The 72,089-nt window shown below is 39.8% G+C and overlaps 5 protein-coding genes across 8 annotated transcripts; 1 reads left to right on the top strand and 4 right to left on the bottom strand.

Moving 5' to 3' along the window:
- Window positions 1-7,924: 7,924 nt before the first annotated feature.
- LOC121683449 (olfactory receptor 6N2-like) lies at window positions 7,925-8,881 on the bottom strand. Its single transcript, XM_042063084.1, has one exon. The coding sequence runs from the start codon at window positions 8,879-8,881 to the stop codon at window positions 7,925-7,927; it is 957 nt and encodes a 318-aa protein (XP_041919018.1).
- An 18,971-nt stretch (window positions 8,882-27,852) lies between these two features.
- LOC121683447 (olfactory receptor 6N1-like) lies at window positions 27,853-28,897 on the bottom strand. The gene has a single exon (XM_042063083.1). It carries the CDS (start codon window positions 28,895-28,897, stop codon window positions 27,941-27,943), a length of 957 nt encoding a protein of 318 aa, XP_041919017.1. The 3' UTR covers window positions 27,853-27,940.
- A 7,856-nt stretch (window positions 28,898-36,753) lies between these two features.
- LOC121683242 lies at window positions 36,754-42,003 on the bottom strand. 4 transcript variants are annotated; one of them, XM_042062786.1, is made up of 6 exons: window positions 41,759-42,003; window positions 40,682-40,783; window positions 40,549-40,603; window positions 39,794-39,931; window positions 39,261-39,601; window positions 36,754-39,230 (listed from the first exon to the last, which is right to left on the bottom strand). In XM_042062786.1, the coding sequence occupies exons 2-6, from the start codon at window positions 40,766-40,768 to the stop codon at window positions 37,629-37,631; spliced, it is 2,223 nt and encodes a 740-aa protein (XP_041918720.1). In that variant the 5' UTR covers window positions 40,769-40,783; window positions 41,759-42,003; the 3' UTR covers window positions 36,754-37,628. The 4 variants fall into 4 exon arrangements, with proteins under 4 accessions (XP_041918720.1, XP_041918718.1, XP_041918719.1 ...); XM_042062784.1 differs by having other exon boundaries at window positions 36,754-39,601; XM_042062785.1 differs by having other exon boundaries at window positions 36,754-39,595.
- A 127-nt stretch (window positions 42,004-42,130) lies between these two features.
- On the top strand, window positions 42,131-47,977 carry LOC121683243 (skin secretory protein xP2-like). The gene is made up of 6 exons (XM_042062788.1): window positions 42,131-42,197; window positions 42,873-42,970; window positions 43,282-43,678; window positions 44,015-44,709; window positions 45,311-45,617; window positions 46,902-47,977. The coding sequence occupies exons 2-5, from the start codon at window positions 42,874-42,876 to the stop codon at window positions 45,499-45,501; spliced, it is 1,380 nt and encodes a 459-aa protein (XP_041918722.1). The 5' UTR covers window positions 42,131-42,197; window position 42,873; the 3' UTR covers window positions 45,502-45,617; window positions 46,902-47,977.
- A 10,722-nt stretch (window positions 47,978-58,699) lies between these two features.
- Window positions 58,700-59,858, bottom strand: LOC121683446 (olfactory receptor 2J2-like). The gene is made up of 3 exons (XM_042063082.1): window positions 59,430-59,858; window positions 59,180-59,240; window positions 58,700-58,743 (listed from the first exon to the last, which is right to left on the bottom strand). The coding sequence occupies exons 1-3, from the start codon at window positions 59,856-59,858 to the stop codon at window positions 58,700-58,702; spliced, it is 534 nt and encodes a 177-aa protein (XP_041919016.1).
- Window positions 59,859-72,089: the final 12,231 nt, after the last annotated feature.

Raw genomic sequence — 72,089 nt, 5'->3', positions numbered from 1 at the left:
TTCTCGTACCATTTAATTTCTCAGAATTTAGGTCTACTAGGCCTACAATAACGTCATCACCAAATACATCTTTTATCATCAACCACAAAGAGTAGCATAGGCCTACTGTGCACAGTGCACTGACGACTGTAGCAGCCCAAGGTAACCAGTTGTTGTAGATGAGAGACAACCCCTTGTTTCAGATAGCCTGGACAACATGTTACCTGGGTGTTGCCTACGTTATTAATTAATGGTAGCCTACAATAGTTAATTGATTCGCGTAACATATTAGTTGGCTCAAAGAGTAGGGAATCAGGATGGAGAGAGTCACGCGTGTGTTGCTTTTGCGGGATCGAATCCAGTTTAAAGGGAAACTTGGCAGGATTTCCCCCTCTGCTGGAGAAATTGTGCATTATGCTATTTCAAACTGTGGGAAAAGGTAACGATAAAGCACATGGATTTGTTTACAAGCTAGCGAACGGTTAGCATAAGTTTGGCAGAACTATGTGGATGTTACAAGGTAAGAAACACGATTTAAAACTAGTTTCTTGTTTCTCACTTCTCTTTCCGGGACGGTAGTCTCAATGTTGCAAGGTTGGTTTTTCGCCTGAGGACGCTAGGCGCAGCGGGGAAAGTCACCATTTTCACCGGAACAGGTCATTTAACCATCCAAATGATTTCTAAACGGGTTTATTACGTTGAAATAGTTGCCAAGTTCCCCTTTAATGCTAGTTTTCAAAACATATATTTTTTTACATGTCTTTTGTCCGAGTGGCTGTAATGTAGCCGAGCGCTCATGGCGTATGAAAAGCGACTTCAAACCGCCTAAAACAACTTGTTTGTGAATGTCTAACAACTGCTGCAGCGCATGCACGCGCAAGGAAACCAGTAGGTGGAGAAACCAGAAGGCACACAACACCGGAACGATTTTAAGGCTATTTCGCATAGGCTACTCAATGGTGCTATTTCACACGCATTATAGCGACCCCCACTCACCGGGGTTAGGTGGAAGGTGTTAATAGACGATTGGCGTAGCCTACAGTGGACTGTCAAAATTGCTCAAAAATGACGTTCGAATATCCCCTCTAAAATAAACACATGTATTCGAATATATTGGAATATCTAGGCTATATTATTTGCGCATTATGTCAGTGATGCGCATCATGTCATCTGTTTTTAACTTTTTGTATGGTTATTGCTTGACAGGGGGGATCCCAAGCAGCTTTCAGCCATAAGGCATTTCCTAATTCACCTGACACTGATATTCAAAATGTTGAAACTATTTTGGCATAGCCTATAAGCAGTTTAATTAAATGTAATGTTAGTTGTAAACAAACGGGCTACTTGGTGAGGCTTGGCCTCACAGATGCGCTCGTGCCTTAAATGGGCCTATTAACTGACTGCCCGATTCACGTTGGCTGGGGGGCAGGGCTCAAGGGTCTATGAATTGTTAATCCGGCCCTGCCCCCAACGAACGCAACTTTCCACCTCTGAGACATCTAGAGGACTCAACTCACTAAAACCTACTTACTGTAGGCTGCACAAACCACAGGCCTTTTTTTTGGGCAGGCCTGCATTCGAAGCAGGCCTTCTGTTGAAGAGTTTTTTATAAATCCTGCGCAATAATCCTCCTACCCCCGCTACCACAGCTGTGGATAGTGTGGCATGCTCACGCTTTATGTCTCCTTCTTGCAAACTAGGCCTATAGCCCAACCATTTACGTCTTCAAAAAATAACAACTTAGGCCAGATATGCCTTCATATCTTTGGGCTTCATTCAGCATTTTGTTCTTCCACTGGAAATGACTCTTCTACATTTGCTGCCTGCTGCATCCTTTCTGTTTGTATTGTTTAGAAAATGTTTGACGTCTTGAGTTAATGCATTAAACATTGTTTGCTGGTAACCAGCCACAAATAGCCTACAGATTCTTGCGTGCGTACATTCTCTATTCTCTCAAATGTGCCCGTTCTATAGGCTGGCCAAGTGCGTAATTCTGCGGCATAAAGCAGATGTATTTGTTTATTGTACAGAAAAATAAAAATAACCTGTCAAGCAGTCAATTGACTACATTGCAGTCAATAAGTAGGGCAAATTACGAAACCACAACGTGGATCATAGTTGTCTAAGCCTTTGCTGTGAGGCCAAACCCATGAACAAAGACGCATTGATATCTGCAATAGTTTTTTTGGCGAAACAAGCTCAGCCGAACGAGTCATAGCACTGATGGGAGAGGCAACTGGCATGTGATCTCCCCACGGGCCAATGGACGTACAAGTTTCCTCCTGTGCCTACGATATTTAATCCAGTGTTTTGTCAAGTTGCAAAATGCTATTCGTTTTAACGAATTTTTATGATAGTATGAAGTACTTTTTGTATAGGGTACTATCTTAATTGCTTTATACTCAATACTTGACCAATGGCTATTGCATCATTCAACTAACCAACATGTAAGTTATGACTGTTTCCCAAAACTGTCGTACTTACATAGTACTGTAAATTTGGACCATGATAGTTTCCAAACTTTAGTAGTCTGGACTAAGGTAGTTAATGACGTTTAGTAGCACGTGAACGGGCACCTGCACATACCTCTGTGGCGCATTGCGTTGAGGTCAGATGACAGCCGCCGTTGCACAGCAGTTACCAGACACCTGTCCAAGAGTTCGAATCTGGGTTAAGATTTTGAAAACAATATTGACATCGTTGTTTACCTAAGTTTATCTTTTGTGCACATCATATTATCACAATCAGAATCAGCCTTCTTGGCTTGGTTTGCGTAAACTAACAAGGACCCCCCTCCATGAAAACCAAAGGCTACATATTCTCAGCTGACTTGTCAAAAAGTGTGCACCACCTTATTATTATCTGCAGGTGTGTGACTTTTTTACTTACGTGCACATGGCTGCAAATTGACTTTTAATTTATGTATTTTCTGCCTTGGGCATTTTAAAATATGGATGTATGGTGGTTAGAAGTGTAAATATCAGTTAGAAACCTAAATATATTTATAATTATGAATTTGCAAACAAATAACTGGCGTCAGTGACGTCTTTGACATGAAGATCCCTGGAACTATGCTTCTACTAGCATTCTACCACAGGTTGAGAGGTGTAGTTGTAACTACACAACTTTACAATAGTGGTTGCGAACGTTCGTTGCTACTATGGTTTTGGGAAACACTAACGTAGTGTAACGATGCATTGGACTATGTAAGTTCCAAATATGAATGTAATTCTCCGGCATAAAGCAGATGTATTTGTTTATTGTACAGAAAAATAAAAATGACATGTCAAACAGTCAATTGACTACATTGAAGTCAAGAAGTAGGGCAAATTAATTTACGAAACCAAAACGTGGGTCATACTGTAGTTGTCTAAGCCTCTATAGTGTAGCCTGTTAAAAACGTCGCAGAAGCCTACCCAAGGCTACAGATGAATTCTGAACAGTTATTATCACACCACTGTTTTGATTTGCGTAGTTGCGTTACCTCACCTCAACACTGACAATAATGTAGACAGCAAATTTCGATTTTGATTTTCGTTACCACCGTGTAGTCAAGCCTTAAGCCATACCCAAGTAGCCTAAATCAAGGTAAATCTAACTTTTTCAGAAGGGGCGGCAGGCAGAGCGCTGTACAGTGGTAGAGCGACTCACAGTGGCTGAAAGTGGTACTAAAGCTTCACGCAGCTTCACGCCTCATAATGCGCGACTGAAGTGGCCATTTGAAAGCGATGCCCACTGTATGTTCATATTTTTTAGTTCTAGTGAGTGTGCGAGCAGCTGCATTTTGAATAAGCTGTAAGCTCTTTAGACAGGTGTTATTGCAGCCAGCATACAGAGCATTGCAATAATCAATCCTTGAGGTACAAATTGTCTGCGGTTAGAAAGGTATGATCTAAACCAAGCGAGTGCTGAGTCTTTAATGCCTATCAAATGTTCAAGCCTGTGAAGTAGTATGTCATGGTCTATGGTGTCGAAGGCAGCACTGAGGTCCAGGAGGACTAAAATTGATATATGTCCATTATCGGCAGCAATGAGGAGGTCGTTAAAAACTTTAACTAAGGCTGAACTTTAACTTAAGTACTGTGGTGAGCTCTGAAACCAGACTGATATAATTCTTGGATTTTATTCATATGTAAGAAGGCACTAATTTGTTTGGACACTATTTTTTTCTAGTATTTTCGACAGAAAAGGGAGATTAGATATAGGCCTATAGTTGGCCAGGCTGTTAGGGTCAAGGGTAGGTTTTTTGAGGGATGGCTTAATAACAGATAACTTAAACGACTGTGGTACATGCCCTGATAGCAGTGAGTTATTTATGATCTGGAGCAAAGCATTGTCTGTGTGGTGTACCATGGAGCACGCCTTACTTGTTTCCTTACTCTCTTTTTTAGTGGTGCTACTGAATCAAGGGTTGAGCGTAATGAGTTCATCACATTATCAGTTAACAAGTCGACCTCGGTTGGATTAAGGAAAGGGCCTTCTTATACCACATGGGTCCGGAAGGGGGCAAACGTAAGCGAGATTTTTTCTAGAAAGTCTGCATTAGTTTTTTCAGATAGGCCGCGGCTGTAGTATTCAGCTAAATTGGGTACTGCATATTGTAATGTCATTGTAAAAGTAATTAGATGGTGGTCAGTTAAGGTCGGGTGTTGTGGCAGAACTGTTAACTACTCTATGCTTATGCCGTATGACAAGACCAATAGTATGGTTATCTCGGTGTGTGGGTGAATTAACATTTTGACAGAACCAAACATGTTCAATTAGGGATTGAAATGCAATTGTGAGACAATTCACATTATCCATATGAATATTGAAATCACCCAATATAAGTATTTTTTCAGTTTGGATGGTTAAAGTGGAAAGGAAATCAGAAAATTCTTCTAAGAATTCAGTGTAGGGGCCAGGGGGTCTGTACAATGTGACCACAGTTACAGGCTGATTAGTTTTCCAATCTGGGGGTAAAAAATTTAGGACTAGAACTTCAAAAGATTTAAACTTGTGTGTAAGCTTGGGAGATGTGAGAAGACTAGATTGATAAATTGTAGCTACTCCCCCCTCCCCTGCCAGTGTGGCGTGGTGCATGATAATTAAGATGAGAGGGAGGTGTAAAATTAAATCACCTACATTTCATCCCAAAATAATGTTTTAATTTAGCATGCTGTTGTGAAAGGACATGTGATAACGGAGATATGCATTAATTTCAGAAGGAAATTACTGTTTTATTTAGGACACTTTCTTCCGTAGACACGTGTCTTCCGCCTACGAACACAGTCGCGATATATTCAGCACTGCTTCGGTGGACAGTTCCCCTTAAGAGCGTCTTAAGAGCAGTGCATGCGCGTTCACGCTACGAACATGTTCGGGAAACAGTCGGAAAAACCAAACGAACGATCGTAAGATGAATCGTAAAAAACCCTCTTAAGAGCGTGTCTCCGTCGTTATCGGGAAACTGGGCCCAGGGCCCTGTTCCCCAAAAGCATTGTAAGCCTAAGAGCATCGTAAAGTCCCTCTTACGAATGTCTTAAGATTTGCCAACTGTTTCCCGAAACCATCGTAGCTTAAGAGCATCGTGAAAACACTCGTAGATCTACGTGTGCTCCAGAGTTCTCGTTACTGGCTAAGAGCGTCTTAACAGGCACTTCTCACTGAGGTCACCAACAGGACATACAGGGGCATTACAACTTAGAATACATTAACCAACTTACATTCCCATTCTTTATTGTGTTTAGGCCTACTTCTGATGAATCAGATTTTAGCGTGCAAAATGGCATACATTTAATGGTCATAATAATGTGATTAAAAGCGGACAAAAATCAAGTGAGACGTTGCCAGAATAGTTTGCCATTATCTTTGCTAAGTGAAGGCTATATCTTAAATAATTATTATTTATGTCTGTGTGTGGTATATAGCCTACTTGGGATGCTTACATGCGGATGTCAAAGTTTTTTCTGTTTTCGTATTGATGTGAATTAAAGTGTAGATCCGAAGTTTAAACAGTAAGCCTATAGCTGTGACCTGCAGTCACCTGACATCACCATCAAATTACAGGATATTTTAGAACTATTAACGTGGACAGCTCCCCTTGAGAGCATCTTAAAGGAGAATTCCGGTGTGATATTGACCTTATGTGTGTTGAAACATGATCAGGTCGCTAGTTAGCCGATGCTACCAACAGTTTTTTGATGGGGTGCCTCAGGCATCGGCCTAGCCATGCAAATAAATCACTGTTTTACACCATTTACGAGGCTCAAAGTAGCTCCACACTTCATTGGTAGACTTCCGAGGGCCTTGACATTTAAAACGAGACATTAAGAACTTTGAAAAAGCACTGGTAGTTTATTTACAAGACTATTTATACAGACAGTACCTTCAGGAAGTTTACCGTTTGCCGCCATCTTGAATTTAGTCATGATAAGTCGAGCGACGAGCACAAATGAACAGGTATGATGAGGGATCAGATTCCAAAAATAATCCCGTGGAAATGCATGGATTCCAGTTGCTGCTACTGGAAGTAGCATTTTCTAGTGCAAACCGTATGGTAACGTTAGGCTACCAGACAGGGGCAGTCGACCCGGGGTATTTTGTGTATCTCACATTGTTTTTTCTTTCAACTGGTAATTTTATTGCTGCTATTGGAACAATTGAAAACGGAACACGGTCCCAGTGGACGCAACCAATAAAATAGGACTCACTGGCGCAATGCTACCCAGCAACAGCTCAGTAATGGCGCCCGCTTACTTCCGGTAGTTTTGCCGGATTCGTGTATATTCACCAGACCCATGGCTAGGGTGGACATGCAACTGTGTTCTGTGCCTTTCTCTGTCTCTTATCTGCAGCATTAGGGGCTCCTCTCCGATGCAACTGCTTCGCGGATCATCAAAGTTACAGGCTATGCCCATGCTTCTGTCACATGTCTTATCATTTGCGGCACAGATTGTAAACTATTATAGAACCGCTGGCTGAAAAAAACGAAACATTTTCCAGATTAGGAAATATTTCTGAATTGTGTGTGATCACATAAAGAGGCATAGCCTACGGCGGTAGTAATGTGAGCACTCATTCAATGTAGCCTACGCGTCTGCGCAAGTGAAACTGAACCTTATCATAAAGACACCTTCTCAACAACTTTTGAGTTTCAGTACTTCTTCCACCACTGGCCTCGTACCTATGGCAAAATAATAGCCGTGGGGATGTCCTTTACCAACCCCACTCCCACTCATTTAGTGCTTAAATATATTGAAATGTCCTTGTGGTTTGGTGTATGTTGGTCAAACTAAAACATATTTAAAGACTCACATCTCTGAACACAAGACTGCAATACATACACATCACATAAACTATGCCATTGCTCGACATCATGTACATGCTAATCGCACCATCACCTAAGTTTTAAGGCATAGAAAAAGATCTCACCCCGGGATATGGTTAACTCATTGCTCCGTAGAGAGGTCTTTTGGCCTCAGTATGAAAACAGTAGAACCGCTTGGTATGTATGTGTCCTCTTAATAGTAATAATGATTCATATTTTGTATAGTACTGTTTATTCACAAAATTCAGCCGATATGGACAATTAATAAATTGCCTATTCAACAAAGTAATTCAAGACAATTTTATGTCTTCTTATATTGGAAGCAATACAATAATGTAAGCTCTTATTTAAATATGGCCAGCTTTACTTTGTCTCTGCCTTAATACATTTCAGAACTTCTGTTGTAGGCCATATTAATTTCAATTGTTAGATATCAAATCATGATCAAGTAAACTGAGTAAATATAGTGATGGGTAGATAAATATGAGAGGAAAAGTAAAAGCAATGATAAATACATAATTGTGAAAAAATTACAGTAAATTTAGTCACAGTTTCCCCTTAACTAATAAAGCCGTTCTTATATTTCACTTCATTTAAGACCAGGATAATCAAACTAGGACATGGTTCAAACAACAATCATGCATTATTTCTAAGATAACACACTTTATGTCTACAACTTTGTCTACATAGTACTTTTCGAATCTGTGGAAGTTGGAGGCCATAAATTAATGGGTTTAATAGTGGGGGAAGAATCAGAAATTGTATAGCCAATGCATTACGTACACCAATTGGAAGATGTAGTGAACCATCCCAGCTGTAAAATACATCAAACAATGCAGTCACAATATATATGACCATAACCACTAAATGCGGAACACAAGTTTTACTGAATTTTGTTCTACCCTCACTGGATGATATACAAATTTTGACAATATGAGCATAAGAAACTAAAGTTAAGACAAACTGTATAAGATATACTGTAATAACCACCATGCTCCATACCTGGTTGGCTTTTGCTTTATAACATCCCAGCATTAGCATTGAAGGATTGTCACAGAATAGTTTATGGATGTAAGATCTACAAATGGGTATTCTAGAAGTAAGGAGAATAACTATTGCTGACGACAAAAGAGGGTAGGACCAGGCTAACACAAGCAACTTTGACACGGCACGTGCAGTCAAAATGCTGTGGTATTGCAGTGGTCTGCAAATTGCCACATAGCGATCATAAGACATCACTGTTAAAACTGACATTTCACACAGCGCAGAACTATAAATCACATATGTTTGAAGCAGGCACCAACTGTAGCTTATCATGTGAATATCAGATTGCAAGTCCAGCAAAAATTTGGGATAAAAACCAACAGTCCCGTAAAGTCCATTTGCACACAGATTACAGATGAAAATGTACATGGGCTCATGGAGGCTTTTATCCACTGTCACAATAAAGATCAAAGTTAAGTTGACTATAATAATGAGGATGTAAAGGACAAACGCCAACAAGAAGTACAGAGGCTTGTAAACTCCTGAGTCCTGCAGCCCAGAAAGAATAAAGAATTTAAAAGTAGAAACGTTTTCCATGATTTCAGGCATATTTTCCATGTAATACTGTAATATGTTGTAACATCATGAAGTAGCATTTAAACATATCCACATACAATAATATACCAAGTAACATTTCATGTAGCAAGACTATTATGTATGATTGATTTTTGATCAAAGTTACATTCACATATTGATGTTTGAAGGTGTATCTAGCAGTTGCGGTTCAGTGGCTACTATTTGTTCCATCATGAATACATAGCTCATTTATAACGTAACCTCCGCCTTAGGGACTTACATGGGTTTCCACTAATGAACACAGCGAAATACCAGTGGAAGTACACAGAGCAGTACATGGCATGACCGTCACATGGTGTTGCCACCTGATATGTGCATAAAAATAAAGCATTCCATCTCCATCCCCTACAATTCCTACTAAACAACACATCACATCACAGTAACATTTAGGCTACTTCAACATGGATGAATTTATTAATAGCATAGGTTACGATATGATAAAAATTAGAAATGATATGATCTACCCTTAATTAACAAAGTTTTCATGAAGTCTGGAGGGGTAAGCGATCTTACGACGGAGTATTAGGGCCACACATGAAGAGAAAAAATATTTTTGCCATGGCGAGATTAAACTCGACATGTTGACTTTAAAGTCGACATGTCGACATTAAACTCGACATTTCGAGAATAAAGTTGAAATTTAATGTCGACTTTAATCTCGACGTGTCGAGTACGCTACATGCACTGGACCATGAATATGCCACCAAAAAAATAAATACCTAAATAATAACTCCACGTGGGTATTGAACCTGCCTCCTAAATGAAACTGCTTACATGATAACCATTCATCTACGTACTTGTGCTACGAACCAGCTGACAAATCACAGTTAAATTTACTTGACTTATACTTTATACTTATAATTAAAAGACGTCAGCTGATATGTTATTATGATTGTAGCATGTTGGCTGATCATGGTATATGGAAAGTCAGGTTCTGTCTGTGGCAAACTATTTATTTTTCTAAGTTGTTATAATTTTGTTTTTGTGTTAAGTTTCTTTTGTCGTTTTGGCAAGTAGCCGAAAAACAATTATAGGAACAATTCTCGGAAAACACGTCTCTTCAAGACAAAACCGCCGTGCGTCGAGGTCCTGTTCGCCCTGTCAGGAATTATTTTCCGATAATTACCGCTGGACAATACATTAGCTTATCCCTTAGGCCTACATGATACGATATTTTGTGAAACTTTTTTGAATTGGAAGTGTTCTGAAATGTTATATACATAGGCCCCTACATATTGATATATAGGCTAGATCCGACATTCAAATGAGATGCACTCATTTGCTTACATTTCAAGTAAGCCTAGGCTACAAAAAGTCAGGTTTCAAATTATTCTTTTTTCATTTTGGGGGCATTGAAATGGTATTCCTGCCATTACTGAATGAGAAGATTGCAGGAGAATGTCTTCAACATCCATGGTTTTATTACCTTTGGCTGGTACTTTTGGCATAAAATACACTATATTAAAGAAGCCCTATGCAACAATGACCTTAATTATGCAGGTTGAGTCGTTCTGATCTACAACACTTTTTGGGTCGTTTGGGGGGGTGCTTCGTCTCCCCCTAGTGCTTCTCCGCGGAAAAAAAAAACGAATATGCAACTTTCTGGTCCCGTCCCGAACAAATCCGGATGTGACTCAGCGGAAGTATCCAATCGCGTCTCGAAAATGTAGTCAGATTAAAGAAGACTGCAAAACGGACTCCGACTTGGCTTTGTTGCTGTTGAAATTGTAAGTAGCCTACCCTTGGGTGAACTTCGTTTTTGTAATGTGGTTTGATAGTCTCTTGAACAATGTGTTTGCTCGACCATTTTATTGTGAGCCCTGTATGCTTATCTTGGTTTCTTGATGGCTAGCTCGCTAGCTAGTGGGGGTTTAGCGTAGCAGTCACTTGCTACCGAAGCTGCAGGGGGAGCTATGTCGTGAAAAATGCGAGCCCAAATCAGGCGAAAACCTAGAAACAGCGAAGGAATAACCAGACCTGCATAGGGCTTCTTTAAAGGGGTAATCCACCATTTGGGGATTTACACTCATTTTCCACCTCCCCATGAGTTAAACAGTTGATTTTTACCTTTCTCCAGTTCATCCAGCCATTCTCCGAGTCTGGCGATATCAGTCTTAGCTCCAGCCTAGCATAGATCATTGAATCGGTTTAGACCATTAGCATCTCGCCCGCTAGCATAGATCATTGAATCGGTTTAGACCATTAGCATCTCGCCCGCTAGCATCACGTTTAAAAGTGACTAAGATGTCCAGTAATTTTCCTATTTGTCTCTTCTCAAGTTAGAAAGTGTTGACTAACAGAAAATGAAATGTGCCAAAGCTTTTTTTCCAAGCTTGAGGGGAGGTGGAAAATCAGTGTAATACCCCAAATGGTGGGATATCCCTTTAACACTATATTAAAACATAAAAGGTTCAATACCATTTCATTCAGTATGCTTGGTTTGTTTATGTTAAGGGCTAGCACCACAAACTACAAAAGATAACCACAAAGAGAAATTCAGTGCACACATTTTTTTATTTTGGTTTAATGGCACACTTGGCAAAGCCATTCTGAAGATTTTAATGCGTTATATGTATCCACAGTTATTCTGCAGGCAGTCAACATGGAACCACCGCTCGCATCCATCACACTGTATCTGAAAGAGAATGTAAGGTGTTTTAATTTCACATTGTGTTCAAGCAAGAACTATAATCAAGCTATGATCTGTGTAGACATGTAGACAGGCAAAGCGTAACTTTCTGGTTATAAGCAAAGTGTGTTAATGGAAGTGTTTAGGAAAATGCTCATGGTCTAGGTATAGAAATGGCTATTTCCTACACCCACTTTACCCATCAATCTAGTGCTGGGCGGTATGACCAAAAATGTATATGACGGTATTTTTCAAAATTCTTACGGTTTCACGGTATATGACGGTATTTTTTTACCATGCATAATCAGATGTTCACAGCATTTTCTGCAGGTTGAGAGAGGAATTGCTGCAGTACATTGACTAAGGATGGTCTATTTTACTGTCATGATGTAGAATAACTCCACACTAGTGGTAATGCAGTTTTGCATGGCCCCAGAAAATGATACTGTTTACAAAGAGCCACTCATGATTCTAATGAAGAATCTAATCAGAATGCAAAGACAATTGCAGTCAAAATACAGAACTTTTACTGTGCAAATTTCACAAACATCTTGTATAAAACCAATACAAAAAGTAGTGCAACTTGCAATAATTATACTTTTTTGAAAATGATACAATTTAAAATAAAACCTCTCTGTTAATATGCTTACTCTGCCAAATAGGCCTATCAGAAATGTATTGTTATTGTGTGGTTTACATGACGTTAGTGGTAGGCTAACGTTAACTTGATGTGGATGTCTTGTTAGCCTGCCATGAGCTTCGGTTCGGTTCGCTAGGCAAAACATTAACAAAAAAGTTTGTTTTGGTGCACTGATGAGTCATTTCTAACTAGCCAGCTAGTATTGCTCAGTGCATGTCTATAACACGCTTTACTTGCTAACTGGATAATTTCAGCGAATATTCTTAAGGTGAGATGAATGATAAGAACTTCAATGGGTTCGGTGGGTAGCTAACTAACGACATCACCTACTAGCCAGCTAGTTACAGCTGTTGAACAATCTCAATAGAATTTTCGTGACGGTAAATCCTTTTCAATGCAGTATCCCTTAACGTTTTTCCTTAACTAAAGAAACAATTTAAGGTATTATTCTGTGCAACACCCTTAAATAAACCCCTTACCTAAGGAGAAATTAAGCCTTAAGTGTCATACTTCAAGGGAAAAGGTGTTTTGTGTTTACCCTCACTATGCCTCGCAGTGGCACTGTGCGTGTGAAAAAAGTCCCGTCTGAAACATTGTCGCGCGGCTCAGCGTTCCAAACGTTGTGTAATCAAATACACCGGTATGGCGGTATATTAAAAATTCATATCATAACGAAAATATACACCGGTATACGGTGTGAACCGGTATACCGCCCAGCACTACATCAATCCAATCAGGGTGTGATTGGACCTGTGATTTTCTCATAACTTTGTTTTCTACACAAATGTAACATATGATCCACGCTTGTACCAATAAGACAATATTAATATTACTGGAAGAACTTTGGGGAAACATTTTGGGAAATTAGCTGATTTGCCATCTTCCACAGAGTTGAAGATTATAGGTACATACCATACATTCTTATCTCTGTGCATGCAGTAATTTAGCATGACGCACCCACAGGTAACTTAACTTAGCATAGGTCATTGACCTAGCCCATCTTCCGGAAATCCAACATTGTCCTATTTACATGTTGTGATTAGTACAATTACAATTTGTACAAATTGCAATATAATGACACACCACAACTTTCTAAGCATACTTGGAACCACATTCTCTTTCAGATGAAGCAGTGCTACTTGGGATTTGCAGAACTAACACTGGAGTTTTCAGGTGCTGAGCGCATTTCACTCCACACAAGTAGCAGTGTTTTACCTGAATGGCAACATAATTCCTACAATGCATGTAAATGGGAAAATGTTGGAACTCTGTTGTCACTTTTTTTTAGCTATAGGCTAGGGCCGGGCGATATGGACCAAAAGTCATATCCCGATTATATTTAGGTTGAATATCGATATACGATATATATCCCGATATTTTTTATGCAAAGTTAGAGCTGTAAAATGAAATGTTCAGTCAAATATGAGTACCGTATTTTCCGGAGTATAAGTCACACATTTTTTCATAGTTTGGCTGGCCCTGCGACTTATAGTCAGGTGTGACTTATATGAAAAAATATATAATTGAACATGCTTTTAAATGTTAATTCATAATAACTGACATGAACCCTACATAAAACATTACTGTCGAGCCGCGAGAGAGCGCTTTCAAATGCACAAGTTCTGTGCACTTTCAGTCAGAGAATAGTGGTTGCGCTATGCCTGAAACACACGTGCATACCTAAATCCTCAAATTAACGGTATGGCCAGGATTCTGTTTGGGCCTCAGATTCGGACAAATAAAGGCCAGTAATAGTTTTGTTTCAATTTAACTCATAAAAGAGCTCTTAATATTTTGGGCTCTATTTTGCGTCCCAGCGCAATTGACTTTGTATACTCGCGCTTTTGTCTTTCCTATTTTGCAGTCAGCGCATATTGGAATTTTCCCTCCACAGGTACATGCCTGTAAATCAGGGAATTCGATTGCGCCCACGGGGGCGGTTCAGCGAAAAGACGGGGCGTGTTCCGGCGCAAACGTTCACTGTTGATATTTTGCAGTTTCAGAAAACAATTCCGCCACAAACCAGGAACTCCCTGGTCTAAAGTCTGTGGCGCAAATGCAGATGCTATTTTAAGGGCGCATGCATGACCACAGGCCTGCATGAATGAATGCGTCGCACACCAATCTACAGACACCCCCGTGCACAGACGGAAACATTCAAAGCCTTGATAATATTTGTCCATTTCCCGGTTTTGTTCGTGCATTGGTGACCTAAACATTTAGTAGCCTATATAGTACAACATCTACATGCAATATCTTTACAACAACAACGCCTAATTATGACCTATTAATTTGGACAACTTTATACAGCCCTATAAAGGCTAAAGTTACCTTCAGTTTTGTTCCAATTTACCGTTGTGTATGGCTTTAAACATCGCGTGCGCTTTAACATCAGCCTAAGCATTATCTGCGCTAAGGTTTTAAGCACCATAATTTTGCCTACCTTGTTGTAGCCCATCTGAAATAACTCTTTATGTTCCCCCCATCCTTTCGTTATTTTCAAAAAACGTTTTATATCCATGATGGCCTTGAAGTCTTGAGTTAGTGAATTAGCTGAAATCAGCTTTTATTTGCTGTTAACCAGCAACCATACATAGATAGTACAAGAAAGCAGCAAGTATGGCTACAACTTCTGTAGTTGCTGCATCCATCCATTCATTGTTATTCTCTCCTGCTCAAACAAATGTTGTGCGTGCATTAAGTTGATGATAACGTGTTTACAAACTCTACTTAACAGAAAATATTGTAAATAGCCTACTGTCATGCAGTTAATGGGATACTGTGCAGAGTTGAAAGTTAGGTCAACTTGGAAACTGTTTCTTTTGTTGAGTTGCCTGAGGGTAAGGAGCCCTTGCTTGGCCGCCTGTGCTACGCAACGCACACTTCGCTCCTCTCATCTATACATCGTAGTTCCCATTTCTGTAAACCATACAATTTCAAAGAAAAATATTACCACTCGAGGGAAATCAGTGTGGTGTCCATTAAGATGCGAAAAAATAGGCATAGGGCCTACATCTAGCGTACACATTTCACGAATCACGGATGTGTTGATGACATAAATTAGGAAATATTAGAGGACTTAAGGAGACGTGATGTTGAATTGCATGCCGATGCCATTTAACCCAAATGCCCCAGCGGCAGCATGGGAGAGTATGTTAGATTACATTGTACATTGCAAAAATATCACCATGCATTCATAACTTCGTGATTCAGTGAGAGTGATCCCAAAACATCGGAAAGTATGTCTTTGTGACAATTCTGCATTACATTTTGTCGAGGAAAAATCAATAGCTAACTGTTCCCAACTGAACAGTGATTATAGCGCTGTGAACGCTCCTGGCTGCGCCTGGCAAATACGCCACCATAATAGCAATCAGCTATGGAACAAGCGTGCCTGTTGTTAAAGGGAATGTGAGATGACGCGCTGATTGGTTTATTGCACGTTGCGCCCAAACCACACCCATGATTAATGTAGCTACTTCAGACCACCCCATTTTAGATTTGCGTCGTTATCCCGCCGGTAAAATAGCATCAGCGCCCAAGATCCGCCCACAAAGTCACTTGCGTTTTGCGCAAAGACACTTCCATTTCAGACCATTAAAATAGGGCCCTTTATATTGTTGGTTGTTTAATATTGTTGCCAATGAAAAGTCATTGTCTTACACCATGAGTCTCTGACACGTTGCTCTCAAGCTACCAGTTGCATGCAGCACCCGCTTGCCAGAGGCTGAAGCAGTAACCTACATTTAAACACAATTGTTGCTGCCAGGCATCAGCCTACGAATTTTATAAAAAAGTAAATCATGCTTAAAGGAACTATATGTAAGATAGTGGCCAAAACTGGTACTGCAATCAGTTTCAAATTACTGTTGAGTGGTGTATCCCCTCCCCCTCCCCCCTGACTCGAGATTGCCAATCCAGATGCCAAAACACTACTGACTTTGTGATTAGTAGATAGGCCAAAACACAACATGACATGACAAAACACAACATCAACATCAGTTGAGGGCTGCAAAAATTGGCACTTTTTAAATGCCAATATACTGTTGTCAGTGATATAAGTATTTGAAATGAACATGATTTCTTAATGTCTAGTGACATATCAGTGCCATTTTATGATTAATTGAAATACATTTCTTATATACGGTTCCTTTAATTAAAAAAATAACTACATTTAGGCTGAATAAGGTTTCCATTTCAGCACAACTCACGTTCCATGAATAAATGAAAGCGGATGCCTTATCTCGCAATAAGTGGATGGAAATCCCAACACCCTTTCATACATGAAACTTAATAGTGAACCATCAAATACCCCACAGATTTCAGTGGCCATCAGTCCCGATATTTAGCAATATAATCAAACAGTAAGCCATGCCCCAAATAAAGGTGCTGTGCTTTGTGCAGCCTAAATAAAAAGACCCCAGCCATAATTTGAAGATTTACGATAGTCTGTCTCCTAAACATTACTCACCCGTTATCTAGACATGCATGAAAACATTTGAAAACAAAACTCACTGCCATGTAGGCTAATATTTGATCGCTGTTTTGCTACTAATTATCTTTCACGTACTGAATATGCACACTAGAAAGTGAAAGTAGGCCTACTATGCGCTCCGTGTCTGTATCTGTCTGTTCACGTCCGCAAACGATTATAACGTTCCTCAAATGGAGAACACATCCATGTTCTCTCGCGTTATAGGCCGTCATGCTTCTGTGTTTACAAAATTCCTGACGGTTCCTGATCGCTAAACGTTTGTTTTCCTTTCCTGTCGATCGCGGATGATGTAGAAACACCTCCCAGGCTATAATTTGACTTCAGCGATGAGAGAGGGAGAGAGAGAGGCAAAGTGGTCCATGCGCGCGTGTCTCTGCATGGGGTTCAATTGAAGTCAGAGTTGGTCCGTCCAGTCAATAGTCCCGCATTCAGGCCGCTCCATTATTAGATTATCAGACAGCGTATGGGAATTTCTCTCATTATGATGGAGTTGTGGGACTTTTATTATTATGCTCAATACTTAATACACGGATTTCCCGTTTACCAACAATCTAGATGCACGCGCAGCCGTGGGGCAGAAGACGCTTGGTGGCCGTCCACAACGTTATAAACTTAACCTAAATAGTCGGCTGCTGTAAGCTACAATCGTTTTTTTTTGTATACCCCTGTTGTCTCAATGATAATAACATCTCATTTCAGACTATATTTCAAAGTTTGCCGTTCATTTGCATTATTAATATAACATCGTATTTTGTCATTTTTGCCGAATTCATGCATTTCGTTAGGGATATTGAACATATTTAACATTCTCTAACCATCGTGATTTCGAATTGGTGCAGTTTTCAGCACAAAAACTCATTTTATTCTTTGGCTCTTTTGCATTGCTCTATGCTGTTCTATGGTGCTTTCTGCCTCATGTTTTTGTGACGTTGCATAGAAATCCATGTATAACTTATGCGCAATACCTGCGCTGAAATTTAGGCTATGCGCATATTTTTTTCTCTCGCCCTCTAGGAGGTGGCCAGCCGAGCAATTGTTCTGCTGCCAGCTTGTGCCAATATATCGTCCAAAATGCTTGATTGCATTGTCCACATTTTTCGCTAAATTTTCATGTACCACATCAGCATTTTTGTTCAGTGAATCTTTTGTAAATTGCTTCACAATTACCGCGGGCACTCGTCAGCAGCCTTCGGCTTGCCTCTTGCCACTATTCACTCCTTCGTCTTCATTAACATTCCCTGTAGAATTCTCAATATTTTTGGACTCTGTGTCCAGTTGCATCTGTCTGTTCTTGGTCTTGGATTTTGTGAAATAAATGTCTAAATATCACCTGCTTGCTGCAGCTTTGGTCTGCACGTCCTATTAAAACCGGTCTGTGCACGTCTTTTTAAAACGCATCTTTTTCTCTATCGTGGGCATTTATTCTGCTGCCGGCTTGTCACTCCACATCGCCCGAAATGCTTGATTGCATTGCATTCTCCACATTTTCATGTACATCAATCAACATTTTTGTTCAGTGAATCTTTTGTAAATTGCTTTACAATGGCTGCAACGTGCTTATGGCACTCCCTACATATAGCGTGGTTGTGTTGCTCATATAAAAAATTTGTATCCAAACCATCTCCAAATTATTGAGCTACTACTTTTTCTTTTACTAACCAAGAGACTCCCCTCCGCACGCTCAGACATTGTTGCTTTCTCCATGTTTGTTGAAGAGTGCCAGAGTGTCTCTTCCTGCCCCTTCTGTGCATGAAAGAGGAGGGGCGCGGGGAGCAGTGCAGAGAGCTCCGGTCAGCGGCTTGCGTGGAGCAAGGATCACGGCGCAAATTTGAACTATATCGATATATGCGATATGGTCTAATTCCATATCGCATTTTAAAATATATTGATATATCTTTTATGTCGATATATCGCCTAGCCCTACTATAGGCCAGTGGTTTTCAAAGTGGGGGCTGGGGCCGCCTGGGAGGCCGCGCCAGGGGGGCCCCAGCAAGTTGGAAGGAAAAATAAAAGCAGCAAATACATTAGAAGAATTTAAAATATACCTATTACTATGAGGGTTGTTATACAATGCCATTATAATAATTTGTCAAATATCTGTACATTATATTTTCCATGATAATGACTGGGAATAATAGTAGAGTGATAACTCTCATATAGCAGAAATGCCCAAATGCAATTTTGTACACACTGTATGCTCCATCGCGAAGTGCTTGTGGCTAAAATAATTATTAGTATTAGCTTAATGTATTTTACATTTGCCGTAGTATTGTCGATGGGTTTAATAACACATCAAGGGGGTCCTTGGCCAGAACCTAGTGGTATTTGGGGGGCCTTGTCGTGGAAAAGTTTGGGAACCCCTGCTATAGGCTACTTGGACAGTAGATAAGTTAATTTCCACAAATGTTGCTGTGTTCTTTTTCCAGAAGTGATCGTGCATCTGTATTCGCCTTATTCACCTGGCGGCCATTTTGAAAATTCGAACGCCGTTGAGGGGTACACAAACCCGGAAGTTTGACTCCGATTCATACGATCCAGCAGCACCAGCAATGGAAACTCCAGAATGGACCACCAATCTTTCCCTTCTGCCCGAATTAACGATTCAAAATGTGGAGCAGTGGGCCAGTACCGACTGCAACACCCCCGGGCTGTTATAATTAAGGGATACAGTAACTGGATCGAAGGTTTTATCCACAACATTGAAGGTAAGAATGGACGCTAATTTGCCTCAATTTCTGCTAGCTTGTAGCAGCTAGGGGTAGTAAGCTTAGCTGTGATATGGAGTTGTTGACTGTCTGTACTATGTTAGATTTTATTTAACACTTAACACGTCTTTAATCGACCGTTAATAGGAGCCCATCACACATATTTGTGAGGGCTAGGTATTTTCCCTCGGTGCGGAAAATGAGGCACCTTACAACAGGTAGCATAGTGCTAAGTGGACAAACTACTCAGTTCGCATAGCAGTGCCACAGTTAAACCAGCTTGCTAAATGTTCATTATGAGTTTCAACAATGCACCTTTCCCTGTCTGACTGAAAATAACATGTCTATTTTATCTTATTAACATGTTATCTGTAGTTGATGTAGTATCACATAAGCCTCATTGATATCTACTCAAATATTATTTTGTTTCAAATTAGCAAAGCCAGACAGGGCTAGGTGCATGTTGCTATATATATTTTTTTTTTGGTCGAACTATTATTTTATTTGGGGGGGGATTTTTTTTATTGCAAAATGGTATAATACAAAGTGGTACAAATGGTATAAAATACAGTTAATTAAATGTGTACAGTAAAGTAACAATGCATGAACATGTTGCTATTGCTTGTTGACAATGATGGTATAATGACAGTATAACTATCAGGTAAGTGATAAGGTAAGGTAAGTATTAACATTCATGTTAAGATAAGAGTTGCTCAGTTCTTGGAGCAGTGTAGCCAGGGTTGAGGAAGGTTCTTCAAAATGTAATTAGTTTACAAATCACTTGTCTGTTTAAAATTGACATAGGATGGAATCCATACTGTTCAATCTTAATATGAGCTTTTCCACAACCCTGACTTTTTTGTACAATGAGTGTCCAAGATATTAGCTATCTTTCAAGTTGTGTTCGCAAGTATCACAGCTGTAAACAACCTACCACTACCAGCATGTAGCTGTAATATTTTCATGGCAGATCATTTCAATGCCAGATGTACCTAATTCACTGCACACTCAGTGTATGTGCTTGTGTATATATATATATATATATATATATATATATATATATATATATATATATATATATATATACACACACACACACACACACACATATATGTATATGCCATATATTTGTTAATATCAACTCTGAAGTGTCAAGTGTCTAAAGTTTGATTATCTTTTCAGGTGGAGCTGTCACTTGAGCAGCCATTGATAAGGGAGACGCAGTGCAACTACTTCTATGTACAAAGTTACCTTTACAAACCTAGACCATTGTGCCTATCAATGTTTTTTGTACGGCCTGTTTTCTGATCTGGTTCCTTTTCCATGCTTACAGTAGGCAGGCCTTTTTACATTATTCCCCATACCAACTTCTATGTACAAAGTTACCTTTACAAACCTAGACCAGTGTGCCTATCAATGTTTTTTTTTTTTTTTTAATGTTTTCTGATGTTCCGGCCTGTTCTGGTTCCGGTATATTAAATTATAAAGTTATGAAGGACATCATCCATGTGTTTTGTATAGATGCATAAAGATGAACAATAATGGTTAAGGTTTTGTATAGCTTCATAAAGATGAACAATAATGATGGTAAAGTATGTGTATAGATTCATAAAGATGAACAATAATGATGGTAAAGGTTGTGTATAGATTCACAAAGATCAACAATAATGATCCCACCATATTTTCTGCAGTAGGTTTCTGGGCCATAAACACAGCTTTAAATGTATCATAATCTGGGAACCCTGTATAAAATGAAATCTGTTTATCGTCACCTTGAAAATTTGAAATCAAAAACTGTTTTTGTTGAAGCTCTAAAATGAAAAGTTCTTGATCACCGATGGTCTTGCGGGATTCCTCAAGTTGATCTTGAAGTGAGGGAGGCAGTGCAGCATATTCATGGTCTGGGTGCGGAGGGGGTGTACTGGAAGTATAAGAGAAACATATTGATGGACACATTAGGTCTTTTACAAGGATATTCATGCTCAATTCATGTAACCAATTACACCTTGTCGATCATGGAGATCCGTGGAAACATTACTGGAAATCATCAACAGAGAAATACTGTCACTACACAGTTAATAAATGCATTACAAACTAGTAACTTAATTCATCTAAACAACACTCCTCTCTGGTCTGTTTCAACTTGGTCATGCCAGTCTTGCTTTTCCCAAGGCAGTCTGGGAGGAAATGCTCCGAGCACACTTGTGTATGTGTTTATCTGCATCAGCAAATAAAATGTACTCATATAAGCATTTATACATGTATAATTTTATTGATCAGACTCAATGTCACTCCTGTACATCCTCCTCCTAGCTAGGAAAACTGACGTGACGTACGTGTTCCCTAGGTTAGCTTGTGCCTAGAAGCTAACAAGGTCACTCAGAATATACTTATACTAGTGAATCTGTGATGGTAGATTTTAATAACATAGGCTACTACTAATTTTGGACTAGGCTGTATATTTCAACAACCTGTCTTTCTGCCTTAATCTATCAATTAAAACTTGCTAGTTCTAGTTAGCTGCTAGCGATACAAGCTAGTTATGGAGACGGCTCAGCCTTACAGCACCAGACATATAATAAAACTTACCTTAAAATTACGACCAGGATTCCTTCTGATGTTTATTATCCATTGTCGACGTAGTCCCTGATCTTTGGGGAAACGGTGAAACGTTTGTCCTCTGTTTGATTTTTTCCTGTGTGATTAAGTGCATTGGGGAACACAGCAGTGTGAGAAATCGCGTTGTGAGAAATCCCGGAAGTGGTTAGTGTACCCCTCAGGCTCGGTGGAACGTTCGAGGCCTACTTACCCAATGCAATTCATTGGAACCGGGCAGTGTATCAGAGCCACAGTGAGAGCATAGGTCATGCATTGGCTCTGAAAAAGAGTAAGGTATAATCTAATATATGGTTTGTCATGTCATGTGTTCGGGAAAAATTCGTGAAGTATTCCACCGAGATGAATGGGTAGGGAGATGGGCGCAGAATGTAACATGATGAATTAAGGTTACTTTTCTTGCGAACCGTTTACCACGACTTGCGGCTAACATCGTTTAAAAGCTGAGAAAAAGCTCTTTCGTGTGATGTGATACATGTAATATCTTTGTGAAGAGTAGGCTACTGGAGTATAGGCTATTTCAGCAAAGAATGGGTGAATTTGGACGCACTTTCTTTCTTGCCGTGTGCTGTCACATTCTTCACTGCGTAAAACATAGACTAAATTAATTTGCGTTGTGAATGTTAAGCTTAATCAGGCCATAGGCTAAATAAAAATCGCTAGTCTGATGCAAAGCAGAATATAGAAAGAAATGGGCACCAAGGCCACAGTGGCCTGTGAACCTCCGATTTTCAAAGGGACATCACGGTCAACGCAAGGGGCAACGACGTGGCCGCCGTAAAATTCCCACCCTGCTTAACACAGTTTGAATGACCAATGTTAACAAACTAACTGGCTAGATCACCTTAGAAAGCTAACATGCACATTAGCTAAAAACAAACCTTATTCAAACGAGAATAATACAAAAAAGGTCTTTATTTAAAGGAGAATTCCGGTGTGATATTGACCTAAAGTGTATTGAAACATGATACCGAGTGTGAACGTATGTCTCATAGCCCATCTCGGCTTGTCCCCTGCACTCCTAAATCTGGCGCTAGTTAGCCGATGGCTCAAAGTAAAGTAACTGAAACTACCGGTACATAAATTCGTCAAAGTGAATAATTTGTGTCAACTCGCCGCAATGTAGATTTATTAACGCACCCGTGATCTACATCTCCAAAATGCGTCAGCCTAATGTATGTACATTTAAACCAGATGTTTTAAAGCGCACGTTGAGATGTATTCAGGGCAGGGCTGTACCTACACATATTTTTTGCACATGCTACAAAAACCATTCTTTGCGATGGATGATTTAGTACCAACGTTACACCAGTCAGATACAGTTTTGCCTATGGCTATACCGTGAGACTGAGGCGCTTTTTGTTTGTTCGAAGTGCGTGTTTAGGGTGTGAGAGGGGAGTCGATGTGCTTTGTTTCCAGCTTGGTAGTTGTAGTCTATGCGATTAAAAAACACGTGTGTGTGAAGTATCTAAACAATGATAACGCTTTAATTATGGCTGCTTTAGCCACAGACCTTGAGCTACTGTACAGTGGGTTGGGTTAGTTTAGAAGTGTCCACTTCATTCACCCTTTCTGTGATTCACACAGCTACGTGAATGTATAAGCCTACTACTGATATGCAAAACTATTAACTTTTCGCCAAGAGGTGGCAGCTTAAGTCCGCTTGATACTGTAAGCCATTGGTTCCCAAAGGAGATTTTCTTTGGGTCGCCAGCATAGCCTAGTGACAATTTGTGTTGTGTAATAGGCCTAGCATAGGGCCTACCTATAGCTTATAGTTTGTTAACAGCCACGGTTTTGTCCCTCTATGCATTTTTGCATTTAGAATAGGTCTGAAACCGGGGGCGAACACGTCGCAGGGGGGGCGCTAGTGCGTGGATATCTCAATCGCAAAATTAAACAATATTTCTATCGGGCGCCTACCATGGAGTAGGCTGGGTGAAAATCAAAAGATTGCGTCAAAAGATTGAGCTTGGTCTGGCGAAAGCCAGACTAACCATGGACCTCATAGTTGCAAAATGCAAGGGAACATAAATCAGCATATTATTTGCACAAACAATAACGGACAGTAGCTCTTCAACTTGGCCCGTTAAAATGTGTATGAACAGTCTCACAACTCATTTCATGAAGGCCCTTTTGGACATGTCAGTTATTTGCACCACTGGGTAAAACGGCATTTTGTTTTAGACTACTGGTATTTAATTTGTGCATTGACAATAAAGCTGAATATCATATGAACTAGATGACTAAACTTATGAATATGTAGAAGAAGAAACATTCACAAAAATCCATGACATGACCTCTCTTCTTGATAGCTGTTGAAAACTGCATGGAACTGACAGGGATTGTTTTGTTTAATAATAAATAAATAAATAAATTATGCTGCTACCTCTGCTTTTCCCAAATACAATGTAGCCTACAGGTGTACCTTTCATCAGTCCAGTTGCAATGGATGGACTGTGATGAACTAACCTGACAATAGCCAGATGAATGTCGTTCCGCTTAGCTCCGCCTAGCTTCACTCACATCCATCTGGGACCTCTTCCATTGAGAGTGATTTCTGCAACCGACTTTATGGTTCAGCCAATCAGGACGCAGGGCGGGAGTTTCATAGATGTGACATAGTTTCAAGAGTGGGGGATGGAGTAGAAGATGGAGACAAATTCATTAATATGATTTATTTTCGCGGAATGGATGTACAGGACTGAGCGGCGGTCATATTTTGTACCGCTATGCAGTACATCTAGTTAATAAAGTAAGTGAACATTGTAACTTTATTTTGGCCAACAACATTTTCTAGAAGAAACACTACTTTTTTCTCATTCAATGAATGTTCCTAGATCAACTTTAGCTTGTGTGAGCAGCTTGACATGCAGTGTTGGGAACGTTACTTTAAAAAAGTAATTAGTTATAGTTACTCACTACTTGTTCCAAAAAGTAACTGAGTTAGTAACTGAACTAGAAAATGTAATTTCGAGGAAATTACCAGTGCATGAAAATAAACATACTGTATATTAACATAAAATGCCAAACAAACTTTTATTTGGAAACAGTTGGCAGGAGTCATAGTTGATAACAACTGACAGTTGAAATGGCTGAACAGTTAAATAGTTGAGTAGTTTAAATAGTTAAATTAAGAAAGCGCTATTTCAAAAATGGAGTTTGGGAGAAAAAAACTAAAAGGACTAGGTCAGATAACGTACAGAACCTGTTGCTATCCTGTGTCTGTTGACAACAAGGACGTGCCCCCCCCCCCCCCCATAGACATCATTTTTACTGCCTTCATTGTATTCTTACTGTTCTGTTTTCATTCTTTTTACTCCTTTATGTTTTTATTTTTTATCCTTATATGTTAAGTGAATGTTGTACTTGCGAGCAAAGATTAACTGGAGTCAAATTCCTTGTTTGTGTACTCAAACCTGGTCAATAAAGCTGATTCTGATTAACTTATTGAGTTTCCTTCCCATGCGTTGAGTGCCAAAAACGTAATATTACGTTTTTAGCTTTTTTTGAAATTACGAAACTAGACACTCTAACACACGTAATATGTGATTTTGGGAACTCTGTGATGAATGGAAATGAAATATGACGATCGAAAACTCATGAAAACGCACAATCTGGACATTTTATCATAACTGGGTTGCCGCTTTGGGTAGAATCAGTGACGCATGCACGTCATCTCAAAACCAGGCCATTTTTGTGGGTCTATCACTAGGTGGCAGTCTTGCCAGGTCTCGCTGATCACTTCCCGGAAAGTTTACAGGCAACACTTCATATTTCATGAAAGACGTTATATCTCCATTTCTAGAAAAAAAACAGCGATTTTGATGAAAACTAGCCACTGTTTAGCTTGGGATTTCTCAGGAACAGAGGCGTGTAGAAATACACGGTTTGCACCCACCGAGAGCTTAAAGTCTCACCTTTTAACCTTTTAATGTATGTGTTCATAGCTATAACACAGAATATGCTGTGGCTGTACAAAAATCATCAACAATGGTCTAGATTGCTGGCACTCTAGGACAAAGCTCCCGAAAACAGCTTGGCATTCAATGAGTTAAAGGAGAATTCCGGTGTGATATCGACCTTAAGTGTGTTGAAACATGATCAGGTCGCTAGTTAGCCGATGCTACCAACAGTTTTTCGATGGGGTGCCTCAGGCATCGGCCTAGCCATGCAAATAAATCACTGTTTTACACCATTTACGAGGCTCAAAGTAGCTCCACACTTCATTGGTAGACTTCCGAGGGCCTTGACATTTAAAACGAGACATTAAGAACTTTGAAAAAGCACTGGTAGTTTATGTACAAGACGATTTATACAGACAGTACCTTCAGGAAGTTTACTGTTCGCCGCCATCTTGAATTTAGTCACGATAAGTTGAGCGACGAGTACGAATGAACAGGTATGATAAGGGATCAGATTCCAAAAATAATTCCGTGGAATTGCATGGATTCCAGTTGCTGCTACTGGAAGTAGCATTTTCTAGTGCAAACCGTATGGTAAAGTTAGGCTACCAGACAGAGGCTGTCGACCCGGGGTATTTTGTGTATCTCACATTGTTTTTTTTCTTCCAACTGGTAATTTTATTGCTGGTATTGGAACAATTGAAAACAGAACACGGTCCCAGTGGACGCAACCAATAAAATAGGAGTCACTGGCGCAATGCTACCCAGCAACAGCTCAGTAATGGCGCCCGCTTACTTCCGGTAGTTTTGCCGGATTCGTGTATATTCACCAGACCCATGGCTACACTGGACATGCAACTGTGTTCTGTGCCTTTCTCTGTCTCTTATCTGCAGCATTAGGGGCTCCTCTCCGATGCAACTGCTTCGCGGATCATCAAAGTTACAGGCTATGCCCATGCTTCTGTCACATGTCTGATCTTTTGCGGCACAGATTGTAAACTATTATAGAACCGCTGGCTGAAAAAAAAGAAACATTTTCCAGATTAGGAAATATTTCTGAATTGTGTGTGATCACATAAAGAGGCATAGCCTACGGCGGTAGTAATGTGAGCACTCATTCAATGTAGCCTACGCGTCTGCGCAAGTGAAATGAAGCTTATCATAAAGACACCTTCTTCAACAACTTTTGCGTTTCAGTACTTCTTCCACCACTGGCCTCGTACCTATGGCAAAATAATAGCCGTGGGGATGTCCTTTACCAACCCCACTCTCACTCATTTAGTGCTTAAATATATTGAAATGTCCTTGTGGTTTGGTGTATGTTGGTCAAAGTAAAACATATTTAAAGACTCACATCTCTGAACACAAGACTGCAATACATACACATAACATAAACTATGCCATTGCTCGACATCATGTACATGCTAATCACAGCACCAGCACCAAGTTTTAAGGCATAGAAAAAGATCTCACTCCGGGATATGGTTAACTCATTGCTCCGTAGAGAGGTCTTTTGGCCTCAGTATGAATACAGTAGAACCGCTTGGTATTTATGAACTGAATTTGTCTTGTTAAAGTGTCCTCCTAATAGTAATAATGATTCATATTTTGCATAGTACTGTTTATTCACAAAATTCAGCCGATATGGACAAATAATAAATTACCTATTCAACAAAGTAATTCAAGACAATTTTATGTCTTCTTATATTGGAAGGTAAATATAGGCCAATACGATAATGTAAGCTCTTATTTAAATATGGCCAACTTTACTTTGTCTCTGCCTTAATACATTTCATAACTTCTGTTGTAGGCCATATTAATTTCAATTGTTAGATATCAAATCATGATCAAGTAAACTGAGTAAATATAGTAACTAATAATGATGGGTAGATAAATATTAGAGGAAAAGTAAAAGCAATGATAAATAAATAATTGTGAAAAAAAAAATTTTAGTCACAGTGTCCCCTCAACTAATTAAGCCGTTCTTATTTCATTTCATTTAAGACCAGAATAATCAAACTAGGACATGGTTCAAACAACAATCATGCATTATTTCTAAGATAACACACTTTATGTCTACAACTTTGTCTACATAGTACTTTTCGAATCCGTGGAAGTTGGAGGCCATAAATTAATGGGTTTAATAGTGGGGGAAAAATCAGAAATTGTATAGCCAATGCATTACGTACACCAATTGGAAGATTTAGTGAACCATCCCAGCTGTAAAATACATCAAACAATGCAGTCACAATATATATGACCATAACCACTATATGCGGAACACAAGTTTTACTGAATTTTTTTCTACCCTCACTGGATGATGTACAAACTTTGACAATATGAGCATAAGAAACTAAAGTTAAGACAAACTGTATAAGATATACTGTAATAACCACCATGCTCCATGCCTGGTTGGCTATTGCTTGATAACATCCCAGCATTAGTATTGAAGGATTGTCACAGAATAGTTTATGGATGTAAGATCTACAAATGGGTATTCTAGAAGTAAGGAGAAAAACTATTGCTGACGACAAAAGAGGGAAGGACCAGGCTAATACAAGCAACTTTGACACGGCACGTGGAGTCAAAATGCTGTGGTATTGCAGTGGTCTGCAAATTGCCACATAGCGATCATAAGACATCACTGTTAAAACTGACATTTCACACAGTGCAGAGCTATAAATCACATATGTTTGAAGCAGGCACCAACTGTAGCTTATCATGTGAATATCAGATTGCAAGTCCAGCAAAAATTTGGGATAAAAACCAACAGTCCCGTAAAGTCCATTTGCACACAGATTACAGATGAAAATGTACATGGGCTCATGGAGGCTTTTATCCACTGTCACAATAAAGATCAAAGTTAAGTTGACTATAATAATGAGGATGTAAAGGACAAACGCCAACAAGAAGTACAGAGGCTTGTAAACTCCTGAGTCCTGCAGCCCAGAAAGAATAAAGAATTTAAAAGTAGAAACATTTTCCATGATTTCAGGCATATTTTCCATGTAATACTGTAATATGTTGTAACATCATGAAGTAGCATTTAAACATATCCACATACAATAATATACCAAGTAACATTTCATGTAGCAAGACTATTATGTATGATTGATTTTTGATCAAAGTTACATTCACATATTGATGTTTGAAGGTGTATCTAGCAGTTGCGGTTCAGTGGCTACTATTTGTTCCATCATGAATACATAGCTCATTTATAACGTAACCTCCGCCTTAGGGACTTACATGGGTTTCCACTAATGAACACAGCGAAATACCAGTGGAACTACACAGAGCAGTACATGCATGACCGTCACATGGTGTTGCCACCTGCTATGCGCACAAAAATAAAGCATTCCATCTCCATCCCCTACAATTCCTACTAAACAACACATCACAGTAACATTTAGGCTACTTCAACATGGATGAATTTATTAATAGCATAGGTTACGATATGATAAAAATGAGAAATGATATGATCTACCCTTAATTAACAAAGTTTTCATGAAGTCTGGAGGGGCAAGCGATCTGCAATCTGTCGGCAGAGGTGGAAAGTAACAAATTACATTTATTCACGTTACTGTAGTGAGTAGTTTTTTTTTGTGTAGGCCTACTTTGTATTTTTTTTAAGTAGTTTTTAAAATGGGGAATTTTATTTTTTACTTTATTACATTTTGAGTGAAGTATTGAACTTCGCTACATCACAAATCCCATCCATTACTGAGTAAAAAAAAAAGACTTAAGGACAACCGAAAGGAAGGGGGGAAATTGTGCCTGGTGTTGCATGGCAACTGGCACCCATGTTAACTGGCTGCGTTGGTAACGTTTCACGAGTGATGACGTTTCTTCGACAGACGTGGCCGCTTGCAGATTTGTCACTTTCTGATGGAAACTGGAGACAAACAAATACAAATATGCATGACATATTTAAATGTCAAAATTGTCTGTAGTACGCTACATGCACTGGACCATGAATGTGCCACCAAAAAAATAAATACCGGTGTAACCCTCATAAAATTAGGTCAACTAATATAGATGCAATTACATGTATCTTCCTATGGAGGGCGCTCTATGTGTTAGAAGACTAGAGCATCCTACTAGCAGAGACGGTTGATAAAGTATGTACATTGTATATTAAGGATCTTTGCTACTAGCAAACATTCTCTCTCTACCAGCGATATATTTCCTGTGAACGTGCACCTGAAAGAGCTCCCGGATTTGAAGATAAATAATAACGAAATACTTTTGAAAAGTCAATACTTTACGTCTAGTTATATCCATAAGATATTAGTCTACCTCACACTCAACTTTGAATAAGAAAGAAAAGTGATTCTGTCGAGTTTACAGCAAATTGGAATTCCGGTGAGTAAAGCACGTTTTGCTAGTTTCTTACTAGCTAGCCACAGTGTTAATTTTGTCACCTATTTTTAATTTAGGCTTAGTCTTAGTCTTGTGACGAAATGTCCTTTTTAGTCTTTGTCATATTTAGTCATTCAAATATCATTTTTGTTAGTCAAGTTTTAGTCGACTAAAAGTCGTCATTTTAGTCTAGTTTTAGTCAAAAGAAAACTAAAGGTATCTTAGTCTTAGTCAGTTTTAGTCAACACATTTTAGTCTTTTTTATATAACAAATTATTTCTGATTACCATTTGAGTCAAATAGTGTTTCACACATCTCAATTTTCCAACAATATTGTGTGTCCACAGGGCTACTCATCTGTTATAATTACTCATTCTGATTTTTTGTCAGTCTGTATGTTTACATGCACAGGTAAGTCGAGCTACAGTTATAGCTCGGCTGGGATTTGACCATAGACAGTAAAAGATTTGACTGGACCACTGTCATATTCGTAGACCAGTGTTTCTCAAAGTGTTGTCCGGGGATCACTGGTGGTCCGCAAGCTATCCCAAGTAGTCCGCGAGCAGACGTGGTAAAATATAATATAGATGAGTTGTTTGCAATATTGAACCAACTTGTATGTAAAAACAGTTCCTCAACACTGTCTATGTAAGATATGCCAGTTTAAATCATACAGTATGAATCCACACAATAGCAAAGTGCAAAGACAATAAGCAAGGTGGTTCATTGAGTAGGCCTTTTGTGTAGACTAATTATAGGCTACTGTTGAAGTAGGTCTAATCTTTTTTTTTTTTTTAGCTAGGGTTAGTTTAGTGGTCCTGAAACTGAAAATGTTTGAGAAACAGTCATAGGCCAATGTTTTACTCCGCCTCACTAGATGGCGATATGCACCCAAACACAACACATTCCCCAATCAGATTCTCCATCTTAGCCATAGCTAACTTGCTAGCGAACTTTCCATATTAGCTTACTTGCTAGCAAACTTTGCATCATCAGTCTAACTAGTTAAATAGTTGACATTACATGATGAACATTTTCGTATGGACATTCTGGGGGATGTTAATTTGTATGAGAGAAGCTTCAACTTCTGGGTATGTAGCATTGTGGCATAAAGCTTAGGTAGTTAGCTTGCTAACTCTTGCAGAAATATCCAGTGTTCTTGTTCCATGTAGTTTCGTGTTGCAGCCACAGGGTTGCAGCAACAGCACGTAGACTAGCCTACAGGAAAGCTGTTGCGTATGAACTCATTTGGAATATTTTGAAAACATAACAGCTAGATATTCTGTCTTTTGTAGACGAAAATGAAGAGAGATTTTATCTTAGTTTTTATTTCATGCAAAACATTTTAGTCTCGTCTTTTTTCGTCAACAGTAATGCATCTTAAGATAGTCTTAGTCAGTGTTTCAGGACAATACTGGCGTCTCGTCATCGTCTCGTCTTAGTCATGAAAAAAAAGGCCGTTGACGAACATATTTCCTCTCGTCTCGTCTGACGAAATTAACACTAGCTAGCCATCTAGGAAAGGATGCAATTCATAAAAACATGTATATTTTGAATAAGTTGGTTGTAATATTTAATTCATAGTCATGTTACAATGCAATATGTTAAAATAGTCCTTGAAAAGGTTAAAAGGGAAAATGTTTTAGTGAATGGAAGTGTAAAATAGATAAGCACACTGCTTAATGATGTTAAAAACATTATTGTTGTTTCATTTATGCAATTCGTTTATTTGTACTGAAAGTACATGCTTATAAGTAATGTATTTGCTTATATTTCATTTGTATTGTTTATTGTGATGTAAGTCAGTCATCTCAATGTAATCTTAAGTGCATCCTTAGTTATTGGTTACACATTAGAAGATGTTCTAAAAGAAAGAAGTTAATGAGGTCTCATGTTGAAGAATATAAATAGAACAGAATTCTTATTATTCTGCACTTTGTGTAGATTGTTTTTTTGAACGACCAGATCAGATTTGGATCCCGGATGGCGAGCCCAGCCCAGTGAGACTGAGAACGATCGTGGATGCGGTGTGGCCAACCGATTTGTTCATTCCTTCATCGAACACCAGATAAGATTTTCCACACTGTTGACTCAACACCGTAGTCATATCCGCACACATTCAAGGAACTGAACTTTGGGAATCGATACACACGTTCAAGGAACTGAACTTTGGGATTAAAAACACTTTTCATACAGGATTTGAACTCTTTCTTGAATCAGTACAGGGATAAGGAGCTTGAATTCTAAGTTTCCTTTCATTTTCATATTTTATTTGTTTGAAGAGCTCTTCCTTATCATTTAATTTATATTTTGCCCATTCAATGCTGTGTACCCACACTACTGTTTTGGAGGCAATAAAACTGTCAATTGTTCAACTTATTAATTCCTCTTGTGAGTTAGTCCATTTAAGCATACCCCTCTCCCGAGCCTAGGTTGATGTTTAGTGCTTGAATTACTGGTCCAGGTCCACGAGCGCCACACCTAAATAATAACTCCACGTGGGTATTGAACCTGCCTCCTAAATGAAACTGCTTACATCAGACATATCAAAGGCCCGCGAATGATTTATCTACGTCCCCCGGGATGATATTTGATTAGTATTAGAACCGGCCCGCAGGCCACAGCCGCCGGCTGCTGTTTTGCACGCACCAATACTCCATTTCCCACCATGCAACGGTAGCCCACAAACTCACTGCGGTGCCGCAAGTGGGCCTCGGCTTCATTATTCAGTCAGGGCAGATGTCAACTTTCAGCTACCCCCCTCCCCAGTGTAGCTGAACCCCAGCCTGAACACGTTCATTGAATGAAAGTCCATGAACTCGTTCATATTTTGAGCGAACGTGAACTGAACGTACTGTATTAGCCTACTACTGCCTGATGAACGTTACTGTGAACTCGTTCATTCTGGTGTCTGTGAACGGCACGCTCTTTCAGTTTAACTTCGTTGAATAGGGTGTCAGATTTCTACAGAGCCTTCCATGCGAAAACCCGGCTAAAACACACCGTAAATAGGCCTTAATATGGCAGCATGCACCATTTGTCAAACTATGGGCCGCGGTCCGCGATGTGGACAATGGTCTGAGTGAAATTATTCCCGGGCCATCGTCTGATAATTTGCTGCGAAATTGATCAAGGAGCCGCGGACAGAAAAAGAAAACAAACATTTCTGCAATTAGTAGGAAATACTTGTTTGGTGTCATCAAACATAGAGGCATAGAATTAAGTCGTGGTATGGGCGTTTATTCAATGCATGCGTGTGCACGTTGGTAGCAAAGCTAAGCGTCAACCTATTGGAAGGCTATTTAATTATGAAACGACATTTAATAGAACGACGTGGATTTATGCAACTTCCATAAAAAACAGAGCACAGACTATATAAAACACTGTTTGGCATTAAGTATTAAAGTCAGCCAAAAGCTATTAATTAGTCTTAGTTAAAGATGGTTAAAGATCTCCAGATCAGTGATTTACGCATGATCTGATCCGCCATTTACCATTCACAAAAGCTGGTATTGTGTTTCCTGAATCCTTACATTCAGGCATTCAAATGAAATGTAATTAGCATATGAATATTCTATCAGTGTATGATGCTTGCATGAGGGAAACATCCCAAAACAACGGCACCCATATAACTACTGTTGTTTTGAGAAGTATTTCTCATGCAAGCATCATGCAACAATGCAAAAACAATGAAACTATTGTAGGCCTAATTATATTTTACATTAGTAAAGCAGTACTCTGATGTGCATGTTTTCACAAACTTTTGTGAACAATCTTAGCACTTTAAACATTGACTGTTTTGAAGTGCATGTATAGCAATATAGTATAAAAATAATAATTGTGATATCATTATGATAATTTGATGGGGGTGGGAGGAGGGGGTGGGTTCATGTAGGTGGGCCCTATGACCCCAAAGTATGCCTTGACTGGGCCTCAGGTCAAAGAAGTTTGAGAAGCAAGGAGGCGTCGTTTGATCATTTAAACAAGTTTTATGACAAGGTCGGTGAGGATGGGAAAAATCGTACATTTCTGTGCAAACTTTGCCCGCACTTTGCCCGTATTGGGGGGGGGGGGGGGGTGGTCGGGGGTTCCATGTTCCATATGTGTTGTGCATGCATTACTTGGAAAGAACTAGCTCCAGTTATGTATGAACAGTGAAGGTAACGATCTCTTAAACATGTGAAAAACGTGAACTTGAAGTGAAAATTAAACAATATGAACTATGAATATTGAACAACTTGAAGCTACATCTATAAGTGTGAACATGCTTAACAAAATATGGGAACAAAACATGGGAACTAAACGTGCATTACGAATATAATCAGTGGGAGCCCTGTGCTTATTTCCCTGCAACAAGAAGGTTCCATCTGGGGTTGATGGAAGACAGTGACACTCAGTGTGTTTGAAATGTCGATTGCGCAATTTGGTCTTAGTCATTGCCGAAAACCCGGCCTCGCATACGTGGTGGGAAATGGTAGCAACGTTTTCAGCGCTTTTACGGCTATCTCAGGATATTCTGCTTTGGTTTTGATCCAAAAACCGCCAGAGAGGTTTCCTTATGCACACTCTTAAAACCACCGTCATTTGCAATTTCGATCAACTGCTCTTCCTTCTGCGCTGACAAATTAGGACTATTCGGGATAATGACAAATGGGTTGCGGACCCACTCATTGGTTTGCCGTGGATCTTTGGAGGATGGGAAGTAACGCTCAAACTCATTTGAAAGCGCAACAAGGTGAGCGCAACCAGCTGCGAGAGAAAGGGCCCTGTCTCAGTCTCTCCCAAAACCCCCACTATGTTTGGAACATATCAAATACACCCTGGTCCACTCGTCGTCTCCACAAATCAAGCTTAAATGCAGTGACTTTATCTGCCAGTTTAAAGACAGTCGTCATTCTCCCCTGGAGTGACAGGTTGAGGTCATTAAGCAACCCGAATATGTCACACGCAAGTTTTGACACCCAGTCCTCATCACTAAAATGTGCAGCTAACGGTGACTTTTTTCTGTAAGAAATCTCTGCAGCGGCTCTCGCAACTCAAACACTCTGGCCAGTGACCTGCTAAAGATGCTTGTTTTTTGTTGCTCATTCTAGCAGTTTAGCTAACTTCGTGTGACACTACCGTTCGCTAAGAAGGTGAAGTGAGCTGACCTGAGGCTGCGCAGCGCTGAAGGCAATATGTAAAAGTGTTGAAGGCGGGACAGACAGACGTAAGAAAATAGACCTTGCAAAATGCAAACATGCGTGCAATCAAACAACTGCATATAGGCCTATGCCATGTAAAAACGTGACATTATTGCGAATTAAATTCAATTTAGTTTGCATGCATTTTTTTTTTAACTCATGTCGTAGGCTACGGCCCGGTTAGGAATGTCCCATGGCCAGGTACCGGGCCGCGGCCCGGTGGTTGGGGAGCGCTGGTTTAGACCATTAGCATCTCGCCCGCTAGCATCACGTTTAAAAGTGACCGGTAATTTTCCTATTTAAAACTAGTCTCTTCAAGTTAGAAAGTATTGACTAACAGAAAATAAAATGTGCCAATTTTCTAGGCTCGAGGGGAGGTGGAAAATCAGTGTAATTCCCCAAATGGTGGAATATCCCTTTAACACTATATTAAAACATAAAATGTTCAATACCATTCTATTTATTCAGTATGCTTGGTTTGTTTATGTTAAGGGCTATTAGCACCACAAACTACAAAAGATAACCACAAAGAGAAATTCTGTGCACACATTTTTTTATTTTGGTTTAATGGCAGGCTTCGCAAAGCCATTCTGAAGATTTTAATGCGTTATATGTATCCACAGTTATTCTCAGGCAGTCAACATGGAACCAACGCTCGCATCCATCACACTGTATCTGAGAGAGAAAGTACACCAAGATAATGTAAGGTGTTTTAATTTCACATTGTGTTCTACAAGCAAGATCTACACAGATAATCAAGCTATGATCTGTGTAGACAGGCAAAGTGTAACTTTCTGGTTATGAGCAAACCCATAGCAAAGCAAAATTGAAGACGAGATCTCTTTTATGTCACATTAACATCTCCTAGATATAAATGAGCACTAATCAAGACCAAAGTGGTTTTCTCATTCTTCTCAAATGTCTCTCCTGAGAAATAAGTCTCACAGAGAGCATAGTGTGAGTTCTCCAAATTCTCTCACAGCTGTCTCTGTTCTTGGTCTCAGCTAAGAGAAAAAAAATAGACATATTGTGCTGCTTTCAAATATGTCTCAATTTGATATCCTTACTTGAAAGCACCATCTCAGTTATGTCTTGGTGAGAATTCATGGTTCTGTCTCTCACATCTCACTATTTGAGTTCTCAGATTCTCTTACAGTTGTCTCTTTTCTTGCGTCTAAGCAAAAGCAAAAATGAGAGTAGTGCAAGCCATCAAATCAATATGACATGATTTAATATCAGAAATCAATCAAATCTGTTTGCCAAAATTACTTAGATATATGGTTTATTAACATAATGTTCAATTTTCACTCAAGTCATATAATTCATTAATTACACTTTTGACTTCAAACAACACCTTTTGGATACTTTTTATAATGTGTAAACTGTCAAGATGTCAACATTTTAACAGAATTAATAGCAAAGCTCTATTGTGTATGGAGCGTCAAAAGAGTCTTAGACATAATAATACACTCTTAAAATAATAGTGCACACTTTTTAAATAATCAAGTGATTCACCCTGAAAATACAGTAAAGGCAGTTCATCTTGCCACCATACACTATACAGGCCCTTTGTTGCATCAAATATAGGTTTACGATAAATTCTAAAGATGCCTTGTACTTCTACAAAGCATTCACGGCAAGCGGTCAGATGGGAGCATGTTATTCCAATGATAAATCGATTTGTGGGTTCTTAGACTAGTTCAGGTCTTAATGGGTTAAAACTTTTCAAGCGTATTTGGAAAATGAGCTGCGAACACAATGCCAGGCATAGATGCCAAGTCAAGGAAAACAACTTTACCCAATATATGATCCAAGGAAACTACTGTATTGGCAGAGGTTTCCAATAGGGGAACAACATGACTGCATGTACCATTTGTTACATCATCTTGCAGCAAGGAAAAACCTGCACATTTGAATTCATGAAAGAGGGCCCATTTGGCACATGAATGTTCTGAGGTGAAGAAGAACTCAATCTGTCCATACTTAGTTTGACCTTCACCAGAAAAAACAACTGTAAAATTGTTTCTTCTATTGCCTTTGCCATAGTGTTTTGATGTGAGATAATTTCTCTTAACTTGTGCCCTGTGAAAGACCTTTACCGTTTTAGAATTGATACAGTGACCAGTCTGTCTTTCCAATGAAGAGATGTGAACTGTGTCCAGTTGAAGTACACTAGATGCTCCATATACTATGCTATGGCATTCCCTGGCTTTATGGTTTGTGAAATAACAGGAATAGACTGCACAAGTTTGACTGCATGGACCATCTGCATTGGTATATTTTGAGTGCCATGTATCAGCCTTAACAAATATCCATTCTTGTCTTCAAAATGGAAACAAGAATGAGTCCATAATGGACCAAGGGCCCTGACACTGTCTGCTAGGTGCACGAGAAGGTGTACATTTGCTGTTTGGTACCGCACACCATAGAGATCAGCCATTTGAGAACAAAAGTTCCACAGTAGTTTCTCTGCATGATCAATCTGTTCAAATGATATGGATTCCATCAATAAAATGAAAATAGCTTCACTTAGTAGAAGGAAGTGATTGTAGTACAGTGTTGCAAGAATTCCACGGAAAACAACAGGTCCATAAAAGATCAAAAGATCCCGATATTCTGATGCTTTAAAAAACATTCTGTGCGATGCCACTGATCGAGGATATCTAATTGAGGATGGAGGAGAGATACCCTGAAATCGCCTGTCAATTTCTTTGGCATTTTTTGCCATGCTGAAGGGCTGACGAGAAAACTCTGTAGAAAACCACATAACCATCAAAAGACGCATTACTCCAAGAAGGACTGAGTGCATGTAATCTATGCCAGTGCCTTTGATAAGGTTATAACCCTTAAGTTTGCTAAGCCAACAGGGACCCTTAACCCCTTTAACAGTGGTTTTGGTCTCATTTGCGATTTTCATATCAAAAGCAAACTTTTCATTTGTGCGCAGTGGCCCTTTTGGATCCCCATGTTGGTATGGAAATGCATGGACATGTCCCCTTTCCCCCGTCCTCACAGTCTCTCCTGGCTGCTCACATTTATGACATCCAAATTTACCATTGTATTGCACTGAATTAAGGACTAATGCCTTAGCAGGCAAGTCACATGTTCCAGCAATGGTGAGCACTTTACACAGAAAAGGTTCAGATGTCAACCCTGCAGGTTGCACAAGAATTCCGTTGTCTGCTAGTTTACTCAGTGTGTCACTTAGTGGTCTAAGAAATGTAACCATGGATGGTTTTGCATCCCCATACCAAAGTCCAGCAAATATCATATTCTCTCTTTTTGTGCGTTCCATGACGTTCAATTCATTAATGACACAATAAAAGGGCCACACTGAAAACTTTGACGATTTAAAAATAGGTACCCCATCTGTGTTCCAAGTAAGTGAGATGTTTTTAGGGTCACTAAGAGGACCACCCCCATCTAGCTGTTTGTAAACTTCTGCATCATATATATCTTCAACATTGTTGGGATCCGTTTTCTTCCTGCTAAATCTAAAGTTAAGCTTCTCCTGAAAACCTGGCTTGAGAAACAATGATCTTATTTGAGCCTCAATTGGAATCTCTATGAAGGATGAGGATTTTTCTTCTGACATAGTAGCTCCACAAGACAGACATTCCAATTGTGCACTTTCTAATGACCCAAAACAATTACTGCAATATTTATGCAATACAATAGGGGATGATGCAGAACGGGAGAAAAAGAAGTCTTTGAACTTCTGTATACTGTTTAAGCAGTTTGTGTTCAGACTGTCGGGACAAAGCAACTTGAGCATTTTAAGCAAATCACTAAGGGCCTTATCAGTTACTTTATGACAGTTTACATAAGCCATGATGATCAAAAGGCACTCTGACACAGTTATTGATGCATTGTCATATAATGGCTTGTCTGTTGTGTCCTTGAAATTTGACTCTTCTGCACACTCCTCACTCAAATCCTCTTCAAATCCCTCTCTGAACATATGTCCATCATCATACGTCCAAACCCCCACATCAGGGAGAGCTTCCTCAAATGATTGAGATGGATCATACTCAACACTGCCTTGTAGTTCAGTTGTTAGGCCATCAGGGGGATCTCTGAAGGCTGATCTGGAAGATGATTCTTCATAGTCTTCAAAAGAGTAAACAGTTGAAATACTCTCTTGTGCCATGCTCCCTTGTGCTGGTAATAAAATTGAACAAAAATCATTATGGGTAAAAATAAACAAACAAACCTTGTCACAATTCAAAACCTACATTGTCTCAGTAGTTACTGTTTATCACTTTCTGACACTCAAATAATTGTCATATTTTAGCAGGATCTGCTCAATATACTATACATCACTAGACAGACAGACACAGACAGACTGTATACCTGGCAGGTGGTGAGAGGTTTGATGTTCCAGAGTGAGTGGGGTAGATCCTGCATGTACAACCGGAGGTTGGACTTGTTCGTTCTGGGCTCCTCCAGGAGGCACCCCAACCTCCTGCCGTGTTCCCCAGGTGCTACATCCTGACAGAGAACAGTACACACATCAATGGTTCACACCATTTTCTGGATCAATTAGTAGAGATTATCATCAAGAAACGTTTTTGCACGAAACTCAAAAAATTAAAACATGAAAAACACAAGAGGCAAGTTGACATTAATGGAATATATTATATAAATACAGGTAATGGGATGCATATTCTTTTCCCCCCACATCTTGATCACATTGTAGCAGTTTATGTTTAAATATCTTTCTGTGTTTGTGGTAACACGTAATCGACAGGGTTGAATATAACTCATCACATACACACAACACACAAATAACAATAAGAAGTTGTGGGCCCTTAGGTAAATGAGTAGCGGGACGGGTTTTGGAAGGATATGATAGCAGCTGACAGTGACAAACAACAAGTGACACTGTCAATAATGACTAGAATGCCACAGCAGCAAACCAAACATGAGGCTACAACCACACAGTGACCTATATGAAAGGATCATGGCCTTATGTTATTAACAGCCTTAACTTAGAGGTGAAAGGTTCAAAGTATATAAATCATACAGCTAAGATAACTCACATTTCAAATTTCATTCTTCACACGTGCTACTGTAATCAGGATGACATACATGCACACACCTCTTACCTAAATATTGCTGATCAGTCTCCACATGAACATTGGTGGCTTCAGGTAGGGATGACTGCAGTGAGGAAAATTAGGTATTAAATATCATATCTGCTGCAAATTTGTAGCAACAAAGCTAAGCCAGGCTTCTCACCAATTGTGCAATCCTTCTTGGTCGTTTATTTGGGTCTTCTTCATTACCAGTCCTTCTCCATCGTTTTCCAGGTTTTCGTCTGGTCATTTTGACACTCCAATTCTATAAAAATATAGACACAAGTTGCTGGAATATAGAGTGAAGTCTTAAATAAGACTTAAGAAAAGGCATCAAGTGTTTGTTCCATCTGATCAACTCTTTAGTAAACAGAAATAGATTTTCTAGCAAGCATCAATTTTATGTTAGCTACCAGAGATAACAGACCTTTATTATTAATTTCTTAAATCAAAATAATAATTTGCATCATATTCTTAAAGTAGCAAAAGTATTTATCATTTTGATCACTTTAATGTAAATGTAATGTAAGCTCATTGTTATTACCAATAACATGATGTATAATTTACATAAATAATCTAATAATTAACTGTGTATAAGCATGAAATATAAATTATCAAGAACCAATAGGCTATAACATACATGCCAACCAACCCCATGCAACACATGAATGCACTATAATCATAAATAAATACAAAAGTGGAATCATTTGTACACAAAAAGTGCATTTGTTTTAAAGCTAGATGTCAGGCTTTCTCATTTGATAACAGATAACAAAGACAACGATATTTGAACCCCAGGAAAAAGTGTGCCAACCAGCCCTAACGTTACAACTATGCTTAGAAAATGTCACCACTGAATCAATAATAGCAGCTACCAGAGTTTTAATGTGATTAGCTATACTGTGTGATTTGTCCCAAATAATTGCACAACTATTCTTTGAGACGTGTATTTCCATGTTTTCACCTTTCTGAAGAGTTTGAAGTATATGAGCTTCGCAAACATATATAGCGAGTTGTAATCATTTTAATAAAAAATAATCTGATGTTCTGCTGCCTCGCTAGACATATTAGCTAACGTTAGCTAGTGTAACGTTAGCCATCATATCTAGGTAGATGCCTCTTTGAATGCGGCATCTCGTTATATCGGCGTTTCGTAACACTAAGACGTGAAAAACTTCTACCTGGTGTGTTAACAGAGTCCGTTAATTCTCAAAACAAAACAATTTACGCTATTACTTACTTTTAGTCGTTATTCTTAACAGAGACTCTTGCTTCTTCCAAACGAATCAAGCCAGTCTAGCCACCATGCGGGTTCTTCCAGAACCCCCTGTCCCACTGCTGATGAAATTATCTCCACTTCCTGGACGTGTGGAACTCTTTGGTGTGGATTTATAAAAGTTGTAGGTAAACGAAAGTGAGAGATTTTATTATGTCATACTTCGGGATACAGAAGTGCATGCGAAAGAAAAGACTTCTACGTTACTGTCTATGGAAAGAACCAACTAGAAGGGGCGGGGCGTGAAAAAGCCCGCGCGCAGGGAAGCAGATTCGTCCATATTTGGTTATTGGTTGCACCTGCGGGAAAGACGAAAGATTTCGTGTTGGTGAAGTTCTGGAGAAGAAAAGAGTGACGTTTCTGTTGGCTGTTGCAAGTTTTGTCCTGGCCACCATTTGGAGAGGTAAGAATCATATTCTATATTAGATGGTCAACTACACGACGTTGTGAAGAGTTGAATAAAGAAATTATTTTTGTGAAATATTTAACTGAGGAGTGGTCCTTTGGAAGGTGGTAATGTTAATGGCGTCTGTTCAACAATTAAAACTTAGCTTGTGACCATGCACTCATTTGGCGGCCCTTGACTGTAAAATGTTTGAGTATCAAATCAAATGAGTAAGAATGGAAATTTCGATTTTTTTATTTTTATTTTTTTTACTACTGCGGTCATGTAAAGCATTATAAAATAAAGTCAATCATATTTTACTCTGTAGGCTAGCAGACCTATGTGAGTAAAGCCTCGTCTCAACCAAGCAGTTAACTGCTAGTAGCAGCTACACTTCGGTTTGCAATTATAATAAGAACTTTTGAAGCGTGCTACTTTAGCCGCCTTTTAGTGTTAGCTAATGCTACTTTAGCAACATTTAGTGTTAGCCCCGGTTATCTTGTTAACTGTAGGCCTAAATTGGGTATGTCTAGCTGGCTGACCTTACTTGTTGGAAAAGGTAGAGTGTGAAAGTTGTCATGAAGGTAAATTCAGATGTAATCAGTAGCTTTCCCCCAAAGATATGAAGTCAATTTTGTTAACATAGTGTCTATTTATTGTATACTTGTCCCAAATGTATTTTTTCATTAGCAGGATGTACAAAACGAAAATACCTGCAAAAAAGAGAGTACGGGTTCCCACCCAGAAAATGAAGGAACTGCAGAACTCCCCGCCCACCAATGAGCAACCTGGTAAGTATTGAGGTAATACTGTGAAATAGCATGATTTCTGTTAGCGTAACGGTAATGTTAATCATAATATTATGTTTCAAATGAGGTAGCGGAGTACAGATAATTGCTGCAAAATGTAACGAAGTAAAAGTCAAAAGTATGCACTATAGATTCTACTTAAGTAAAGTACAAATACGTGGAAAATTTATTTAAGTACAGTAACAAAGTATTTGTACTTCGTTACATTCCACCACTGAAAAATAGCATCCTAAATTGTTGTGCCTAAATGGAGTTTGCTAAACATTCTCTCTCTCTCTCTCTCTCTCTCTCAGGGTGTTTTGCATTCGTCAGATGGGAGGATGGTTATACTGGCAAAGTCTTTACAGGATCTGACATTTTGGCAAGAGATGAGGCTCCTGTGCAGCTGCAAGATCTTAGATCAGGAGATCCTGTTTTAGCAAAGTGGTCAGATGGTAAATTTTATAGGGCCATTGTTGAATATATTTCAAGGGAAGACCAGGCTAATCCGCCAAAAGGCCGCACAACTCCACAGGGCTTTTTAAGTTTGTTAAAAGGCGATGAGCCATCAGACTCAACGTCAGGGTCTGATACCATTATAGTGGATAGGAGCCAACTGTCTGAGCATGGCGAGGAAATCCCAGCGTTGAATCCATCATCTGACGGGGGACATGCAACAGGCTGCAACACCGCTGGCCCACCACCTTATGGGTAGGCTAGTCATAAGTATTACATAATCGCCTGTGCCCACAAGTTAAAAACTTTTAATCATTATCCATTCAACCCCCCAAAAAACACCATTAGGATAACTTTGTTATCTAATCTGTGATCATATAATTTCAGTAAATAGTATGTGAATGACATATATACTTTACTTGAAACATCTGTGTCCACTTAGATTTAGGGATTAAAAGTTTTTAACTGATATGCCTATGCTGGTCATTTCAGTTAGTTCTTTGCAGTTACTTATATCTATTTTAGGCAATTTGTGTTTACAAAAATGTAATTTATGGTTCAATGTATATTTTCTTTTTTTTTTAATGATAGCTCTACAAAAGGGGGCACCATTGTTCCATCACCCTACGGAGGCAATACCGTCAGCCCATCACCGTATGACCTCAACAACTCTGGTACATCACTCTATGGAAGCAATGCACCCAGCCCATCACCGTATGGCCTCAACACCTCTGGTCCACCTCCCTACGGAAGCAATACACCTAACCAATCACTGTATGGCCTCAACACCTCTGGTTCACCTCTCTACGGAAGCAATACACCCAACCCATCACCGTATGGCCTCAACACCTCTGGTCCACCTCCCTACGGAAGCAATGCACCCAACCCATCACCGTATGGCCTCAACACCTCTGGTCCACCTCCTTATGGAAGCAATACACCCAACCCATCACTGTATGGCCTCAACACCTCTGGTCCACCTCCCTACGGAAGCAATACACCCAACCCATCACCGTATGGCCTCAACACCTCTGGTCCACCTCCCTACGGAAGCAATGCACCCAGCCCATCACCGTCTGACCTCAACACCTCTGGTCCTTCACCCGACAGAGGCCATGCAGCTCACCTGGCACCAAACAGGAGAGATGCATGCAACTCATCTGACGAGGGCAACATCCCTGGACAGCAGGAAGAAAATGCATGGACACCATGTGATGGATGCAAGGGGGAGGTTGAAAAAATCCTTCATGAAAAAAGAAGAATCAATGAAGTTATCTCAAGAATAGGCAAGTAATGCAAGTTCTTCTAATGAATTCATGATGTAATTGTTTTATTAGTGATTGGGCCTTGAACACATAAACATACTGTTTTAACTATCCTTAAAAAAAGGCAGAAAAGACTATGGTATAAGATAAAAACGGTTCTAAGCTGGTTCACAAGTTCTGAGAATTTTTATGGGCCGGTTCTAAAGGGTTAAGTGTAAGTCAGTGTAATGCTGAACTCAGTGTTTCCTCTATGTTGATTTGGTAGTGGCGGCCCCCCACGGTTTAATTTTCTTCCCCCACGGTATCAGAAATGGGGCAGACGCACAATAGACGCAGTTGCCTTTCAAAATTCATTGTGCAGACCTGCCTCATTGTGTGAATAGAGGTGAATACATATAATTGTTTGTGTTGCAGCGAAGTGTCAGTTACTGTATACATCTAATGAAATATCTGTCTGTCTGTCTCATGTGATGTATCTATCTATCTAATTCTTGTAGTTTCTATTTGCCCTGAAAAAGGCCTGTCATATAGGCATGGTTTTATGTTCTAAAATGAACTTTCCTGCCATTAAAGCTGTTTAACTTTGTTTTATCGTATTGTTTGTACTGTTTCTCCCTTTCAGATCCAGGCCAGGTCAGAGAGCTTCAGACACTACTGGAGCTCATTGGAGAGAGGCATCATGACGGCGCAACATCTACATTAGGCCAGCAGGAGCTCTTTCCTGGGAGCGGCGTATTAATATCCTCGTTCCGCCTTGCTGCCTTGCATCAAGCATCCAAACCAAACAGCATGCGTCTTTCATGCACTTTTTGACCATTTCTTCACTTTGGAGGAATGTAAAAATGCAGTCCCCTTTGGCCGACCCGGCAACAACCCCTCAGGAAGAGGAAAACGGGTCCTTGACCGCAAAAAGGTTGACGGAATCCTAAGTAAGTTTTCCCAAAATGAAGCTCTGTGTTTTCAGGCCAGGATGTAAGGGATAATAAACTCCACGCTGTGCGTACATAGGAAATTATTGCACGTTCGAAGTGATTATAAGGTCCCAATGCCGCAGGCAGATGGATCTTTACGCTTTGATAAGTGCAATAATTTCCGATATACGCACGGCGTGAAGTTTATTATCCCGCTTATACCACTGCTTAGTACTGTTGCTACGTCTTTACTAAGTTGTTTTGCTAACAATGTACACATTTTGATAGCTATCACAGTCTCATTTGCAGAACTACTTCTTTCCTCCACACTTTGCCTCAATCAAAACTTACCAGCACAAACTGCCGTTACTAGTTCTAAATGGATGGTTGCTATGATCAAAAGCGGTTCCTTAGTTCCACCTGTCATTGTCAAGTGCTGCATCCAAAGATTCTATCCAGTCTTGGCTTTTGTAAAATCACTGTTTCTCGTACTGCCAAACGCATCCAGACTCCATCCAAAAACCATCGCGGTCACAAGTTAGTGTTGCTGTGATGCAGATGTCGGTCAGGCCACTAAACTGTAATCCTGTGTTCATCATACAGTTCACAACGATTTGGGCGAATGGATATGCAAATGTGATACGGACAAAAAAAGTGGAACTACTTCATAGCCGTGCAGTTATAGAAAATTAATGCACATTCCAAATAGCGCATCAGAATAGGAAATTTGATCAAGCAGTGATATAAAAAAACATGTTTGTGCCATTTATATGTGAAAATGGCTCTCTGCACCCTCTACAGTTTGAAACATACCATAACCTTTTGGCCCAAATGCAGATGTTGAACCGCACTTTTGGGGCTCTTCAATGTCATATGGCCAAGCAATGGCTGGAAATTCTAGGAATGTCCCCGGATAGTGATAGAAAAATATTTGTATTTGCAAATTACATTTCCGTAAGGATTGTTTTTCAAATGACAAGTTTGAGGGTGGATTCTGCAGCACTCTTCGTCTCTCCCTTTCTCCCTCCAAGTTCGTCAGCCCCTTTCATCTCTGCCCCTCTTCAGCCTCCCCCTTCCAAAAACATCCCCACACATTTTGAAAGCCTTTTTCAGAAATGTGAGGTGGGTGAAGTAGTTTATGGTTGTCCCAAAAAAACAATCAGCTGATTTCCAATTCTATGAACTGAAATGGACATCCACCTGGTGTTCTATACTTTGAACCTGAAGTGGAGTTGTGTATGGTGTGTGGTAAGTCTTTTTGTCAATTTACTCATGCCAATTTGTAATGCTCTTGTCTTACAGCTTATGTCCTGAGATGTGGCACTCTGCCTGGTTGGGATGAAATCGAGGAGGCCAAGCTCAAGAAAGCCTTTGTCAACAAATGTAGGGCCAGAGCAAATTCTAAGGCGTAGGCCACTGCTGTAGTCTACAGTATGTGGAGTGTGTTCTTTCTCACCATTGTTAAGTTTAGGTTTTGTAGTACGGAGTGTGTTCTTTTTCATGGACCAGAGGTGTTAAGACCGTACCAAGTTGAGGTTTTGTAGTACAGGTGCTGGTCATATAATTAGAATATTGGGGAAAAGTTATTTTAATTTCAGTGATTTAAACTCGTAAATGTGAGACTTGTACATTATATAGATTCATTAGACAGGAAGTGAAATATTTCTAGCCATCATTCATGTTAATTTGGATGATTATGGCTTATAGCTAACAAAAACCCCAAATTCAGTCAGAAATTTTCTGACACTTGATTTGGGGATTTCTTTAGATATAAGCCATAATCATCAAAATTATCATGAATAATGGCTAGAAATATATCACTTACTGTCTAATGAATCTATAATTTTCCAGTTTCAAGTTTTACATTGAATAACTGGAATTTAAAAAAAAACTTTTCCACAATATTCTAATTACATGACCAGCACCAGTATGTGTGTTACTGGTACTGTGTTTCCTTTTCACATGGTTTCATGTGTTTGAGCCAAACCCAAGTGTGATTATTCCACATACCTCAGCAGAGCTGGTCAGTTTTCATTGTTTATCATCTGGAAGTGGTAATTTTGTCTATATGCCGGATTGCTTTATACAATGCACCAGTTCACATGGTATTTGTTCCAATTGTGTAAATGTATCTGTTTTACTGAACAGAATAGTTCACCAGAAATTAAGTCACCATCTACTCCCCCCCCTCCCCCTTTCTGAGTAGAAGTCTTAGGTTTTGAGGATAAAAAAAAAAAAAAAAAACAGTAAGGGGGTGAGTAAATGATGACTGACACTTTTGGTTTTGTATTTATTTATTTATTTATATATATCAAATACGTATGGTGTACTGATAGAATTGTACTGTAATACCCAAATAAAAGTGTTAAACTTTTCAATATTGAGTGGTGGTGGGGTTTATTTTAGTATTTTTTCTAAAGATAATTATTTTTTTGTATTTTATTCTCAATTTGTTCTCGTATTTCTCAAGTATGGCTCAGATATCATTCTCAAATATAGCTTCAGGAAGACATGTAAAAGAAACAATCAGTACATGGAAGACACACTTAAGACAATGGTAAGATCTTGTTTAGGGCTCATACTTCTCAGATTTGTTTCATAAAAGTCTCAGATTCATCTCATGTTATTCTCTTTAATTGTCCTTCAAAATAACCAAGACGTATTGAGATCAGGGGCATACAATTATGAGATCTCTGTTTATCCCACTTCTCAAGTATTGCTGAACTGATTTTCTCAACTATCTCTTAGTGATGTCTTGTCTCTTTTAAGCTTACCTCTTGCTCCTAAGGGACCCTTAGGAGAAGTAATCCAGAAACAAATGATCACAGAATGATATGAATATGAGAAGCTCAAACTGATCTCAGGAGATGAGATTGAACAGCAGATGAGCAACACATTTTTCCTATGGGAAGTGTGTTAATGGAAGTGTTTAGGAAAATGCTCATGGTCTAGGTATAGAAATGGCTATTTCCTAATCCCATTTTACCCATCAATCCAATCAGGGTTCAGTGATTATCTATAACTTTGTTTTCTACACAAATGTAAGATATGATCCATGTTTGTACCAATAAGACAATATTAATATTACTGGAAGAACTTTGGGGAAACATTTTGGGAAATTAGCTGATTTGCTATCTCCCACAGAGTTGAAGATTATACATACCATACATTGTCATCTCTGTGCATGTAGTAATTTAGCACGACACACCCACAGGTAACAGCATAGGTCACTGACCTAGCCCATCTTCCGGAAATCCAACATTGTCCTATTTACATGTCGTGATTAGTATAATTACAATTTGTACAAATTGCAATGTAATGACACACCACAACTTTCTAAGCATACCTGGAACTACGTTCTCTTTCAGGGGCCGTATTCACAAAGAATTTTAAGGCTAAAAGTAGTTTTTCACTAAAAGTAATTCACGAAGCATTTTAGACCTAAAAGTAGCACCTAAGTCTGTGACAGCTTAAAAGAAGTCGAGAGGACTCCTAACTCACTAAGACCTATTCACAAACCGCTTTTTGTGGCATTTCACGTCGCGATGTTTTGAAATGCGTATGCGGCTACAGGAGCTTCCAATCGCGAGGGAACAATTTTGCATTGTAGGTATAAAAGGGATGCAATAACGTCACCAACAACAACCAAAACTGCTCAGTCAACATTTAAATTAAATGTAACGTTTCATTGTGAATCAAATTCAAATGTTCTCCTCTTTGCAAACGTAGGCATATGGTGACAGATTCATTTAATAATGTTGCAAAGATAGGCTACTGCATCAATCCGTAGGCCTATGTTTCATTAGGCTACTAGGCTATTTGTTTTGCCTTACTCTTTATTCATTTAGGCTAGGCCTTTTTTTTTTCAGTTATTCATCATCTTCCGTCCTTCGCACTACTTGTGTAGTGCACACATTCTCAGACCTGTCACCTGTCACTCATCATCGTAAGGGAGGTGTTTTGAATCATTCCCGCGTTACAATCATCAACCAATCAAGGTGGTCACTTCAGTCAAGCTTGTGCATGAGTAATGACGTCTTCCATAGCAACGAAGACTCACTCTTAGTTTAGGAGTTGTCATTTTTCCTTACTAAGAGTAGGTCTGAAAGGCTTTGTGAATAACTTTTAAGAGAACACTCCTAGCTAAAATCTTTTAGTGCGATTTAGGCGTACTCCTAATGGTAAGATAAAAGGCTTTGTGAATACGGCCCCAGATGAAGCAGTGCTACTTGGGATTTGCAGAACTAACAAGTGCTGTGCGCATTTCACTCCACACAAGTAGCAGTGTTTTACCTGAACGGCAACATAATTCCTACAATGCATGTAAATGGGAAAATGTTGGAACTCTGTTGTCACTTTTTTTTTTAGCTATAGGCTACTTGGACAGTAAATAAGTTAATTTCCACAAATGTTGCGGTGTTCTTTTTCCAGAAGTGATCGTGCATCTGTATAGCCTACTTACCCAATGCAATTCATTGGAACCGGGCAGTGTATCAGAGCCACAGAGAGAGCATTGGTCATGCATTGGCTCTGAAAAAGAGTAAGGTATAGACAATAACAATTGTCACCTTTGCTGAACACAGGCCCTCACAGATTACACCTTGCCCAATAAAAGTAGTAAAGGGTAGGTTACAAACTTATGGAAATAGTTATGCAGGCTATGCAGGTTATGGGCTTACCCCGGAGCCTCTCCAGCGTTGGCCTCTTTGGGAAGAATGCACTTCAACTGCCACTGAAGTCAATCCTGTTGGGCTACAGACAGGAGAAGGCGAGGCTTGTCCTAGAGGTGAGGGACTCGTCAGACCCATCTGTGCAGAACACCAAAGCCCCAGTCCGAACAGGTCGCAAGTGGAGGGCAGAACTAGCAGTCGACCAGACTATCAGCAGGCTGAAACACCAAGAGATTGTTGGCAGGACACAGTCAGGGAGAGCTGGCCTGGGGTGGGGGACTGCTCCAAAGATGTGGTCCAAAGCCACAAGGAAGGAGAGGAAAGAGTTGGTGATCTCCGAGGTGGTCAGGACAGAGGAGGAGAACTATCAGATCAATGCCCTTAGCCAGTGCCAACACGGACGCTGGACGACCTGGGAGGGAGTAATAAGCAGGACTGTAGGCTCGGCTGACGTGAAGTTTCCTCATAAGGTCCACCTACGACACTCTCCCAAGCCCCAGCAACCTCTGTCTGTGGTATGGCTCAGAGGAGAGCTGCCAACTCTGCAATGCCCCAAATCCAAGCCTGCAGCACATCCTGTCAAGCTGCAAAACAGCACTGACCCAGGGTCGGTACAGGTGGCGCCATGACCGAGTCCTGCGGACGCTGGCGGAGATCCTGGAGGTACAGCCAGGGAGCGCCAATCACAGCCATCATGCCGGCCGATCCATTTTGTCAGAGAGGGAGGAGGGGCCCCTAACATCACGCAGCCACAGAGATCAGCCCTGTCAGGCAGTTCTGAGTGGAACCTGAGAGTGGACCTCGATCGGCAGCTCAGGTTTCCCACAGAGATCACCACAACCAACCTTCGACCAGACATTATTCTCTGGTCTGCCACAGCCCGGGCAGTAATCTTGGTAGAGCTCACTGTCCCGTGGGAGGGAGGAAAAAAGACCGGTACCATGACCTCACAGCCGAATGCAGAGAGGAACCACGACCTCACAGCCGAATGCAGAGAGGAACCACGACCTCACAGCCGAATGCAGAGAGGAACCACGACCTCACAGCCGAATGCAGAGAGGAACCACGACCTCACAGCCGAATGCAGAGAGGCTGGGTGGTCAGCTGTCAGCTATCCGGTGGAAGTTGGCTGTAGGGGGTTTGTGGGAGCATCCACCCAGCGCTTCCTGAAGAACATGGGAGTCACAGGCCCCAAACTCAGAAAGGCCCTGAAAGACCTGGCTGAGGAGGCTGAGCAGGGAAGCTTCTGGCTTTGGTTAAGAAGGAAGGACCAGGCATGGGGAAAGCAAGGGTCCTAGGGTTAGCTGTAGGGTGCGGTAGGGAGACGTCCCTGCCGTTGCTCCACCACCGTGAGATGTTCCGGGATTAATGGAGCGAAACATCAATGAAGGGTGGCTCCCGGCTGATGACCCATTATCAGTATGTAAAGGTTGGCCTAGTTAGTTAGAATTAGTTACAGGGATGCAAACTGTGAATAAAATGATTTTAATAAAATTATTCCACCTTTGAGCCTATCAGTAACAAAGTTCGATCTACCTATAGACGGACAACATTTTAATGTAACCTACGCCTTGTATCTAATGTTATGTGGGAATTGTAAGAACATAAGTGAAAACAATTCCTTACTTTAACCACGCAAGTGCATGTGTCGTTTATTAAAACGGTAGGAAAATTTCAATCAAAGACCGCGCTGTCCATCAACAAAAACAGCATGGTGTTAAAATGTCATTTAAAGTCTCGGACATATTAAAGGGACAGCGATCACACAATGCATACAGTAGGCCCAATTGACAATTGAGTGAACGTGAAATGCTTTGACTAGCCTGCAAAATACTACATTTAGATAACAACTGTGTGTAGAACCACGCTAATGTAGTTAATGGTGAATTAATTACATAGCGTTCACATATAAAGCATTGAATAGGCTGATGAAATCTTGATCAGTTAGTTTAAGAGTTCTCATAAAAGGAACAGAAGGCCTACAGAATATTCCAAATGCACTACACCGTGTTCCAAATTATTATGCAAATTGGATTTTGAATAAACATTTATTTTTTTGTTTTTTAATTAAAGTCATGGATGGTATTGTGTCTCAGGGCTCTTTGGATCATTGGAATCAATCTCAGACACCTGTGATAATTAGTTTGCCAGGTGAGCCCAATCAAAGGAAAACTACTTAAGAAGAATGTTCCACATTATTAAGCATGCCACAGGTTTCAAGCAATATGGGAAAGAAAAAGGATCTCTCTGCTGCTGAAAAGCATGAAATTGTGCACTCCCTTGGACAAGGTATGAAAACATTGGATATTTCACGAAAACGGGTGCGTGATCGGACTGTGAAGAAATTTGTCGCTGATTCAGAGCACAGGCGGGTATGTTGAGTTTCTGACTGACCACTTTCTTCCGTGGTACAAAAAGAAGAACCGTGCCTTCCGTAGCAATATCATCTTTATGCATGACAATGCACCATCTCATGCTGCAAAAATACTTCTGGGTCATTGGCTGCTATGGTCATAAAGGAGAGAAACTCATGGTGTGGCCCCCTATCTTCCCCTGTCCTCAACCCTATTGAGAACCTTTGGAACATCATCAAGCAAAAGATCTAGGAGTGTGGGAGGCAGTTCGCATCCAAGCAGCAGCTCTGGGAGGCTATTCTGACATTACTGCAAAGACATTAAAGCAGAAACTCTCCAAGAACTCACAAGTTCAATTGATGCAAGAATTGTGAAGGTGACATCAATAAAAGGGTCCTATGTTAACATGTAACTTGGCCTGTTAAGATGTTTTTGATTGAAATAACTTTGATTTAATTTATATGACCTAATGCTGCAAATGTAACAAATGACCATTTTTAGTTCTTTACAACCTATAAAATGTTTTGAAACTCTGTGCATAATAATTTGGAACAGTGCATTTTGAGAAAATTACTGTTATCATTCGGAGGTTTGTTCAACGGTTGACTTGACAATTATACTGACTGTCATTTCCATCAACTATTTAGGAAAATCTGAGAAAAATGTAATTTGCATAATAATTTGGAACGCAGTGTAGTTTCCTTTCACAGTGACCAGTCACTTCCACTGCAACATAAAAGTTGAAACCATGTTATATTAGAAAGCATCTAGCTTGTGACATGAAGTTTTAGGAGGTAAAAGGGAACAAACTGTGTAACCTAACCTTCCACAGTCGATGTATTTGACTTATAATTCAAATATTCATGTCAATAGCAGACCCCAGTATCGCATCGAATCGCTATCAATGTGATTGGCTAGGTTGGACAAAGTAGTGAGTCTGGAAACCAAGCTAGCTATTTACCTACCCTGTGAGCCATTGGTGGGGTTGAAGGGACAGGAGGTTCGCCTGACGGACCACGCACGTAGCCGCCTTGTCTGCAGACTTCATAACTGCTACAACAAGCTCCCCATGTGTTTCACTCCAGAGTTGTTGTATCTTCAACAGAAATAAATATTTGTTAGTGATTATGCATTTTTAAAAACAGACGGTTGCATTTGTTATGAAAGGTGTTTGTTACAGTAACCTATGTACCTTCTTGTCCTTGCAGTTGGTGTCAGCAGAGCAAGAAGAACTGCAGTCATCTTCGTCAGGCACAGGAGGTTGCACGGGACTTTCTGGTGTTTCTTGGCTCTCGGTTTTTCTAGCTGGACAGGGGATGTGGTTGGGCGCATGATAAAACCCTGACTTGTTTCTGTTGGGTTTTTTTTTTTTTTTCTCACAAAGCCCACAGAATGTAGATCTAGGTTATACCGCATACAGTGTTCGATATACCTCCCCCCTCAGTGAGTGGTGAAGTTCCTGTACGAAGGTTGCTGCTCTGAGGTAATGCGTCCCCTGTAGGATCTCGTGTTTTACCAGGTTGAACCACAATTCAACGGGGCAGTTAGATTGCCTTGTACAATTTGATAGAAGTAGCAGACCCCTCCAAAGGGGGGATATGCCCAGATAATTGTGGAAGAGGTTATTGATGAATCCTGGGCAGTAGTATAGGTTTTGCGCGTTGCCTTCACTGCGGTCCAATTGGGAAAACTCTACGTAAATCTCCCTAAAAAGGTTGAAAATAGGGATCTTCCTATGATGAAGGTGGCACTTTGGTCCTCGTTTTTGCCATTTGGGCTCCTCTCAGGGTTATCAGGTCGTTGGCTTTGTGGTGATTTTTGCCTAGAAATGAAGCCAGTAAGACTGGCTTGGTCCATGGTGTTTGTCCTTAATGATGTAAAGACTATGGCCTGGCTAACGTCAGACCTCATCTCATTGAGATAGGGTCTGGGAACTACAAGTTAATTTTCTCGTATTTGAAACGTGGTTTACGAATGCCCAGAGCCGTTTATTGGGCGCTACAAATGTCTATCAAATGCGTCTATACGTAGCTCATAACCTCGTCGGTGTCTCGTCATCGTCTTGCTGTCCCCCCTCCGTTCTGGAATCCAGGCTCCTGCCTAGCAGCGTGAATAAAATTGTGTGCAAGGCAGCATGGGAAAACCCAGGCTATAAAGACTATGCACATATGAGAGAAAATGGCCTTGGCTGCCTGCAGAGTTTTTGCAGTTCTGGAGAAGTGCAAAAACAAAAAGTTGCGAAGTCAAGTAAGCCCTTATCGTTGGTACACTTGCTAAAGCCATTGCGGACAGCCTTCAGAATGTGCACCGCACACAGATGGAGACGGGTGAAGGGTTGTTCATTTGAAGAGTCGCCACACAGCAGCATAGCCCTCTCCAAGTACATTGTTGAATGCCAGCAGAACACTCTGCATTAATGCCCAGCTGTAGTCAGTTTCTATTAGAGAAATTGTTCTGGAGGTGTATTTGCCTACGGCAAGCAGAGTTTGCATTAACCATGACTCAATTGCTGGAATGTTGTGCTCATTACTCACCATGTCCGTGATGGGAAGTGGAGGCGAATTACGGCTATTCCCAGGTAGCACCAGTAAGTAATACAATACCCTTCTGCTCTGTAGGGGGATTTTTGTGACTACGCCTCCAGTTGCATCCAGGTGAAAAACTGTTCGTGAACTTCTCTTGAGGTGCGCAGCCAAGATTTGCAGACCAGTTTCACTGTATAAATGGACCCCGAGAGGATCTATTTGTAGGTGCTGGATGTATCCCAGGATGTGTTTGTAGCCAGTGTCGGCATCTCTGAGAACCTGCTGGGTGAGTGAAAGCTCCACCAAGTAGTCACTGTGGAATCGGCCCTGTTGCCTCACCTCGGAGGAGATAACTTTTAAAATATCCCGAGTAAGGCTCCTGGTGATGTTTCCAGCAATGATCTCCTCTGTAGGGGTTTTGACTAGTCGCCTGCATGCATCATGCATACGTTTTCGGGAAATATCATACCAAGGTAGTGCACAATTTCACGCTTTTCAGCAGCAGAGAGATCCTTTTTCTTTCCCATATTGCTTGAAACCTATTGCTTGAAAATATCATACCTTACAAATTTCATACCTTGTCCAAGGTAGTGCACAATTTCATGCTTTTTCAGCAGCAGAAAGATCCTTTTTCTTTCCCATATTGCTTGAAACCTGTGGCATGCTTAATAATGTGGAACATTCTTCTTAAGTAGTTTTCCTTTGATTGGACTCATCTGGCAAACTAATTATCACAGGTGTCAGATTGATTTCAATGATCCAAAGAGCCCTGAGACACAATACCATCTAGGAGTTTAATTGAAAAACAAAAAAATAAATGTTCATGACACTTAAATCCAATTTGCATAATAATTTGGAAAACGGTGTATATTATATATGACGTTTGCCAAAGTTTTGATTGAATTGAGTATAAACTGACATTAAATCATGTTGAAGTAAAGGAACTGTATGAGTTTGGGCTTACAGTGTGTCACAACAATTAATAAAGCAGTTTGAAAATGAGTATGCACTTCTAGTCTAATAAAAAATATAAGCTATGCGTTGGAGCTATATGTGGTTTAAATTTCTTTAGTATTAACATCCTTGATTTATTATTAATATTATTATTATTTGTTAATGTTAAACTGGGTTTATGTTTCTTTATTATTTGTATTTTGTTTTCCATTATGGGACTTTGATTTAAGCTTACGTTAATTGAATGGGCCATCAGGTGTAAAATTTGCATATGTACAGTGCGCAGTGCTTCGACTTGGCCAGCTTCCCTCGCAGTCCGCGTGCGGGATCACGCGACTTTAATTTGTATTTTTCCAGTGATGCTGCAACAACCCAAACAACCGGCAGATGTCTCAAGTGAGCAGGGTGTCTCGTAAAAAGAAATGGAGCCTGGAAAACCCTACACAGGCTTGACTACAGACTTTAGCAGACTGGTTTAGAAATAATTTAATAGCCAGAAATATGCCTGCCCTGCCCTAATAAAGACATATTTGGTTAATTGCGAGTAAATCCCGTTTGCAGCCGTAAAAGAAACGCAGGACAAATTAAACATTCTGGTTTTCTCCGAGTGCAACGATGATAGACAGACATCATTTGGACAAAATATAGAGCATATTAACCTCCATTGCTCAGCCAAATGCCTTCCTGTTACGTCCTGTTATCGCGGAGTTACAGGCGATAAACGATTTTTGATGGTCACAAGTTTACTTCATTAGGGACTGTTCGTTATTTATTTAACCGGAGGAGTTTTGGGAGTATTAGTCAAAAAAGACGTGACCCTCCCTCGCCAGCAAGTAATTTTCTTATGACCCTCCAAAGTGATTATGAAAAATGACCCTCCCCTTCAATTTATTGATGCCTTCTGTAGGCTACTGGGGCATTTTGGGAGCTTGCATGCTACCACTCCTTTCTTAAAATGCCTTGAAAAGGCTGTCGTTTGCACAATTTCATAAATAATCACCGGGACCGAAACGGCCTACCTGTCAACTTTTTCCGGGTTTATCACGTACTGTATTTTAAGTTTTTTCCCCGTCTTAGGAGGAGCTGCAGGGCCGTCGCAATCCAACTGTCGTGTGTTAAATTATTGTGATTACGAGCCAGTGGTTTTAAAACATTATGTGTGACTCGGACATCTAACGAAATGCAACAGACTCATATCGTCCTTGCATTCGCAAAATGAGGACATACAGACTGCTCAGATAACAGGTGTACCTCCAGTTATGCACGGTTTTAGTCAAGTCATTTAAATGTGCTGGTGAAACAGTTGTGTACTCTATTGTTATTTATCCCCTATTCACCCACGCCGTCAATTCTGTGGCGCAGTGCGTTAAGGCCGGCTGATGACAGCCGCCGTTACGCAGCAGTTATCTGTCCCCTGTCCAAGAGTTCGAATCTGGGTTAAGCGTAGTTAGCTTTTGGGAAATGCACCCCTGATGTCTGATGTGTGATCAGTGGAATATGGGGAGGGAAGTGGCAGTGTTTTTTTGCGCGTCTGCAGAAGTCAGCCAAATATGAATGTAATTCTGTGGCATAAAGCAGATGTATTTGTTTATTGTACAGAAAAATAAAAATGACATGTCAAACAGTCAATTGACTACATTGCAGTCAAGAAGTAGGGAAAATTAATTTACGAAATCAAAACGTGGGTCATAGTTGTCTAAGCCTCTATTGCGTAGCCTGTTAAAAACGTCGCCAGATAGTATTAAATCGGCAACAACATTGTTTTCTGCAGAAGCCTACAGATTAATTCTGAACAGTTATTTCTCTACTGGCTCAATTATCACACAAGACACTGTTTTGATTTGCGTAGTTGCGTTACCCCCAACACTGACAATAATGTAGACAGCAAATTTCGATTTCGATTTTCGTTACCACCGTGTAGTCAAGCCTTAAGCCATACCCAAGTAGCCTAAATCGAGGTAATGTTTTATTATGCATGATTTATTTTGTTATTGAATTCGTAGGCTGGGATTCCTCTCGGCAACAATTATGTTTAATGGTAGCCTCCTGCTTTTTCAGAAGGGGCGGCAGGCAGAGCGATGTACAGTGGCAGAGCGACGCACAGTGGCTGAAAGTGGTACTAAAGCTTCACACAGCTTCACGCCTCCTAATGCGCGACTGAAGTGGCCATTTGAAACTGATGCCCACTGTAGGTCAAGTGGGATGGGTCTGAAAGGGCACCGGGGCATATGTTTTTTTTACCAGGGATCAGAGAGGTGAAGGCTGTGTTTGCTGGCTGTAACTTGCTGACGAAAATGGTGAATAAACCAACATTGAAATGCCTTTTTTGTTATGGACATTGATTTTGTTTTTGTTAACGAAAGGACACATAGCCAATACACTATGTTTCTGGTGAGGTACAGAGGCAGGCCTGGGAAGCAATAAGACACAGTTGTATGTTCTCAAAAACATCAAACTTTATTACAGGAATATATTAGAATGATTGGCCTTTACATGTATGAAACTAATGCTTGATATTTGAGTGTATCAAAATGGATCGATGAAGAAAAGTCATGCATTGTACATTCGAAGCAAAAAGGGCAGGGCAGCACATATACTCAGGCACTTGTTTCAGTGTTTGTGTGTCTAAGAGCAGGCTGTACTGTAAGTAAGAAGGAAAGTAACACAATTCACACGAGCAGAGTAATGCCAGGTACAGCTCAATACAAACATCAGAGAAAAACAATTACCATGTTACTGTTTATCAATTCATATTTAATTCCATTTTAGAGCAAAATATCCAAAGAGGTTAATGAAGCAGGACAACAATCATCTGTTATTTCTAAGATAACACACAATTTTTTGTTTGCGACTTTGTTTGCATAGTACTTTTCGAATCTGTGGAAGTTGTAGGCCATAAATTATTGGGTTTAGTAGTGGAGGAAGAATCAGAAATTGTATAGCCAATGCATTACGTACACCAATAGGAAGATTTACTGAACCATCCCAGCTGTAAAATACATCAAACAATGCAGTCATGATGTAAATGACCATAACTACAATATGAGGCACACAAGTTGTACTAAACTTTTTTCTACCGTCACTGATTGATATACAAACATGGATAATATTAGCATAAGAAATTAAAATGAAAACTAACTGTACAAGATAACCTGCGATTGCCATCATACTCCATACCTGGTTGGCTATGACTCGATAACATCCCAATTTTAGTATTGAAGGATTGTCACAGAATAGTTTATAGATGTAAGATCCACAAATGGGTACTTTAGAAGTAAGGAACATACCTATTGCTTTTGCCAAAAGAGGACAAGCCCAGGCTAGTACAAGCAACTTTAACACAGCATGTGGAGTCAAAATGCTATGGTATTGCAGTGGTCTGCAAATTGCCACATAGCGGTCATAAGACATCACTGTTAAAACTGACATTTCACACAGTGCAGAGCTATAAATCACATACGTTTGAATCATGCACCAACTGTAGCTTATCATGTGAATATCAGATCGCAGGTCAAGCAAAATTTTGGGATAAAAACCAACAGTCCCATAAAGTCCATTTGCACACAGATTAGAGATGAAAATGTACATAGGCTCATGGAGGCTTTTATCCACTGTCACAATAAAGATCAAAGTTAAGTTGACTATAATAATGAGGATGTAAAGGACAACCACCAACAAGAAGTACAGAGGCTTGTAAACTCCTGATTCCTGCAGCCCAAAAAGAATAAAGAACTTAAAAGTAGAGATATTTCCCATTATCTCAGGCATATTTCATGTATTATAATGCTATAATCTGTTGGAACATCAAGTAGCAATTAAAAACATCCTCATACAATCACATCACACCGAGTAACATCTCATTGTAACATTACATCATAATTAAGTATTTTTTATTAAAATATTCAGATATTGGTGTTTAAAGCTATCTTATGGCTACCTTTTGTTGTACTGTGAACACAGGCACTAGATAGATAGCTCATTTATACCTTAACCTCCACCTTAGGGACCTGATGAACAGCAATGCAAGTCTGGTGCAATGCCATTCACTCCAGAGAAGGTTCTTTTAATAAATGAAGTCAAGGAGAGGCAGTGTTGGGCTGATGGCAGATGAGTGTGGCGGAAGTGTTTGAATACACTAAACAAAATAAGTAGTTTGTAGTGTTCTTAGGGGTGGCACGGTTCACAAAACCCACGGTTCGGTTCATATCACGGTTTAATGGTCACGGTTTTCGGTTCGGTTCATATCACGGTTTAATGGTCACGGTTTTCGTTTCTGTAAGGTTCGTTATTTTTTGTTTACCTTTAACACTTCAGAAATATCATACTTCAACATTTGATGTATAGCTTATTTACCCACCATTTAGGCTACAGTATTAGTATAGTTATATCATGTAATCATGCACAAACTGAAAGAATTTGACTTGACTTTAAGCATCATTGAGACCATCTCTGAGGAAAGGTGAGATTTTGATACATCAAGAGTGAAGACATTGATGATGTTAACATACTTTTCATTTATTTGGCAAAAAAGAAGAATGTGTTATTGCATCTACAGGAATTTTATGTGCCTTTTTAGCAAACTAAGATTGACTGAAATATTATGGAATATTTTATTTCTACACATAGCCTAGCCGAGCTATGCAAGATAGCTTCTAGGCTACCACATAACATAGACAAAACCCTGTGAATGTCTCTCCTGTCACTCCTCTAGTTCCTCTCAACAGGGCTATTTGCTCACAGAAACTGGACATTAGATCGTCCGTGATGAATACCCAAAACACATTTGAATGATACTTTATTTTCAAGGGCTTGTGAGATATGAGGTTATTTACACAAATAAATTATTACTAGCCTACTACACGTCTCCCCTGCACGCAGGAGCAGAGGGGCCGCTCATAATTTTAGGTCTATAGGCTCATATTTTTTGGCCTATAGGACACTGACTGGATCTGCTCCTAGTTATTTTAATTCAGTAATCAAGGCTTACATCCCCAACCGCCACTGCGGTCTACTGATAAGCGTCTGTTATGTCGACCAGTCATAAACACTAGGTCTAATTCAAGACTCTATTCCTCAGTTGTTCCATGTTGGTGGAATGAGTTGCCCAGTGCTCTCCGTTCCTGTGGTAGTTTTGTGGTCGTTTAAGATGGGTCTAAAGACAATCCTGTTCAACATGCACTAAGTTGTTTAAGCGCTTCTAATGCGTTATGGTTTGTATAATATTGTTTTATTTTCATTAGGCTGTTGATTAATTTGACATTATTGTTTATTATTGATATTCTCCTTAATGTAGTCTTGTTTTTATATTATTGATTGAATGGAAATTATTGTTTATTATTGCTTTTTCCCTAATTTTCATTGCTTATTTTATTAGGCTATTGATTGAATTGACATTGTTGTTTATTAATGCTATTTTCCTTATTATAGTTTGACCAACATTCTAATCTGTTCCCTGTTCCATTTTAAATGTTATGTTGTTTTGTATGTGTGTGTCGCTTTGGACAAAGGCGTCTGCCAAATCCATAACCATAACCATAAAAGAAGAACAGAAAACAAAGATTACTCCCCTAGGAAAGAGAAAAGATTTGTTTATATTTTCTTTATTCTCCATGATCCCTTCTTTTTAAAAACACCAATTTGACCATGTGGAGGTGGTAAACACCTACAAGTATCTGGGTTTACACCTGGACAATAAACTGGACTGGTCAGCCAATACTGAAGCACTCTACAAGAAAGGGCAGAGCAGGCTGTACTTCCTGAGGAGGCTGTGGTCCTTCAATGTCTGGAGTAAGCTCCTCAGGATGTTTTACCAGTCTGTTGTTGGCAGCGTCCTCTTCTATGCAGTGGCGGGGAGGAAGCTCAAAGAAGAAGGATGCTGGGCGACTAGATAGGCTGGTAAGGAAAGCTGGCTCTGTCGTGGGAGCCGAACTGGAGTGCATCCCTTCAATATCAGACAAAAGGACCCTGAACAAATTGATCAACATCTTGGACAATGAATGTCATCCACTCCACAGCACTATTACAAAGCAGAAGAGCTTGATCAGCTGGTGACTTTTATGCTGGTCTCTAGACTTTATTCTGCACTGTTGGACTTACTTATTTGCACCATCACAATGACACTCACTCTCATAGAGCACCTTACCATGCATACAGGATGCAAGGGCCTCATGCTTGATCATCCTTAAGCAGACTATGTGGATATTTGACTTAGTTTATTTAGTATATGTAGTATTTAGTATTTTTTTAATCTTCTACTGTCTCTATTGTGCAGTGTAGTTTTTTATATGTATATACTTATATTACTTTTTCTGCTGTAAGTGCATGTTGTGTGTGATGTCTGTATGCTACTGAGACCTTGAATTTCCCCTTGGGGATCAATAGTATCTATTGATTGAAGTATCTATCTATCTACTTTGTTGTGTAATAAAGGTTTACAGCACGATGTGTCGACATTGGAAGTGTCAGGTTGTCTGTAGTAGGATAGGCTACATGCGCTGGACCTTGAATATGCCACTAAATAAATAAATAGGCCTACCTAAATTGAACTCCACGTGGGTCTCGAACCACTACTAATTTGCTTTAAAAACTGCCAAAAAAAATGAAGAAAAAGTTACTCTGGCAGGCCCTATGAGCAGGCCAGCGAACCCTTCTTCTTTTTCTGTGAGCTTTTTTTTGCCAGTTTTCAAACGGAGTGCATTACCACCATCGGCTGGACTGAAGTGTCATGACAAGTGTACCCTGTAGCCTCTTTCTGGCCGCCGGGTGAATAAGGTGAATAACACTTGACATTCTCCTATGACCTCTCTCACATCCAATCTAAGCTTATTATTACCATGCACAGACGATGAATGGTTTTTGGGCGAAACTTGTCTCTTTGTCTCCCAATAGCTCGCAACCCAGTTCCATGTAATATCACTTGGGCATTAGCAGCGATAAGCTAACTATGCTAGCTCTCTAAAAGGTTGAACTAACAGTGCCGCCGCTCCCACCACGGGCATCACGCACTGTGCGTAGGGCGCCAAAGGACAGACGGCACCAACAATTTAGCCATTTAGTAATTTAGTAACTTTACTGCAAACTGCGTTTCACTCTTCCTCGAGATTGTTTACAATGTCAAAATGCACCAACGCCATGGTGCATGCTAGGATGCTACTTTTTGGGTGGCTTTGCTGGCTTGTCATTATGTTTTATAATATAAGAAACTTTTAAAGCAACAAAGACGAAGCTATTAGGAGTTTGCGGTGATCCGACTGGATCCTACTGACCATTTTTAAACTCAGATTGGTAAGAGGGGTCTTTAACATAGCTGCAATCAATGTGATTTGGAACACAGCCAAGAATATAAATAGTAGTCTCCTATTTTGCCTTTGTAGAATGGAATTGGTGAGTATCCATTAATTCGTTTTCCAAGCATTTACATGAAACACATGATATGCGGAGCTGACTGAATCGCATTCCACTGATAGCTAGGTGGCTACTGCGGGCTCATAATTCACTTAATGGCAAACAGAAATGTGAGGCAAAATGTCATTACATACTTCAATTTCCAAAGTAATGAAGGCTGCTAATAACAACTTAATATTGTGCATATTCTTGTCAATATTGTACTATCAAGGTGGCTCAAACAAACAAGGCTTGTAAACAGGAGCTTTTTTTGCAGCGGGGATGTGTGTGTGTGTGTGTGTGTGTGTGTGTGTGTTGGGGGGGGGCACTACAAAGCAATTCTGCATAGGGCACCGAAGCACTAAGCTAAGTAGTGCTAAGCTAAGTATGATCTTGTTCAGTGAGGAGCAAGCCGAGCAAGTAACCTTAGTAATGGCGGGAGTTTAGGCATAAACATTTCTTCTATAAACATCCAACACATTTAATCCAAACATTCACAATCGTGTAAGCAAGGAGTGTTGTTGGCACATACAGAAGACGACTGGCTAAATTGCTATTGGTTAGCACCATTAGCACGCTGCGCAAATTTGTTCAAAACTGTTACATTCAAGTTGACTGCTAAATTCTTATCATCTCAATCCCGATGTAAATAGAAAAATGTTTTTTTCCAAGACTCAAAATGGCCTGTCCCAAGGAGAAAACGTATTCGTTTGAAACTTAAACACACGTGGGGAAACTGAACAGTTTTTCATGGTCGTGTTGACATTTCTATTCCCTGTGTGCCTTGATTGATAATGGAGGCGATTAAAATCAGAGAAAGGTTAAGTTTAAAATAAAACTGTTTAAATTGATGATTGAATAATTGATTAAAATTATTGGTCCTTATTTCAAATAGGTAAAAAAAAAAAACACAATAATTAGCAATATCGGCTGATATGAAACACTTTTACCGTGATATCCTGAAAGCCATATCCCCAGTACTAAGTAGCACCAACATTTACATTTTGTCTGAAAAACTGACATTGGACACTTTAGGATGTGCTACGTATTACTAAAATTGATCATATGATGTCAATGGCATATGAAACAATATAACCTGTCATTTAAGAAAGCGCACAAAGGAATTTACTTACTGTAGGCTACACCAAAAAAGGCTCCTGGCTTTAACTCTACAACAATATAATCACACCGAATTTTTTGCAGGTCTTGTAATTGTTGCTTGCTGTACACGCCGAAGAAATGCAACATTTCAGATGGGAGTGACTTTCAAGGAAATCGCAATGTTTCATTCGTCACGGTGCTCCCCTTCTTTCTCATTTATGTCTTTCTACAGCACATTTCATCTCTGAACTTTATTGAAATCAAACTTTGTAAGAAGAAAAAAAAATACAAGCACAACTTTGCATTAGCGCTGAATCATAACACCTACGTAACCATGTTATAAATGTGTTATGGGAAAAGGAGAAATTGTACGCAATTGACACAGCAATTTCCTGTTGCATTTGAATAAATGTGTTCCAGTACTGATGCTTATAGTTTTAAAATGAAAAGGAAGATGTAATCACAGACAACCAAGCAGCGTTTTAGTGAATTCATTCATTCATCTGTTAGTCATTAGACTTGGGCTAATAAACATTTGTGTTAATGCAACCCCAATTCATGAGAGAGAGGTAAATTATGAAAGTTCCAATAAAGATGACTAGTGAAATCAGGCACCAGTTACAGTATGTTTCTCCGGTGCTGCCACTACAAGGCACAGACACGTTGCTAGTACACTCTCTACATGTATATTCAAACAGTCAGGTACTGCCTGTTACATGAAACTAGAATCTCACGAAAATAGATCTTTTTCTAAACTTCATGAACGTTTGTCTAATTTCCTGACTTTTAAAACCATATATCACTGGCTGGAGAAAGGGAGGGATAAGAATGTAATTAGGAGCAATAAAAAAGGCTCTGATAACACTAGCTCTTGCCGGTATATCAGGATTGACACGATTAAAAATCACAGAGAAAAGAGACACAAATGAGAACATTATGAAAATGATTAAATGTGGAGAACATGTAGCGAACGTTTTCCTTCTTGCTTCTGCTGACATTGTCAGGATTATCGATATGATTTTTAAATATGACAGTATAATAATAAATACAGGAAGGACGCCAAGACAAAAAGTTGCACAAACACCAAATATGCTGCACACAAATGTATAATTATTATAACAGGACAGATCAACAATGGATAAGTTATCACAAAATATCCTATGTATTGTGTACCTGCACAGAGATAGCCTTAAAGTAAGGTACATTTGAGCAACAACAGCAATAACAGGAATCAAGTTGCCAATTAATACAAGTTTCATCACCATGTGAGGGGTCATTATGGCATAGTATTGCAGAGGCTTAAAGATGAAGACAAATCTGTCATAAGCCATTACTGTCAGCATTGTGTAGTTGCAACCTCCATAAACAGATGTAATAAAAACTTGCATAAGACAGCCTGCATATGAGCCTGTATTGTCATCGGTTATGAGAATGTTCATAACTTTGGGCCAAACAGCAGAACTACCTATAACTCCATTTACAATTAAGCTAAATAGAAATATATACATTGGCTTATGCAGAGCTTTATCCAGGTAAATCAACAACATAATAGCCACACTAGCTATTATAGAGGCAATATAAATGGTGAATACTATAATGAAAAATACATTCTTGGCAGAGCCCATTTCCTTATAGGTTATATAAGTCAGAGTGACAGAAATGGAGGATTCATTCATTCCTTGCACTTGTTGGAAACAGACTTTGTGATCAGGGTTGGATCATGACTAGTGTGAATACTTACATAGTTCCTACCCGACATGAAGTTTATTTAAACCAAAAGGTCATGTTAATATAACTTTAAGGTCACAGACAGAATAGGTACTGTACATTGCTGGTTATCATAATCAGGCCATCTCATTGAAATCCGCCCCATCTCAGTACTCTTCTCCCATTTTATAGTTTTGTGTTTTTCACCACAGCAAAATCTTACATCACTGATAGGGGATCTCAAGAGTAAGATTTCTCTTAGGGGTGTTTGGGCTTTTGGCTAAAAATATTACTGTCAAACAACCTTTAAAGGTACTGTAGAGTCAGAGATTGCGCAGGAAGTCACATTTGTTTATGTTTATACAGTATTTAGATTTATTAGCAGATACTTCTGTCCAAAATCACGTACACAATATATTTTAACCAAGGACCAAATGAAACACACCAGAGAGGTAGCTCATCCTTCCTTGAGCATTCCTAGAGAAATTCAAAAAAGGGTTTTGGACAGGCCCACTTTGTTTTTATCCAGTTTTTGAAATTGTGTATGATCGCTGACTGCACCTTTAAGAGGTAGAAGTAGAATTCATGTATTGCTGCAAAAGAGATCAAAGAAGAGAATGATGATAATATGTTTTAATAATAATAATAAGTATAATACATATTTTTTAATTAAAATATATTTTCAAAGAAATATTCAGACTATATAGGTCGTCCTTCCAGAAATGAATCTTCTGTTTAAAAAAAAAAACTTCCCCCAACTACTCATTAAAGATCTGCAGGTATGTTGGCCAGAGATTTATCTTCTTGTCAGCAAAATCATCAGCTAACCATACTGTAGCATGTGTACAGAGTAGAAATTCTGCAGCTGTTGCGTTTGCATCTGTGTAGTTTTTGTCTAATGGAATGTCCAGTTCGATGTCGTCACTTGGTGTCCAGGTGACCAGCTTGCAGCTCTGTAGGCCAAGACACATTGTGGTAAATTTTGTCTAAAAGAAGGATTAAGAGTGCATGTTGGTAAAGAAAACTGTATAATTTAAATTCCATTATAAGTTTAAAATACAATGTTTGTCTAATAATAGAGCTAATGTACCTTGGAAATCCAGAGTTCTCAAGAAAAAAAGCCAGAAGCCAGAGTGTCCTCCAAACACAGAAAATTGCTTGTGTAAGAGTGCACATTGAGCGAGTCATCCAAAGGGTGAAGGAGAATAAACTGTTTGATTCTGTTATACCTTTGTCAACTGCTGGAAGCATTAATGACATTTTTGCAGTTGCTTGCCTATCAAAATAAACATCTTGTCACAGCATGGGCGAAGTACTGTAGTGCTGACATGGGATAGGCCCACCAGTGCGCACCTGCATCAGGTAATTGGACACGCTCCTGAAAGCAAACATATAGTATTGTGAAATAGATTGTAAATTCAAATCTTGTGAAATTACCTGAACATTGGGTTAAGATGTATATGCCTACACCCAGTACACTTAAGACAAATGTTTACGTCTGGCAAAACACATACTAAACAACTTTGGATTTGATCTAAAACAGCTGATAAGAAAAGAACAAAACATTATGGGTCTATTCAAATGTCATGAAACATGCTCTTCAATCTATCAGCATATCAATCAATCCATCAGTCCATCAGTCAATTAATACATTATGGATAGCACAGGACAGCCTGTCAGAAGTTCAGAAGTAGCCTACTATGATATGGACCCCCGAAAAGCAGAAGAAATTCTGAACTTCAAGCTGCAGAACATATACCCCCCTTGTTTCACCAAGGAACAACGTTATGTTCTGAAGCGGAGAGCGGACAGCTATGAAGTGCGAGGTAAGTCAAGCAAACTTTATTTCATTATGTCAATATTTAAAATGCTATTTCCAATGTTAATGCAATGTACCCCTTAGATGGGGAACTGTTTTATTTCTGTAGGAGGAAACAGGATGAGCAGCAGCAGTGGGTGCATCATTTGCCCCAATTTTGGAAATTCAACTTGTACCCAATTTTAAAATGTGACAATACTAATGAAAAGAAAATGTGTAGAATATTAGCTGGATTAAATAGTATCTAAGGGGTCCACCAAGCCTCTAAAGTTGCTTCTTAGCAGAGCCTGTATCCCCGCTCTGGAAAAATCAGTTTTTCGTAAATAACTTCCAAAATAATGAAAGTTGAATATAAATGTGGCTATTTCACATCTTTTGGTACCAGTCTGATATCTCTAGCTTCATTGGTTTCTAAAATATTGCATTTTCCCCCTATTTTTAGCGTTTCTTTGTCCCATTATCTATAAAAAGCAGATGTGAAGGTAGTCCAGTCATGGTCTTATATGAAAATCCTTTTTTTTTTCAATATAAGTATAAGTATATATACTCTTTTGATCCCGTGAGGGAAATTTGGTCTCTGCATTTATCCCAATTCGTGAATTAGTGAAACACACTGAACACACAGTGAACACACAGTGAGGTGAAGCACACACTAATCCCGGCGCAGTGAGCTGCCTGCAACAACAGCGGCGCTCAGGGAGCAGTGAGGGCGCTCAGGGAGCAGTGAGGGTTACAGTAGGTGCCTTGCTCAAGGGCACTTCAGCCGTGCCTACTGGTCGGAGTTCGAACCGGTAACCCTCCGGTTACAAGTCCGAACCGCTACTAAGAACACACACTCTTTACACGTTTCCCTTCCTCTTCCTCAGGTTTGGTGTTTTCTCTCTGTCTGCTTCCACCACCTGCAGAACATTCTGGTAATGTTCTTCGCCTCTTGCAGAGCCTATGTAGTCTGTGCTGAGCTTCACATTACGCTCTGCGCTGTCATTGACCACATGCATGGACTGTGAAGTGAATGAAGGCCTCATCTTGGTGGTTGCAGTGTTCAGTGGCTGTTGACGCATCATGAAAGGACCTGCAGTTCTTCAAGAATTTGCTTCGGTATTCACATGTTTCAGCAGTGATCTCCAAGAGTGCAATGAAGCCCTTTGAGAGACACCAGTGGTACTTCACAGCTGAGATGGTACCACTAGCCTTCTTCAGTAGCAAGGTACCAGCCGAGCACAAGAAATCTCTGGCCACCAGCTTGCTTGCTGTCAAACCATCTACCTCCTGCACATGTCCAAATGACAGATATGGCTCAGGTTTCGGCAAGCCCAAATTTCCAAGAAAGTTAACCCAAAAGACGACACTGGCAAACCTGGGACCTGATTTGTGGTGTATCTTTCATCTTCTGCAGCTGGACCCTGCTTTCCTCACCACTGACATCTCAACCTGGCCTGCTCACCCAGCCTACAAGGAGGCCTTGATTCACTTCGAGTCCATGAATGTGGTCAATGACAGCGTAATGTGAAGCTCAGCACAGACTAGGCTCTGCAAGAGGCGAAGAACATTACCAGAATGTTCTGCAGGTGGTGGAAGCAGACAGAGAGAAAACACCAAACCTGAGGAATGGAAACATGTTAAGAGTGTGTGCTCTTTGATGTTAAAACATCAACATCATATGGTGGTTAGTTATTAAGAATTATGTATGTTCTATCTATTCATGGATTACCCATTTGCTCAGTCATATAATATGTTTGTAGGAGGTTTACAGTTTGTCTTACACTTTGAAATGTAAGGTGTTCATAGTTCTAGAATAGGGTAATGTTAGTTAATGGAATATAATTTAAGATTTTATTGATAGCTTACTTTCATGCTGTTATTATGGAAAATCCCTGGCAAAGGCTATTTTTATTGTGTCTTCCCCCCAAAAATGACAACTGCCATATCTCAGGAAGTAATAAAGATAGAGACACACAGCTGGCACCAAATGATGCGCAATGTACATATTTATATTCAACTTTCTTTGACATTATAGGGCTAGATCTATTATTTTTGCCATTATTTAGGAAAAAAATTATATTTGTATGTCAGGCCTTAGTTGGAAACTTCAGAGGCTCGGTGGACCCCTTAGATATCAAAATCATTTTATAAAAATTTGAAAAAAGTGGGGCAAATGATGCACCCAAAGCAGCACCATTATGCCAAAGTGTTTGCAGCCGAGGACAGCCTATTCATCCATTTCCATGGCAGTCGGCATGGGGCTCACTGTGGTGTGGATCGCACTCTCCATGCAATTCTCCAAAGATTTTGGTGGCATTAAGGAGGACATTTCCAAATGGGTAAGTGTTATTGGTCTAGATGTCTGTGAATGTTATGGATTTAAATTGCCCAGTGTGAGGAGTGTCAAATGAAGAGGGCCTACACCATAAAGGACAAAACGCAATATAATCCAATAGAGGCGAATGCTTACATCCCATTTAATAGGCTTAAGAAATGTTTTAATGAAACAAAACATTATTGATCTGTGCTTTACATTTCATGTGTCTGAACCATTTGAACTGGTGGGAATGGATCTAGTGGGAAAGCTGGCAGCCACAAACCGGGGCCACACTTACATGTGTGTCATGATAAACTACATGACCAAATGGGTTGAAGTGTACCCAGGCCCGGATCTAGGCTGCTCAGATTGGGGGGGGGGGGGGCAAATAGAAATTTGGGGTGGGCACAATGAATACCCCCTCCCCCCCAGTTTCACCTACAAATGCCTTACTTTTCACCTTAAAGGAGAATTCCGGTGTGATATTGACCTAAAGTGTATTGAAACATGATACCGAGTGTGAACGTATGTCTCATAGCCCATCTCGGCTTGTCCCCTGCACTCCAAAATCTGGCGCTAGTTAGCCGATGCTACCAACAGCTTTTTCAATAGTGGTGCTTCGGCATCGGGCTAGCCATGCAAATAAATCACTGTTTTGAGGCTCAATGTATCTCCACACTTCATTGGTAGACTTCCGAGGGCCCTGACATTTAAAACGAGACATTGAGAACTTTGAAAAAGCACTGGTAGTTTACTTACAAGACGATTTATACAGACAGTATCTTCACAAAGTTTAGCGTTTGCAGCCATCTTGAATTTAGTCACCATAAGTCGAGCAACGAGTAAGAATGAACAGGTATGATAAGGGATCAGATTCCAAAAATAATTCAGTGGAAATGCATGGATTCCAGTTGCTGCTACTGGAAGAAACTGGAATCCATGCATTTCCACTGAATTATTTTTGGAATTATTTTTTTTTTTTTTTTTTTTCCCCCGTCATCTACTTCCTGAATTTTTGGTCAACGATACCCGGGACACCGAACCACCGGGGCACATGAAATTTGGTGGGTATGTAGCCCCACTAGACTTTTAAGGAAAAATTTGGTTTGGTCCCCGGGGGCCACACCCCCTCCGCGCTGGGCCCCCCGAAACCCAAAAAATGCAGTTTTTCTAAATAACTACCTGAACCGTGGCACAGAGGATGAAGAGATTTTTATGGTATGTTGGTCTCAAGGGCCCACATCAACCTAGCCCATAATCACTCATTTGTGATTTGCACCCCCCCGGTAAAAAATGAAAATGTAATATCATTCGGACATGCTTGTTTTTTACTGCAGGTAGGCTACGTTAATCCTATCAATAGCAGGTAAAATAATGTTAATGTTACCGTTAGCATGGTTGAGTGATGGAGGCCGATTTGATTATTGATGTATTTGTAGAAAACCATAAATGCGTTTATAGGCTACCAAGCAAATTGATAACAGCACTAATTGTATCTTTCGACTGTCATCTCATTTGCTTATGACCTAGGCTACTAACAGGAGCTAAGTGAGTTAGCTGCTACGTGATGGTTTTCTAATGGAAAATATATAGGCTACCTGAAAGATAACCAGTCTATGATGCATCCTAAACACATGGCACATTTCTGCTCAAAGTCTCAAAAAGCATCTGAGTCAAC

Source organism: Alosa sapidissima, chromosome 15 (assembly GCF_018492685.1).
Source record: "Alosa sapidissima isolate fAloSap1 chromosome 15, fAloSap1.pri, whole genome shotgun sequence".
Classification (NCBI taxonomy): domain Eukaryota; kingdom Metazoa; phylum Chordata; class Actinopteri; order Clupeiformes; family Clupeidae; genus Alosa; species Alosa sapidissima.
The sequence above is the reverse complement of the archived record's forward strand: the minus strand, read 5'-3'. Positions and strand labels throughout refer to the sequence as shown.

Excerpts from the sequence above, each read along its gene's own strand:
- LOC121683449 (XM_042063084.1), bottom strand. The coding sequence starts at position 8,881 with ATGCCTGAAATCATGGAAAACGTTTCTACTTTTAAATTCTTTATTCTT.
- LOC121683242 (XM_042062784.1), bottom strand. The coding sequence starts at position 40,768 with ATGACCAGACGAAAACCTGGAAAACGATGGAGAAGGACTGGTAATGAA. Across the intron at positions 40,604-40,681 it reads CAAGAAGGATTGCACAATTG|TCATCCCTACCTGAAGCCAC; the intron begins GTGAGAAGCCTG and ends TCCTCACTGCAG. Across the intron at positions 39,602-39,793 it reads AACCTCTCACCACCTGCCAG|CACAAGGGAGCATGGCACAA; the intron begins GTATACAGTCTG and ends TTTTATTACCAG.
- LOC121683446 (XM_042063082.1), bottom strand. The coding sequence starts at position 59,858 with ATGGGAAATATCTCTACTTTTAAGTTCTTTATTCTTTTTGGGCTGCAG. Across the intron at positions 59,241-59,429 it reads ATGCTGTGTTAAAGTTGCTT|TTAGTTTTCATTTTAATTTC; the intron begins GTACTAGCCTGG and ends TATCTTGTACAG. Across the intron at positions 58,744-59,179 it reads TTGTATATCAATCAGTGACG|TACAGCCTGCTCTTAGACAC; the intron begins GTAGAAAAAAGT and ends TCTTACTTACAG.
- LOC121683243 (XM_042062788.1), top strand. The coding sequence starts at position 42,874 with ATGTACAAAACGAAAATACCTGCAAAAAAGAGAGTACGGGTTCCCACC. Across the intron at positions 43,679-44,014 it reads GCTGGCCCACCACCTTATGG|CTCTACAAAAGGGGGCACCA; the intron begins GTAGGCTAGTCA and ends TTTTAATGATAG. Across the intron at positions 44,710-45,310 it reads TGAAGTTATCTCAAGAATAG|ATCCAGGCCAGGTCAGAGAG; the intron begins GCAAGTAATGCA and ends TCTCCCTTTCAG.
- LOC121683447 (XM_042063083.1), bottom strand. The coding sequence starts at position 28,897 with ATGCCTGAAATCATGGAAAATGTTTCTACTTTTAAATTCTTTATTCTT.